The sequence below is a fragment of the Petromyzon marinus genome, unplaced genomic scaffold (genome assembly GCF_048934315.1).
Source record: "Petromyzon marinus isolate PM22_M1 ecotype Great Lakes invasive population unplaced genomic scaffold, UKy_Petmar_22M1.pri1.0 PM_G_Scaffold_69, whole genome shotgun sequence".
Taxonomy (NCBI): Eukaryota; Metazoa; Chordata; class Hyperoartia; order Petromyzontiformes; family Petromyzontidae; genus Petromyzon; species Petromyzon marinus.
This window is the reverse complement of record NW_027423023.1, coordinates 473,111-532,500: the sequence shown is the minus strand read 5'-3', so window position 1 is coordinate 532,500 and position 59,390 is coordinate 473,111. Positions and strand designations below refer to the sequence as shown.

General features: G+C 51.0%; 2 protein-coding genes across 3 annotated transcripts in view; one reads left to right on the top strand and one right to left on the bottom strand.

Moving 5' to 3' along the window:
- LOC142905252 (N-myc proto-oncogene protein-like) overlaps window positions 1–9,409 on the top strand; it is a 13,920-nt gene extending 4,511 nt beyond the window's left edge. Inside the window, exons 3-4 of one of the 2 annotated variants that reach the window (XM_032944349.2) lie at window positions 7,140–7,806; window positions 8,201–9,409. In XM_032944349.2, the coding sequence (XP_032800240.1) occupies window positions 7,230–7,806; window positions 8,201–8,748 (1,125 nt within the window). In that variant the 5' untranslated portion in view covers window positions 7,140–7,229 and the 3' untranslated portion in view covers window positions 8,749–9,409. Of the gene's footprint in view, window positions 1–7,043; window positions 7,807–8,200 lie in introns of both variants that reach the window. The other variant, XM_076062611.1, reaches the window with a different exon arrangement.
- Window positions 9,410–20,300: 10,891 nt separating this feature from the next.
- Window positions 20,301–57,019, bottom strand: LOC116937278 (3'-5' RNA helicase YTHDC2-like). The gene is made up of 14 exons (XM_076062623.1): window positions 57,010–57,019; window positions 56,380–56,598; window positions 55,256–55,352; window positions 54,084–54,171; window positions 46,612–46,692; window positions 45,419–45,501; window positions 44,489–44,594; window positions 42,342–42,461; window positions 41,337–41,612; window positions 39,300–39,426; window positions 29,162–29,370; window positions 28,084–28,348; window positions 26,299–26,402; window positions 20,301–22,902 (listed from the first exon to the last, which is right to left on the bottom strand). Exons 1-14 carry the CDS (start codon window positions 57,017–57,019, stop codon window positions 22,519–22,521), a joined length of 2,169 nt encoding a protein of 722 aa, XP_075918738.1. The 3' UTR covers window positions 20,301–22,518.
- Window positions 57,020–59,390: the final 2,371 nt, after the last annotated feature.

Genomic DNA, 59,390 nt, shown 5'->3' with positions numbered 1-59,390 from the left:
TGTGGTGATGGTGGTGATGGTAGTGGTGATGGTGGTGATGGTGGTGGTGGTGATGGTGGTGGTGATGGAGGTGGTGGTGATGGTGGTGGTGATGGTGGTGGTGGTGATGGAGGTGGTGATGGTGGTGGTGATGGTGGTGATGGAGGTGGTGGTGATGGTGGTGGTGATGGTGGTGGTGGTGGTGATGGTGGTGGCGATGGTGGTGATGGTGGTGGTGATGGTGGTGGTGATGGTGATAGTGGTGGTAATGGTGGTGATGGTGCTGGTAGTGGTGATTGTGGTGGTAATGGTGGTGGTGATGGTGGTGGTGATGGTGGTGGTGGTGGTGGTGGTGATGGTGGTGGTGGTGATGGAGGTGGTGATGGTGGTGGTGGTGATGGTGGTGATGGTGGTGGTGATGGAGGTGGTGGTGATGAAGGTGGTGGTGATGGTGGTGGTGATGGTGGTGGTGGTGATGGTGATAGTGGTGGTAATGGTGGTGATGGTGGTGGTGGTGATGGCGATTGTGGTGGTAATGGTGATGGTGGTGATGGTGGTGGTGGTGATGGTGGTGGTGGTGATTGTGGTGGTAATGGTGGTGGTGGTGATGGTGGTGGTGATGGTGGTGATGGTGATTGTGGTGGTAATGGTGATGGTGGTGATGGTGGTGGTGGTGTTGATGGTGGTGATTGTGGTGGTGGTGGTGATGGTGGTGGTGATGGTGATTGTGGTGGTAATGGTGATTGTGGTGGTAATGGTGATGGTGGTGATGGTGGTGGTGATGGTGGTGGTGGTGATTGTGGTGGTAATGGTGGTGGTGGTGGTGATGGTGGTGGTGATGGTGGTGGTGATGGTGATTGTGGTGGTGATGGTGATTGTGGTGGTAATGGTGGTGGTGATGGTGGTGGTGGTGATGGAGGAGGTGGTGGTGATGGTGGTGGTGGTGATTGTGGTGGTAATGGTGGTGGTGGTGGTGATGGTGATTGTGGTAGTGATGGTGGTGGTGATGGTGGTGGTGGTGATGGTGGTGGTGATCGAGGTGGTGGTGATGGAGGTGGTGGTGATGGTGGTGGTGATGGTGGTGATGGTGGTGGTGGTGATGGTGGTGGTAATGGTGATTGTGGTGGTAATGGTGATGGTGGTGATTGTGGTGGTAATGGTGGTGGTGGTGGTGGTGATGGTGATTGTGGTCGTGATGGTGGTGGTGATGGTGGTGGTGGTAATGGTGGTGGTGATCGAGGTGGTGGTGATGGAGGTGGTGGTGATGGTGGTGATGGTGGTGGTGGTGATGGTGGTGGTAATGGTGATTGTGGTGGTAATGGTGATGGTGGTGATGGTGGTGGTGATGGTGGTGGTGGTGATTGTGGTGGTAATGGTGATGGTGGTGATGGTGGTGGTGATGGTGGTGGTTGTCATTGTGGTGGTAATGGTGGTGGTGGTGATGGTGGTGGTGATGGTGGTGGTAATGGTGATTGTGGTGGTAATGGTGATGGTGGTGATGGTGGTGGTGGTGATGGTGGTGATTGTGGTGGTAATGGTGATGGTGGTGATGGTGGTGGTGATGGTGGTGGTGGTGATTGTGGTGGTAATGGTGGTGGTGATGGTGGTTGTGATGGAGGAGGTGGTGGTGATGGTGGTGGTAGTGATTGTGGTGGTAATGGTGGTGGTGGTGATGGTGATTGTGGTAGTGATGGTGGTGGTGGTGATGGTGGTGGTGGTGATGGAGGTAGTGGTGATAGAGGTGGTGGTGATGGTGGTGGTGATGGTGGTGGTGGTGATAGTGGTGGTAATGGTGGTGATGGTGGTGGTGATGGTGATTGTGGTGGTAATGGTGGTGATGGTGGTGGTGATGGTGGTGGTGGTGATTGTGGTGGTAATGGTGGTGGTGATGGTGGTGGTGATGGTGGTGGTGGTGATTGTGGTGGTAATGGTGATGGTGGTGATGGTCGTGGTGGTGATGATGGTGGTGGTGGTGATTGTGGTGGTAATGGTGGTGGTGGTGGTGATGGTGGTGGTGATGGTGGTGGTGGAGATGGAGGAGGTGGTTATGATGGTGGTGGTGATGGTGATTGTGGTGGTAATGGTGGTGGTGGTGATGGTGATTGTGGTGGTAATGGTGGTGGTGATGGTGGTGGTGGTGGTGGTGGAGATGGAGGAGGTGGTTATGATGGTGGTGGTGATGGTGATTGTGGTGGTAATGGTGGTGGTGGTGATGGTGATTGTGGTAGTGATGGTGATTGTGGTGGTAATGGTGATGGCGGTGATGGTGGTGGTGGTGATGGTGGTGATTGTGGTGGTAATGGTGGTGGTGGTGGTGATGGTGGTGGTGATGGTGATTGTGGTGGTGATGGTGATTGTGGTGGTAATGGTGGTGGTGATGGTGGTGGTGGTGATGGAGGAGGTGGTGGTGATGGTGGTGGTGATTGTGGTGGTAATGGTGGTGGTGATGGTGATTGTGGTAGTGATGGTGGTGGTGATGGTGATGGAGGTGGTGGTGATGGAGGTGGTGGTGATGGTGGTGGTGATGGTGGTGGTGATAGTGGTGGTAATGGTGGTGATGGTGGTGGTGGTGATGGTGATTGTGTTGGTAATGGTGATGGTGGTGATGGTGGTGGTGGTGATTGTGGTGGTAATGGTGGTGGTGGTGGTGATGGTGGTGGTGATGGTGGTGGTGGTGGTGATGGTGATGGTGGTGGTAATGGTGATGGTGGTGATGGTGGTGGTGGTGGTGATGATGGTGGTGGTGGTGATTGTGGTGGTAATGGTGGTGGTGGTGATGGTGGTGGTGATGGTGATTGTGGTGGTAATGGTGATTGTGGTGGTAATGGTGGTAATGGTGATGGTGGTGATTGTGGTGGTAATGGTGATGGTGGTGGTTACTCCCCGAGTCGGAGCTCCGAGGGCTGCGGCAGCCCGTCGACTTGGCACGAGACGAGGTGGCCCAACCAACACCGCCCCGGCTCTGCGTGAGGGCCCCGCGTGCCGACGGGGGCGGCGTGGGGGCACCAGCGGTGTGCACGTCGGGGCGGAGGCGTTTGGCAGCCGGGGGATTCTCCGGCGAGGGAGCGGCGTAGTTGTGCTGCTGCTGGTGCTGGTGGTGCTGGTGGTGGTGCTGCTGGTGCTGGTGGTGGTGCTGCTGCTGGTGCTGCTGCTGGTGCTGCTGCTGCTGGTGCTGGTGGTGGTGCTGCTGGTGCTGGTGGTGCTGCTGCTGGTGCTGCTGTTGCTGCTGGTGGTGGTGCTGCTGCTGGTGCTGGTGGTGGTGCTGCTGGTGCTGGTGGTGGTGGTGCTGGTGGTGGTGCTGGTGGTGGTGCTGGTGGTGGTGCTGCTGCTGGTGGTGCTGGTGGTGGTGCTGCTGCTGCTGGTGGTGCTGCTGCTGGTGCTGCTGGTGGTGGTGCTGCTGGTGCTGGTGGTGGTGGTGCTGGTGGTGGTGCTGCTGCTGCTGCTGCTGGTGCTGGTGGTGGTGCTGCTGGTGCTGGTGGTGGTGGTGCTGGTGGTGGTGCTGGTGTTGGTGCTGCTGCTGGTGGTGCTGGTGGTGCTGGTGGTGGTGCTGCTGGTGGTGCTGGTGGTGGTGCTGCTGCTGGTGGTGCTGGTGGTGGTGCTGGTGGTGGTGGTGCTGCTGGTGGTGCTGCTGTTGCTGCTGGTGGTGGTGGTGCTGGTGGTGGTGCTGCTGGTGCTGCTGCTGCTGCTGGTGGTGCTGTTGCTGCTGCTGGTGCTGGTGGTGGTGCTGCTGGTGGTGGTGCTGCTGCTGCTGCTGGTGGTGCTGGTGGTGGTGCTGGTGCTGCTGGTGCTGCTGCTGCTGCTGGTGCTGCTGCTGCTGCTGGTGGTGCTGCTGCTGGTGGTGCTGGTGGTGCTGCTGCTGGTGGTGCTGCTGGTGCACGGGCGGGATGTGGCCGCGCGATGTGTAGGCCGGGGCGGATCGCTGCTGCTACTTTCGCACCGTACGTAGCCAACCGTGCTCATCGGAGGTGTGGGCAGCGGGCGGGCAAGGACAACAACAAACTAACACGGCACACAAAGCGGTTCTAGCCAAATAAAGTTTTCAATCTAGATTTAAAAAGTGAATATAGCTCCAGTTGCTTCCTAATATCGGAAGGGTGTTGCAGACCGCCGCAGAAGCGCGTAAGATGCAGTGACCATCATTAGACCTCCTTTGCCAGTACCAAAATATAATAATAAAAACACATTTTTACTGATTTAAAGCTTTCGTGACTGCAGTAATTCATATTTTTAGCTCTTTCGGTGAAGTCACGTTGAAGGGAAACCATTTTTTATTGTTTTATATATATTTTATTATTTTATTGTGTTCCCTTCAACGTGACTTTACGGAAAGAGCTAAGAATAATAATGACATTAATTTAAAGCTTTTGTGACTGCAGGGATTCATATTCTTGGTTCTTTCGGTAAAGTCACCACCACGTAGAAGGGAAACGATAAAAAAATAAAAATATAAAACAATACAATTAAATCACGACGTTTCGACTGCAACACAAGAAGCAATCATCATCAGGTGTGAAAACCACAGCAATCATCATCAGGTGTGAAAACCACAGCAATCATCATCAGGTGTGAAAACCACAGCAATCATCATCAGGTGTGAAAACCACAGCAATCATCATCAGGTGTGAAAACCACAGCAATCATCATCAGGTGTGAAAACCACAGCAATCATCATCAGGTGTGAAAACCACAGCAATCATCATCAGGTGTGAAAGCCACAGCAATCATCAGGTGTAAAAGCCACAGCCCTCCCACCCACTCACGCGTCCTACCCACGCAGATGACGTAATGTTGTTAACTCGCCCGCTCGCAGCTGTTTGTAATTAATTAATTATTGTACTAAGCCGTTGTGTCAACAAGCAGCAGGCGCTCAGAATCAATTAATGATCAATTTAATTATTTATTTGTAAGTGCGCGCGCCGTACCCACACTGATCGGAGTCACCCACACAACACAGCAGTGCGCCCGATCGCTGTCCCACCGCTCTTTACCCCTCTGTAAGAGCCATGAGACAGAAAGCGAGTGTATTATTGTTTCCGTATATACATTTGATGTACGTCCGTCACACATTTGTTGACGGACTGGTTATATTCATATTCTTAGCTCTTTCGGTAAAGTCATGTTGAAGGGAAACAATAAAATAACAAAATATATATATAAAACAATAAAAATTCTCACGACGTTTCGACCATAACGCAAACGGTCGTCATCAGGTGTGTCTGGTTATATTTTGATTTGGAATATCCCCAACTGTGTAGAAATCCCCCCTGTGGTTAGACGCTCCTTTGGTTGAACCCATGACATCACTTCCGGTTTTCACAGCATAAACGGGGGGCTACGGGAAGAGCCGGTGGGGAGCGAGTGGATACAGTCGTTTGACCGTGCGACAGGGATGATACAGCACGTGAACAGGCGATGATATAACTTTAGAAAACGCCCATTTTTGTGCAACTGAGAAATAAAGAAACGGTTTGATTCAAGACGCCTCAAACATGCGCCAAGACTCTTTTGCTCCGACAAGTTAAGGCGTAGCTTGTTTTTTCGGTACAAGGAAGCTGCGCCTACACCCTCTTCATGCACAACGCGTCAACCCAATTCGCCCTCCTTCCCCCCTTATGTCCTCACAGCCCGTTAGTCCCCGGGTCACGTGATGCCATCCTGCGCGCGTCCAATCAAATCCTTTCTCTTGAATCCTCCTATATGCCTAGGGGCTGTTCCCTCCCACCCCACTGTTTACACCGCCGCAGGGTGCTCGCCTTTGGGCACCGTCCCCCGTGCTGCGCGTGCTTCATCGCGGCCGGCCTGTAAAGCTCTACCCCCCCTTTTGGGGGGGGGGGCCCGTGCAATCCGGTTCTGGGGGGCTCGGCCAATCTCCCGGTCCGGGGAAACCGCGGGACGTCCCTGCTGGGGGCGTCCTCGGGTGAAAACCCATCGCACCAGGCGATCCCTCCTCGCGACCCTACGGGGGTGCATGCGGGTGTTTAGTGGGGCGTGCGTGAGTTCGTGGGGGGGGGGGCGGGGGGGGGTGGTGCGAGGAGAGGGTAGCGCCGGCCCGAGTTGCTCCGCTGGCGGTGGCACCAAAGTTGCACCCGAATTCAAGAGCCGAATGGCTCACAGGGCTCTAGCAATATAAATGAAACTGAAAAACTGAACTCTCCGCCAATTACAGGATAGTGTTGTTGTGGTGAGATTAATCCATTTCTCGCGGCCCTGTTTCCCAACTCTACTGTGCCCTTTATTCTTAAATGCTGCGCTGCATTTGCGGCGTGCGAGACGCGGCTCGCTGAATTTTTGGGCAGTCTGTGACCTTCTCGCTTGCACTCCTCCGATCGAGGCAACTTTTGACTTTTCAACGAATACCCCCTTTAAAAAAAAATAGTTGTGTAAAACGCTGGAATTAATTTTGAACTGTTGTTCACTTTCCTAAAATCTGGCACGACCGCGTAGGCACGTGGTTTATTTTATAAACCCACTTAATGAAATTGAAATGTGAATTATTAACAGCACTAGTAGCTGTTACTACCCGGCTTCGCCCGGGACTTGGATTCACCACACCCGGCCGGCCTTTGTCTCCCCAGTGGCGATGTTCACACACCACAACAATTACTCGTTTGAGGCTGAGTCGACCTAGGGGAGGCCCAGGACCGGTACAAATAATCGTCACCGGTGGTGGCCGTGAGCGGGAATCGAACTCGAGTTGCCGGGTTCGTAGCGCGGCGTAGCGCTAACCACTACGCTACAATGCGTTAGGCTTCCACATGCGCGGGTCACGTGACAGATTTGACGTTACAGCTCACTTGCCGTGCAAACAAACAAGCATTATTGAGCTCCCCTAAAAAAAAATAAAGTGTATTTTTATAATGTTTGCATGGTGTACAGTCTGGAAGGTACCCACATGGCAAATTTCAAGTTTGTTGCATGTGGGGAAGTACGCTAAACATTTTGAACAGACACACACAATCACAACTTTGCCTTTTACATATATGGAGATGACGTATTGAGTGAAATGTTTGCTCGCTTTGTTAACGACGCTGCTGCATTCTTTATTGTTTGTTGCTTATTTACAGGCGAGACCGGCCCCCTGCTGAATACTTTTAAGCGCCACATCAACAAGGAGGGTGTAATACAAACCCCCTCCCCGGCGTGTCGCGTGACGAAAGTAGCGGCGGCACATGTGGACGCAGAAGGGCGGCCGCGGGGCTGCATGCTGCCAATAAACTTCGGCGCCGGGTGCGGCCGCGGCCCCGCACGCGATGGCTGCCGGCGGGGATCGCGACTTCGACCGCTGCCAGCCCTTCTTCGACTTCTTCTACGACGACGACGACGATGACCGCGCCTGGGACTTCAACCAGTCCACGGCGCCCGGCGAGGACATTTGGAAAAAGTTCGAGCTCCTGCCCACGCCGCCCCTGCTGCCGAACTGGGCGCGCCCGACGCCGTTGCTGCCCTCGGGCGGCCCGTGCCACGGCGGCACCGCCAGCTCGCCGGACGACGACGACGCCGAGGGCCCCGGCGCCCTATCGGACCCCATCCACGGCGCGGAAGCCGTGGTGCTGCGGGACTGCATGTGGAGCGGCTTGGACTCGGCCGGAGCCACGCCGGATAAGTCGGCGACCGAGAAGCCGGCCGCCGAGAAGTTGGGGGGCCTCGCCGGCGGCGCGTCTCTGCCCTCCGCGCGCCTGCCCGCGGCCTCCCGCGCCGTGCCCCCGGAGCCGGGTCCCGGCGGCGGGAGCCCCGGGGAGGACGGCCGCGCGGGGGTCGGCGGAGCGGGGCCCTGCTCCGTCCCGCTCGTGGCGACCTCGGCCGTGGTGGACCCTGCGGACTTGCACGGTGCTTTGTGTTGTGTGTTTTTTTATTGGGTCGTGTGTTAGCTTGTTCATCTTCGTTTGCAACAAACTTAAAGTTTTGATTTAAAGCTTTCGTGACTGCAGTAATTCATATTCTTAGTTCTTTCGGTAAAGTCAAACGGTCGTTTGTGTTATGGTCGAAACGTCGTGAGAATTTTTATTGTTTTATATATATTTTATTATTTTGTTGTTTCCCTTCAACGTGACTTTACCGAAAGAACTAAGGATATAAACTTAAAGTTGTCAAGTTAACTTACACGAATGTTGCGTGTGTCCTTGCACCATTTCAACAGGTCGTGCACCTGTGCAAGTTTAGGTTTATAATGTTGAATTCTTCTACGTTGCGTTGCTGACGTGTACACGTTTCCCTTCTGCAGACGACGACGACGACGATGAGGAAGATGGAGAGATTGACGTGGTGACCGTGGAGAGCGTGGCGGTACGCGCCGTGTACAACACAAACACGGTCCGCCAGTACAACCAGCAGCAGCAGCAGCAGCGATCCGCCCCGGCCTACGCATCGCGCGGCCACATCCCGCTCGTGCACCAGCACCACAACCACGCCGCTCCCCCGCCGGAGAATCCCCCGGCCGCCAAACGCTTCGGCCCCGACCCGCGCCCCGCTGGTGCCGCCGTGCCGCCCCTGTCGTACCGGGCCAGGTGGCGCACGCACAACCACCTCGAGCGGCAGCGGCGTCGCGACATCAGGAACGGCTTCCTGCGGCTGCGTGATCACGTCCCGGAGCTGGCGCACAACGGCAAGGCGGGCACGCTGCAGATCCTGCAGAAAGCGACGGAATACTCGCGCACCCTGCGGCGTCAGGAGGAGCAACTCGAGGAGACGAAACGGCAGCTGAAAATTCGACAGCGGGAGCTACTGAAGAGGCTGGAAAGCGCGAGGAACTCACAGGCCAAGCGGTCTTGATTTGCGTCTTGTTTAAAGAGTTTAAACCAAAGGTAACTTTTGTTTTGATATTGGACTAAAGCCTCTGGCAACCAGCACAGTTTAGCCACTTTGCTATTTCGTGATTTTGTATCCACTGTGACCTCGTTCGCAACATGATGCCTTTGAATATTTGACTGCCAAGGTTTGAGTTGATGGGAATGGTTGTTATACCTCAATAGACATTTCTGCACAAATGATGCCTCAATTTTGCAAAGACTGCCATTAATGCTGTTTCATGGCATTATTCATGTTATTTAAAAAAAAATCGTTGTTTTTGTTATATATTTTCATATATATTTTGCCTACATTTTCCATATAACATGGAAAATGTAGGCACCAAAAAGTTGCTATATAATTACCCAGGGTTTTTGTAAGATTTAGCACGAGTAACTTTTTGTACAAAGTTGTACATGTCAATAAGTGCACAAGTTATATTTAGTAACCTTTTATGAATGTCCTTAAAACGTGGGGTTTTCTTGCTTACTTTGCATGGCTAATAAACTTGGTCTTTTGCAGTTGGCGTGTAGCTGAAAGCGGGCTTAGCAGCTGTAAAAGCATTCATTACAGCACTTGATATACCACAGTATATATGTTTTTCTTATCGGAACATCTAAATAAAGCCCATTATTATTGTTTTGCACCCTTTTGTACACTTGCCTTCACTTAAAAATGCATGGATATCAAACGGATAGAGTGAAACCTTGGATTGCGAGTTTACTGGGTCTGCGAGTGTTTTGCAAGACGAGCAACAATTGTAAGTAAATCTTAATTTGATAAACGAGCGAGGGTCTTCCAATACGAGCAGCACGTTTACACGCTTTGTACTGCCGAGCATCACGTGATCACAACTGATATTCGAGTGCTTTGATGTACGAGTGCTTTGGATTACAAACACGTTTACGGAACGAATTGTGCTCGCGATCCTAAGGTTTTACTGTACTTTTGATTTAAAGCTTTCGTGACTGCGGGGATTCATATTCTTGGTTCTTTCGGTAAAGTCACGTTGAAGGGAAACAATAAAATATATATAAAACAATAAAATTCTCACGACGTTTCGACTGTAACACAAACAGTCATCATCAGGTGTGAAAACCAACGGCAAGAAACATTTGAAAGAAGTGGCGGTTTGTATTTATTTATTTTTAAACGTTAGCACCACGGATAGCGATTTGACAGTTTGTTTAGAAGGAAGAGTCCATCTATGTTCAGAAAAGAGGAGGGGGGGAGACGAAAATTTAATGTATGCTGTCTGAAAGCCACCGTAAGCGTGAACAATCAATTATGATCCGAAATGGTTTATCAAATCCTTCCAATGATTGCTAAGCCAGAATCCATCTTCTCGGTTGAAATTGTCTCTGTGTTTGTATATGTGGATAGCCTCATGAACGAATCTCTCATGGTAGCCCGATGGCTCAATGACTCAATTTCCCCCTACCCCGGGGTCCCATCGCTCCCCTAGGGGAAGGGTACTGGGGAGGTCCCTAGCACATCCGCAGGCTACCCTAGCCTGGTGCTCATTTCCCCCTAAGCCTGGGTCCCATCGCTCCCCCAGGGGTAGGGTACTGGGGAGGTCCCTAGCACACCCGCAGGCTACCCTAGCCTGGTGCTCATTTCCCCCTAAGCCTGGGTCCCATCGCTCCCCCAGGGGTAGGGTACTGGGGAGGTCCCTAGCACACCCACAGGCTACCCTAGCCTGGTGCCAATCTCCCCCTACCCCGGGGTCCCATCGCTCCCCCAGGGGTAGGGTATTGGGGAGGTCCCTAGCACACCCGCAGGCTACCCTAGCCTGGTGCTCATTTCCCCCTAAGCCTGGGTGCCATCGCTCCCCCAGGGGTAGGGTACTGGGGAGGTCCCTAGCACACCTGCAGGCTACCCTAGCCTGGTGCCAATCTCCCCCTAAGCCTGGGTCACAGCTTCCAACTTCACACTTTTCTGGCTCCTCGCGACCACCTCGTTCATGTCACGGGTGCCCAACCTTGAATACCCCAGGGGGACATGACGTCACCGTCCCCGCCCGCCGTGCAGTGACGTCACTCTCTGACGTCACTGCACCGGAGGGGTGATCGTGACGTCATTAATTAATACTCTACAAAGGTTTGAACACGTTTCTCAGGTTATTCCAATAGTGGGATAAACAGCAGGTGCAAACACTGCTTGATAAACACGATTTTGGTCACGAGATAGACTCCGTGAGACGTAATAACGTGCCAGAAACCCCCGTGTTTTTTTAGTTCATAGTTCATTTATTTGGTATAGCCCTGTGAGCCATTCGGCTCTTGAATCGGGTGCAACCGCAACAAACAAAAAAACATGAACAGGAAAACATCTTAAAGTGACTTTGTGTGACTGTGCAAACAAGGAGGAGGCTTCGATGCCCTCCGTCTAATCGCCCTCGTAATCAATGGCACAGGGCTTCATCTAAAAACATAAATATCTCTACGTGGCAGTGAGTCTCCTGCTCCTCGAACATCTTCGTGAGCCAGACACCGGCACCAGGTGTTGCTGGCCACACGCTGCAATGCAATGAAATGCCCACACTGCCCTGTGCTGTATAGCCTTTTAAATATTCGTAGGGCGCGTACAATTTGTCGCGTGCGAGTCTTCTCATGGCGGGCCTATTGGTATTGGAATATAGGAATAGGTTTTACCCTTTTAACTGGCACAAAACACCAATGGAGACTAGGCTCTAAGAAAAGCTGTCTCGGGTGTGGACCAATCAAATTCAAGGACAGTGCATATTATTATCAGAGTTGTCTTTTTTGTTTGCATTTTGACTGCTTGTGTTGTGGTCATTGCAAACATGACGCCTTGAATAAAGGTGTCAGTTTTTGTGCCAGTTAAAAAGGGTAAAACCTATTCCTATATCTTGTTTCTGGCAAAGGAGGTCTCATAACGTATTGGTATTGTTACTACTCACGGAAGTTTAGAACCCACGAAGAATTGTCACGTACGCTTCATGGGAGCACGTGCAGCTGTTGCTCATTGTGAGCCATGACCTATCTGCTGCGGGGTCAGAGGCCTCCCACAAGCCGTTCCCATCACGCTGTCTGGCGATGCAACGACCTGTCTAGAATGTGGGGGGTGGGGGTGGTGATGCCCGAGAGAAGGGGCCATCGGACTTTATTGTCTCTTCTTAAAGTAATCCGTTTATTTTACAGCTTTATTTCTGGCCACGTGGTGGGAGTGAGTCACCGACTCGACGAGTGAGGAGCAAAATCATAACGAAGCTGGCACTCCTGCACGAATGTTTTGTGTTTTCCTTGCAAGCACGAGGAATCCGCAACAACAATATTACTCTTTGGTTCTATTGGGTAAAGTCACGTAGGTGAAAATTTTGTTATTTTATTTTCACCTACGTGACTTTACCCAATAGAACCAAAGAGTATGGATCCTAGCAGTCACGAAAGCTTTAAATCTAGAAACAACAATATTGTCATATTCTTCTTAAATGTTGATTTAAAGCTTCCGTGACTGCAGGGATTCATATTCTTGGTTCGTTCGGTAAAGTCACCACGTAGAAGGGAAACAATAAAATAATACAAATATAAAACAATACAATTCTCACGACGTTTCGACTGCAACACAAGCAATCATCATCAGGTGTGAAAACCACAGCAAGACATTTTTTTAAGTGGCGTTTTTTTTTTACGTTAGCACCATGGAGAGCGATTTGGCAGTTATTTAGATAGACGAGTCCATCTATGTTCGGAAAAGAGGAAGGGCGAGACGAAAATAATGGATGCGGTCTGAAAGCCACCGTAAGCGTGAACAATCAATTAAATGAGATATTGAGTTTTAATTATAAGTTAATATCTTTCTAATGCATTTTCCTACAGATTCCCTTTTTCAAATCTGTTTTGACGGCAGGAATGTTTGCTTATCAGAAATTGGGTTGCCTTCCCAGACATTGTCATTGGAGACGTGGACAGCCCGTGCTGTGCTGACACTCCAGACAACTCACAGACCAGGCCAACTTCAAAATGCAAAGTCAGATGTGGAACCCGACACACGCACACACACACGATGCATAACATCTTGATTTGAATATTTCCTCGATTTGACTTCCCCTGTGCCATTTTAAGGAATAAACATTAGCCATGAATTGATGTTCGCCAATGTCATTGCATTCCGGGTTTGAAACGTGACGTTGACAGCACTGAGTCACGGGGGCTGCTGGCCAGCTGCCGCACCGGGAGGTCAAATCTAAGCGACGACCTCTCTGGACTGCCAGTCCAGCTGCTGGCCACTGTGCCAGTGTGCCAGTGGCCAGCAGCTGGACTGGCAGTCCAGAGAGGTCGTCGCTTAGATTTGACCTCCCGGTGCGGCAGCTGAAATCATCGGGCAGGGATTATAAATCTCCCTCCCCCACCCCCACCGCTCTCGACCTCTGTCCACGCAGTTAAGTCGATCGGCAGGTGACGTTCGGTGGGGTAAAAGTATGGCTACTCCCAGACATCTCAGCAGTGTGGGAGCGCCATGGTTGACGAGATGTTAGCTACCTCGCCTGGTACGCAGGAGGTCGTGGGTCGCGGATCCCTACAAATACTCGCGATCATCAAGTTCCATACCCCCCACCCCCCATGGTTGTTGCATCGCTAGCCCCTAAGAGACGGGTGACGGCTTGCCATCCCCTGCCAGACACGCTCAGCCAGTTTTCTCGGGCGAGCGTGGAGGATGGGGTCTGGGATTCTCAACATTGACCTAATTCATGATTATTGACGCGGGGCATGATTGAGTTCAACTGGCTTGGCAATGTGGCACTTTTGATTTAAAGATTTCGTGACTGCAAGCGATTCATAGACTCGGTTCTTTGGGTAAAGTCACGTAGAAGGGAACCGAATAACGGCCGTCGCATTTTTTTTCACACTACCCTTACCCGTGCCAGGCTAGGTGCGCCGCGAGGCCCCGCGCGGAGCGCGCGAAGGCGCGCAGACACCAGGCGTTAGGGGTTCGCAGACCGGGACGGACAATGGACGCTCCGCCTGTGCTCCCCGGCGCACTCCGCTCGCCGCGTGACACCGCACGTGACACCGCACGTGACACACCGCACGTGACACCGCACGTGACACCGCACGTGACACACTGAACGTGACACCCCGCACGTGACACCGCACGTGACACCGCACGTTGACACCGCACGTGACACCGCACGTGACACCGCACGTGACACAGCGCGTGACGCCGTGCGTGACACCGCACGTGACACCGCACGTGACACCGCACGTGACACCGCACGTGACACCGCACGTGACACCCCGCGAGTCCGGCGTGAGACAGCTACACCACCAACGCGCCTGGCGTCGCGAGGAGAGATCCGTCGATAGATGAGCCACCGATGCCTGTGTTGGGCCCCCCCCTCTTGTTCTCAACGGGGCGACTGAATGTTGTTAAGGCGACGGCTGTGTTGTGGCGAGGCACGTGGAGTGACGTCGCTTGATGCAGCGCTGCACTTGATGCAGCTGGCTTCAGGGCCTCCAGAGAGCATCTCGTGGAAGCACGGCGCTACAGAGAAAACGCGTCGCGGTGTGAACAATGGGAGCGAGGGCTTACCGTGTACCGGCTCATATTGTTAACGAGCTTATTTGTCCGTCCCAAGGACAGTAAATCTGACATATTCAAGAGAAAAATTGTTCAGCTCATGATTATTAATGAGGGGGGGGGTTGCCCCGTGTGGAGTGACGTCACCCCCTCATTGGTTATTGGGGAGGGGTGCGGCACGTGGAGTGACGTCACCCCCTCATGGTTATTGGGGAGGGGTGCGGCACGTGGAGTGACGTCACACACGGGACACACATTCTTGGCTTGTCACGCGACTGATACTTCACGAACGTTTTCTTGCTCATTTACATTTTTCGCACATTTTCAAAAGCGGCAAAAATAAACAGCTCCCAAGAGGATAGACCGATTTGGCTCCTCGAGGCGATCAGCCTCGCTCACAGACGCACCGCAGTCACGGCAACAGAGCCTAACCCGCCTCCGCCTCCTCCTCCCCCTCCACGCTACTCGCGCAAAGCACAACACACGCATTCGATGCCCAACATTTGGAGCACGCGGAGCGAAACGTCGGACAATCGCACAACTCGGCAAAAGCAACGGGCAAGCCGTGCGGCAGCAGCAGCAGCAGCGCAACCGGCGAGACGCTCGCCGACCACAATGTAAACGCGCACAATCCGACGGAGGTCATTCGGCGCATCTTCACGATTCAGCGAGCAGACCGCGCGGGACGCCCACGTGTCCATCTCGCGGGAATCCGCACTTTTGTTATTTTAGTCCCACTAACAAAGAGCCACCCGCCGTCCCTCCGCCGGCACCCCCCAAGACAAAGGTCCCCCGCGTGGACCTCCGCGGGCCGTCGGGGCGAGCGCGGTTTCGCGAGCGGCGCCTGCGAAAGTCGTCAAGGCTACACGAGTAGGGGGGAGGTGGGTGGCCGGCGCCACGCGCCCGACCGCCTTTGTCTCCCTCGCGGCGATCTTTTTACGCACGGCACCAGGAACTCCTGGGGAGGGGGGCCTAGCACCGGTCCGGATAAATCATCGCTTGCTTGTTGGCCATCGCTCCCCCCCGTGCCGCAGGACTCGCCCACGCGCACACAGCGAGAGCGGCGCGTCCGTTTGGCGGGGCCGCCGGTTAGCACCTCGGCATCTGCAGAGGGGACTGACTTGCTGCGGCCTTCGCTGGGAAAAAAAAAAACAAATAAAACACAGCGAACGAAATCTCCTCGCGTCCGATTGGCGACGGTTGGCTACGTGCGGTGCGAAAGGAGCCCAACGTACGTACGGTGCAAAAATTTACGCACCGCCGGGGGAAGCTCCCGCCACGCGGCGGCGAAACGTCGGGCATCGCCGTACGGGGCAGATGCACGGCGGGCACAGCCCGTGAACACGGCGCAGGGACCCGCGTGCAGCCCAGCGCGGATTGTTTCAAGGGAGGCAGAACGTGCGAATGAATACGAGGGAGCATTTACAATGCCACTCGTAGTTTGGATGTTTACATGAGGTCATTTTTTGGCGTGCGATTCTCCAAAGCGAGGCAGGTTTCAGGGCTTGCTTAATACCGGGGGATGCCAGGAGGAGGTGGTGCTGTGGGCTTGTGCCTGAGAAGCATTCGGGAGGTGACAGGACAGCGGTGCATTTAAAAAAACACACACACAAACCTTGCCGCTGACATCTGTGAGTGTGACTCTCTCGTACGAATGGGTTGTCTCCGGGTTCTCCGGTGTCTCTCCCCGCCACGTGCCACAACTCGTAAAGGGAATTAAAATGCGGGGTGTTTTTTATCGGTTTCCGTCGATGCTTATTTTCACGGGAATAAAAATACAAAAATTACCACAGCCCTCGAGGAGAGGGGGGGTCCCATCCGCCGTCGGGGTGCGTGTTGCTCTGCTTCCAATTAGCTCCGCCGTGTCGTCGTCGGCGCCGCCAGCGGCGCCAGAGGCACCCACGACACCGCCGCCATCGCCGCCGCCGCCACCACCATCACCGGCGACATGGGGGCATCTGTCCCACAATTTGAGCAGCTGTTCTCCAACCCGAGTCTCGAGCTCCTGTGATGGACATTCCCAGAGTGGTAAATAGTCGGCCTCAGCAACGACGCCACGTCATGCCAACGTCACCGCCGCCACGTGCCCTCCCACGACATCATCGCAATCGCAGAAATAAACCCACGACCGCACGCACCGCAACTACCGTCACAAGCACCGCTACCCATCATCACCGTCACACACGTGCCACAAACAAAGACAACAAAGACCCTCACCCCCCGTATAGCTAACCGCTACAGTATCGCTCCCCACACGTGCCACCACCGACTGTATCACGGGCACCGCCATCACAACCACCACCGTCATGCGCAGATGTAACCACACAAAAGGTGGTAACTGAACGTGTGCCAACTTTCCGTTTAAAATCACCGACTCAAAGAGAGCTGAGAAAATGTGGCCGTTCTGACAGACGGCGGTGAAACGAGGACGCAACAGTAGGCCGGTTTCGTCGGCATGAGGAATCATCAGCGCACCAGCAATCATTGTTCGCTGCTGCCATATTCCCCCGGGAGAACCCTGCACGGAGAAACTTGTACCCCGACACTCTGTGGAAATGCAATTAGCACTCGCCTAGAGGCGACAATTTTTGGGACGGCCGTAATTTTCTCAAATGTCTGCAGCCGGCGATCCGAGTGACATTTGCCGCCCCAAATACCTATTTTTTTTAGCCCGTATTGATGTTTCCGTTCGGAATGGATTTGACCCAGGGCACACTACCGGGAAAGGATGCAGAGTCAAGGATAGCATGTGCGGGGTGTGTACGGTCAAGGATCAAGCGGTGCGCGAAAAGGGAAGCGATGTCAGGACGGAGGTTCGCCAAGAGGAGGGGCATGGCTCAAGACGGACAGCGGGAAGAGATGAGGGAGAAAGGCAGGGAGAGAGGAGGAGGGGGAGAAGGAATGACGAGAGGGTGATGACGATGATGAGAGTGGAGGGAAGACAGAGAACGAATGAGCCAGACGTGCGCTGCAAAGAGCTCTGTGTGTTGTGGAATGGCTTCAGAGAGAGGGGGCGGGGGTGGGGGAGGGACCACACACGTCACGTAATTTACAGGAGGTCTGAGCCGGTTTAAATTCCTCCGGTACAGCCGTGGAAAGCTTCTCGAACTACATGGGGGGAAGGGGGGGGGACGGGCGCTCACCTGCCCGTCACGGCTCACCTGTACCCTCTTGTTGTTGTTGTTACACTACGGGTTGAGCAGGGTGCTGCACCTGCCGGAAGGGGATTCTGCCCCAGGTACAGCCGCAGCACCCGAAACGGCTCCGCCCAGCGCGGGGGAGCCCCCGGTCTCCGACACCGCTCCTTGCCGATCTCCGACACCGTCCGTGTGTAGCCCTGGCAACACGGCCGCCGCCACGCCCCAACCCGGGGCCGCTCGGCTCGTCGTGCGTCGGCCCTACGGCGCGTCGTGTTTTTTGTGGTTTTTAACGGATTTTTTTATTTTTTACTTACCAGGTTTAGAGGCCCGCTGAGCCACACGGCGCTTTTTCAGAAAGCGACCCGGCCAACGAGTTAGCGCCGCTCAACGAAACGACTCGTCGTGTGGGAATTTGCGGCAGCCAAATGCTCTAAGCTTTTTCTAAATGTGGAAGGGAAAAACCGGAGGACCCGGGAGAGTAATCCGCACGATCGCGGGAAGAGATAGAAGAGACACGCAAACTCCAAATATACAGCAGCAGCAGCAGCAGGCGTCACGGTCGGGATCGAACCCACGACCTCCCGCGTAGCAGGCAAGGTAGTTAACATCTCCTAGCCACCATGATGATGAGAGACACGAAAACTCCAAATATACAGCAGCAGCAGGCGTCAAGGTCGGGATCGAACCCACGACCTCCTGTAGACCAGGCGAGGAAGTTGACATCTCCTAGCCACCATGATGATGAGAGAGACACAGACTCCAAATATACAGCAGCAGCAGCAGGCGTCAGGGTCGGGATCGAACCCACGACCTCCTGTAGACCAGGCGAGGAAGTTGACATCTCCTAGCCACCATGATGATGAGAGAGACACAGACTCCAAATAAACAGCAGCAGGCGTCAGGGTCGGGATCGAACCCACGACCTCCCGCGTAGCAGGCGAGGTAGTTAACATGTTGCCTTCGTTCGTGATGGCCCTGCACTGTGACAACAGCGCCAACAACACCAAACGTACCGAACAATTCACAATCCAGAATCTTTATTTAAATTGCGGGAGGATTCCGATGAGATCTACGAAGATCCGTTTGACAGATATGTCCAGTTTGGTCCGGGTCGTTACGATCCACCTCCGCCGCCCCTCCAACCACCTCCATCACCACCACCATCACCACCACCATCACCTCCATCACCACCACCATCACCACCACCATCACCACTACCACCATCACCACCATCACCACTTCAACCATCACCACCACAATCACCACTATCATCACCACCACCACCACCATCACCTCCATCACTACCACCATCACCACTACCATCACCACCATCACCACCACCATCACCACCACCATCACCACCACCACCACCTCCATCACTACCACCATCACCACTACCATCACCACCATCACCACCACCATCACCACCACCATCACCACCATCACCACCACCATCACCACTATCATCACCACCACCACCATCACCACCATCACCACCACCACCACCACCCCTGCCAAACCTGGAAGCGTCCGGAGCCCCGCACGGAGAAGACGAGGTGGACGACGGCGCACGAACGGGAAAACGCTCCCGTTCAGTTTCGTCGGCCAGACGGCCCTCTGCTGCGACAGCTCCAGGCTGCGCACGTTGCTGCTCTTCGCGACGAAGCGGCGCTCGCTCGCGGAGAGACGGAGGCTTCAGCCGGCGGGCGGCGAAACCGGCGAGAGCGGACGGGCAGGCAAACGAGTGAACGGCACACCGCGAGGGGGTTCGCGTCGGCCGAAGGGGTTCGTTCGTGGGGCGTAGCAGCCAGCCAGCAGCAGCAGCCGATCTGGGCGAGGGCGAGGAGGACGTGGATTGGGGCACGTTCTCAGCGGTGCGGCGCTGCGTGGAGGAAGTCCTTTGGGAAAAGTTTCCTCCGCGAATCTGGCCGTCGCCCGATGACGCCGGTTGCAATTGCCGGCGAAACGACGTCGCGGTGTGGATTGTAAATGTCGTGGCCTTTGCTCTCCGGCACACAGCGCCCGGTGTGAGACTGTACTGGTGACGAATTGGCACGTTCTGTTTACATACTCTTTGGTTCTATTGGGTAAAGTCACGTAGTAGGTAAAAAATAAAATAACAAAAGTCACGACGTTTCGGCCACAACACAAGCGGCCTTCATCAGGTGAAGGGACGAGACTGTCTGGAGGACAGCCTCGTCATGATTTTTGTTATTTTATTTTTTATACCTACGTGGTGACTTTACCCAATAGAACCAAAGAGTATGGATCCTAGCAGTCACGAAAGCTTTAAATCTACGTTCTGTTTACGTCACAAACCTTACTAATTGGCTGTGTCGGGTGGTGGTGGTGGGTGTAACAACACGCATTTATAGTTTACGCGATCTGGTGATGTTGCCGCGTGCCGTGATGCCGTGCGTGTGACGACGACAATACAGAAGAGGGGCTAAACACGTGGTATGGACACAAACCACGTGATAGGAAGTTCTAGAAGGGTTGCTGTTGATGCTGCTGCACATGACGACGCTGTGTCACGATGCGCTGTGCGATGAAACAGGCGACGCTTTGTGTGTGTGTGTGTGACGCCGACGATCCAGGAAGGGCTACGCACGTGCATTGGGCACATTCTCAGAGGTGACAGCTGGACGAAAGGAAGCTGTGTGCACGCTGAGCTTCTTTCGCACCGCAACACAAGCAATCATCATCAATCATCATCAATCATCATCATGCTTGTGTTGCAGTCGAAACGTCGTGAGAATTGTATTGTTCTATATTTGTATTATTTTATTGTTTCCCTTCTACGTGGTGGTGACTTTACCGAAAGAACCAAGAATATGTATCCCCGCAGTCACGAAAGCTTTAAATCAAAATTTATTTCGCAACCGTTCGCAGCCAAACCACGCAAATCGTAAGTGCGGGTGAAGGACAAGCAAACTAAACACGACAAACAGTTCGAAATAAAATTTTAAAGTTTTTCAAAATTCTCGAAGGGTTTGGGGGATGTTGGGGAAAGAGGCACTGAGAGAAGTCTGCTGCATGAAGAATTGGAAGGCACCAGGCAGGGAGGAAGAAAGTTGATGGATCCGACAAGATATAAGGCGGCCGTGATTTCCCACCGCTGGGCAGAGGACTCAAGAGAGGGTTTGCAGTGCGAGGAGCTGACGCGGCTCATCTCCGCGCACGGACAAACTTACACACACAAAGCCCCGAACTGCACACCACCACCGGTGTGATGTACCAGTAACGAATTGTAAATGTTGTAGTGGGTTTACTCTCCAACACACCACCGGAGTGCAGTACCAGTAACGAATTGTAAATGTTGTAGTGGGTTTACTCTCCAACACACCACCGGTGTGCAGTACCAGTAACGAATTGTAAATGTTGTAGTGGGTTCACTCTCCAACACACCACCACCGGTGTGATGTACCAGTAACGAATTGTAAATGTTGTAGTGGGTTTACTCTCCAACACACCACCCGTATGCAGTACCAGTAACGAATTGTAAATGTTGTAGTGGGTTTACTCTCCAACACACCACCGGTGTGCAGTACCAGTAATGAATTGTAAATGTTGTAGTGGGTTTACTCTCCAACACACCACCGGTGTGCTGTATCAATAACGAATTGTAAATGTTGTAGTGGGTTTACTCTCCAACACACCACCATAGTGCAGTACTAGTAACGAATTGTAAATGTTGTAGTGGGTTTACTCTCCAACACACCACCCGTGGTGTGATGTACCAGTAACGGATTGTAAATGTTGTAGTGGGTTTACTCTCCAACACACCACCGGAGTGCAGTACCAGTAACGAATTGTAAATGTTGTAGTGGGTTTACTCTCCAACACACCACCGGTGTGCAGTACCAGTAACGAATTGTAAATGTAGTGGGTTTACTCTCCAACACACCACCGGTGTGATGTACCAGTAACGAATTGTAAATGTTGTAGTGGGTTTACTCTCCAACACACCACCGGTGTGCAGTACCAGTAACGAATTGTAAATGTTGTAGTGGGTTTACTCTCCAACACACCACCGGTGTGCAGTACCAGTAATGAATTGTAAATGTTGTAGTGGGTTTACTCTCCAACACACCACCGGTGTGATGTACCAGTAACGAATTGTAAATGTTGTAGTGGGTTTACTCTCCAACACACCACCGGTGTGCAGTACTAGTAACGAATTGTAAATGTTGTAGTGGGTTTACTCTCCAACACACCACCGGTGTGCAGTACCAGTAACGAATTGTACATGTTGTAGTGGGTTTACTCTCCAACACACCACCGGTGTGCAGTACCAATAACGAATTGTAAATGTTGTAGTGGGTTTACTCTCCAACACACCACCGGTGTGCAGTACCAATAACGAATTGTAAATGTTGTAGTGGGTTTACTCTCCAACACACCACCGGTGTGATGTACCAGTAACGAATTGTAAATGTTGTAGTGGGTTTACTCTCCAACACACCACCCGTGTGCAGTACCAATAACGAATTGTAAATGTTGTTGTGGGTTTACTCTCCAACACACCACCGGTGTGATGTACCAGTAACGAATTGTAAATGTTGTAGTGGGTTTACTCTCCAACACACCACCGGAGTGCAGTACCAGTAACGGATTGTAAATGTTGTAGTGGGTTTACTCTCCAACACACCACCGGCGTGCAGTACCAGTAACGAATTGGCACGCTTTGTTTACATGAATAACCCTACTAATTGGCTGTGTCGGGTGGTGGCGGATTTAACGGCACATTTATATTGATGCGATTTAACCTTAAAATCATCATTACGGATAATAATGGTTGCGGACGCCTACTGACTACGTGTTGAACTGGTTTCAGAGTGATATGTAATCGTGTTTTTATTTCTCCTGTCAAGCCACGGACGTGACACGACCTCTCACATCCACGTTGCAAGTATAGCGAATTGACGATCTAAGCCAATGATGTATATAGAGGTCTATTTACACTCACCTAGAGACCTACAGACCTCTACATTCACACAGAGACCCACAGATCGTTGCTATCTACACAACTGCCACCGACCTCCCTGCCCGATAAATAACGTGAAAACGATCATGGCCTCACATCTTGGTCACAAGCAACTCCTCGGTTTGTCTCGGCCCCACCTCCACCACCACCACCGGCTCCACCACCACCGGCTCCACCACCACCACCACCACCGCCACTCATCCGGCAACGATCGGCCATCCACGAAGCCGCCGCCGCGGCCGCCGCCGGGGGCGAAAACCTCGCCGCGGGAGCGATCGGCATCGTCGGCCGCCGGCCGATGCCGGCGGGCCGCCGCAGGCCGAGGGCCTCGTCCTCGCGGGCCAGCGCCGCGACGACGGCGCTCACCGTCGCCTCGTCCGCCTGCGACGGGGCGCGCGACGGCTCCCGCATGCGGCGCGCGAACAGCGCGCGCCACTTCTGCCGCAGCCGCAGCAGCAGGTTCGCCGCCTGGCGGGGGGGGAGGGGAGCGGAGCGGAGGGCGTGAACGAGGATCAATCGCCCGGCGTTTTCGAGGCAGCAGCGGCGAGGGTTGTGGGCGGTGACTCCTCTACTTAAGGGACGAGTTATAGGCTCCGGGGGTCTGTTCGTAAAAGTCGATTTGTCCGTAAGTGCCAACTGTACCCCTGTCGATTCCTAACGGCGTCGTACGGCACTGCGCGCCGAGCACCGGGAATGGCTTTAAAAGTTGTGTAACCTCCCGTCAGATGTGGGTGCCACTGGGCTCTTCGCGTTCTACAGATGCAGAAGCCACCACCGCCGTCTATTGCACAGCAGTTGAGCTCGCGACTCTCGGTCCGAATAGGCAACTGGACATACGGACCGGGTTTGTTCGTAAGTCGAACATTCGTAAGCAGAGGAGTCCCTTTATGTGTGCATGTTGAACTTCTTTCGCACTGTACGTAGCCAACCTTGCTAATTGGAGGTGAAGGGTGAAGGAAAGGGAAAAAACTCAAAACAAAAAGCAGTTTTAAAGAAAGAAGTTGATTGCGGCGCCAATGTTCTAAAACTCCCCGGCCGCAAGAGTCGAGGGGGAGCCGTACCCCTGGTACGCCACAAGGCAGTAGAGCAAAGTGGACTGATCTCCATCTGTTTCCATCTGTGCGGGGATAGAGCGTTGCCCCCTCGCGCAAGGCGTGGGTTTTCTTCGGGTGCTCCCGTTTCCTCTCACACGTGAATAATAAACACGACTCATCGCCGATTTGCTAAAAAAATATCTTGAAATAAAAACTCAATTACAGGACCCTCCCGAAAAAGAGTCCTACAGCTCCTGGATAAACAAGTAAATTACTATAAGTACATTTGTATTATATTCTTGGTTCTTTCGGTAAAGTCACATAGAAGGGAAACAATAAAATAATAAAAAAATGAAGCAATAAAATTCTCACGACGTTTCAACTGCAACAGAAGCAATCATCATCATGTGTGAAAACCACAGCAATAATTTTTTTTTTTAATTTCTTGCTGTGGTTTTCACACCTGATGATGATTGCTTGTGTTGCAGTCGAAACGTCGTGAGAATTTTGTTTTATATTTTTATTATTTTATTGGTTGCCTTCTACATGGTGACTTTACCGAAAGAACCAAGAATATGAATCCCTGCAGTCACAAAAGCTTTAAATAAAAATTTACATTTGTAGTGATACGTAGATCCTTGTTTCCCCAGGAAAGCCTCGTCCACTCTTCTGCAAACTAAAACTAAACTTTCTATTTCACCGGGTAAGGCCCACTGAGCTAGAGAGATATTTTTCAGAACCTGGCCACAAATAATATCTCAACAAAGCGGCTTATCACGTGGACACTAATAGCGGCCAAATACTCGGCATGCGTGCTCATTCTAAACGCGGAGGGAAAAACCGGAGATCCCAGGGAAAAATCCACACGACCAAGGGGGGAAACACGCAAACTGCAAACATAGAGCAGGCGTCAGGGTCGGGATTGAACCCACGCGCTCCCTTCATACCAGGCGACGTAGTTAACATCTCGTAACCGTGGGGCCCCACAGAGACACACGCACCTTCACACGGAGACCCATAGACTAGCAACAGAGGTCGGTTGTAATTAAGCCGGGATGTAATTACATACAAACAAAACGCGCACCAGGGTAAATGTGATGGGGTGTGTTTGTACGGCCATCGGTAGCCGGGGTCGAAACCATCAAGTCGCCACAGCTGTGCGCACCGCGGTGTAATCGCAGGCGGTCAAAAAAATCGGGTCGTGAAACCCAGGATTCTCAGCCGTCTCGGCGAAGCGCTCCACGCAGCCGGCTCTTAAGAACAACGCGACAGCCTCATCCGACTGTTGGCTTCTTGTCGGGTATTTTGCGTGTTCACAGCCTCACTCGTGCTGGGAATGTGCACCGTGAGACAGAGCGACGCACACGTGCACGAGAAAACACGCACGGGCTAATGACATATTCTTAGCTCTTTCGGTAAAGTCACCACGTTGAAGGGAAACAATAAAATAAATATAAGACAATAAAAATTATCACGACGTTTCGACCATAACACAAACGGTCGTCATCAGGTGTGTCGGTTCGCATTAATTTATTTATTTTTAAACGGTGTATTTGTTTATTTATAAAAACACGTCAGCGCCACGCGCAGCGATTTGGCAGTTTATTTAGAAGGACTAGTCCATCTATGTTCAGGGGGGGTACCTCAGTGTTTAGTCCTTGATGAACCAAGTCTTCAATGATTGCGATGGTGTCAGGTAATCGCAATCATTGAAGACTTGGTTCATCAAGGACTAAACACTGAGGTACCCCCCTTGAACATAGATGGACTAGTCCTTCTAAATAAACTGCCGAATCGCTGCGCGTGGTGCTGACGTGTTTTTATAAATAAATACACCATTTAAAAATCAATTAATTAATGCAGACCAACACACCTGATGACGACCGTTTGTGTTATGGTCGAAACGTCGTGATAATTTTTATTGTCTTATATTTATTTTATTATTTTATTGTTTCCCTTCAACGTGACTTTACCGAAAGAGCTAAGAATATGAATTACTGCAGTCACGAAAGCTTTAAATCAAAAGGTTAATGACAGTTTCACACGCAGCAGCAGCAGCAGTAGTAGTAATCGTGCTTTCGCGACCAATATTACAGATAAAAGGTTTTTTTTATGGGTTAGATCGCGTAAATATAAATGTGTCGTTAACCCAGCACCACCCGACGAGGCAAATTAGGAAGATGTGTCACGTGTCACGTAAACGTGCCAATCAGTTACACCTTTGGGCCACTTTCTGGCAAAATGTCGTCACAGTAGTCAAATTGTGAATGTTGTGGATTCACTCTCCGACACACCGGTGGGCTGAAGTCGTAACTAATTTGCACGTATTGTTCGACGTGACAAACCTCACTAAAATTGGCTGTCGGGTGGTGGTGGTGGGTTAACGGCGGATTGACATTGAACACAATCTGACCCCAAACAAAAACCATTATTGTGAGGTTCATGACATCATACTAAACTGTTCAGAAAGCAGAGGGAGGGCTTGGGGCAGGAGCGTTGCCACGGTCAAGAAGCGAAGATGAACGGTCAGGAATGATAACGGAGCAGGAGCCAAGGGACGCGGACGTGTCCGAGAGCACGTCCACCGTGCAGACGGAGCGATGAGAGTTTGCGTCCAGCTGCGGAACGGGTTGTTGTTGTTGTTCTTGTTGTTGTTGTTCTTGTTGCACTGCACGATTGAGAGAGGTGGTGGCGGCGGCGGCGGCGGTGGCGGCATGGGGAGGCTTTCATCCAGCAGTGACAAAAGCCAACTCTACACATTCACCATCCAGCAGTGGATACGACCATGGCTGATGACGACGACGACGACGATGGTGGCGGCGTCACTCACCTCGGGGTCCAACTTGAAGTTGATCCACTCGTCTAGATGCAGAACGGCCGTGTTCACCTCCTCCTCAATCTCGTTGTCGCCGCTATCGGGTAGAATCCCCTCCACTGCACACGCACACGCGCAAGTTCACGCAAGACGCGGTCACCGTAGCAGCCGTGACCACTGGCCCGTGACCAATGAGCCGTGACCACCGGCCCGAGACCACCGGCTCATAAACACCGAGCCGTGACCTGCACACGAGCCAAATTCATCGGCATCATCGATGTAAACACTATAAATTTAAAACTCATTTCTTTAGAACTGCTTTTTGTGTTTTAGTTTATTGTTGTTCCTCCGCACCTCCGATTAAGCACGGTTGGCTACGCTAGGTACAGTGTGAAATAAGTTCAACATACCTATACACTACTTTTATTTTAGCCGGTATAAGGCCCACTGAGCTGTGTAGCTCTTTTTCAGATGCAACCTGCGGCAAATGATAGCTCAACAGTGGCTTGACATGTGGACATTTACAGCAGCGAAAACAAATTTTTGATTTAAAGCTTTCATGACTGCAGGGATTCATATTCTTGGTTCTTTCGGTAAAGTCACCACGTAGGGGTTCTTTCTGGCTGGTAACATTTCAAAACAACTTGACCCTCGTCTGTAACAACATCAAACAGGATAGCCCTGTCACAAAGATTTGTGTCGAGTATTTGGCCGCTAAACATCGGTGATGAATATTCTGAACCAATCCCCCGGACTCCCGTTGGGTCGACTCAGCCTGAAATGAGCGCCTTGTGCCGCGTGCAAACATCATCGGGGTGCGGTGGTGCCCACACCTCCCCTTCTTGAGCCACGTCAACCACAATCGACGATCGCTGAGAGCACTCTCCACAACAGTTTCTCTTAGAATTTTTGACTTGAAACTTTCGTGACTCGCAGAGATTCATATTCTTGGTTCTTTCGGTAAAGTAACGTAAAAAAAATGTTGATTAAAATTGTTTCTACATCACTATACCTCCTTTGCCAGTACCAAAATGTAATAATAGGGTTTTTCCCCTTTTTTCTGTCAAAAAAGGTTTCAGTTTTGCTGCCAGAAAACAGGGTAAAAACCCTATTATAATATTTTGGTACTGACAAAGGAGGTCTAATGATGTAGATGCTCACCCCGAGCCCTCATTAATTTGATAGTGGCATTGTCTTTGAGCTGAACGCCTTGTGGTGTCATCTGGTCGAGCACCAATTGGGTCGAGGCTCAAAAGAAAGCCGTCCCTTGGTGTGGACCAATCAGTTTCAAGGACAATGCATCATATTATCATAGTAGTTTTTTTGTTTGCATTTCGACTGCAGGTATTGCGGTTAATGCAGTAACATGAATCCTTGTTAAAAGGTTTCAGTTTTTTTTGCCAGAAAAAAAGGGGAAAAACCCTACTATTAAAAAGTTTCTGTAGAACACAGGAGAAATTTGTCTTAGGTGGTATTAGCGAGGAGCGGCAGTGTAGCGGTCAGCAGGCTGCACTGCAAAACCCGGCGACCCGAGTTCGATTCTGGCTCACGGCCACCGGTGACAATTATCTGAACCGCTCCCGGGCCTCCCCTATGTCGACCCTAGGTCGACTCAGCCTCAAAGGAGCACCAGGCGCAGTGTGCAAACATCACCACTGGGGACAGAAAGGTGGCCTCACGTGGCGCTGGCCACCCACCCTGGCGGCCTTCATCGCCGCTTGCTAACAACACTTGCCCCAAAGCTATCTTGAGGTCTACACGGGGTATATCTGCCTTAGTCTGGCGGTGCAAAGTGTTTACGGTGAAGGTGGAGCGGCGGCGGCTGTTGTTGGCAGTGGCGATCGGTGGCGGTGTCTATCGATGGTGGTGGCATTTGGCGGCCGGAATCGTTGGTAGCGGCGGCGGAGGCGGTGAGGCGAGGGGGGGCCCCGGCGAACAGAGCCACCGCCACGGGGCTCACGGCCGTGACGCAGCGAGCAATTGGCAGGCGGTGCACTCGCGTCATCTCGCCAAACACGAGCCAGTCGGTGGGAAGCGCCGCCACCCCCTGTGGAACGCCCTCCTGCTGCGAGGGGGGAGGACCGCGCACGATAAGGGAGACACGGGGAGGTGAGAGCGGGCAGGGGGTGTGGGAAAGCAGAGACGGCCGATGTTTAAGACGTCGTGTGTTCGCGAACGGCGACGTCTCATCGGTTACTCCGATACCGCCTCACCCGCCTGTTGACCTTTGTGAAGCAGCATCCCTTGCAAACAATGCTTCCAATTGGCTCTCGTCAACTTTGCGTGCCATTTGACTGAATGATGATACCCCCCCCGCTTACGGTGACTGTTTCAGTTTCATTTTGATTTAAAGCTTTCGCAACTGCAGCGATTCATATTCTTGGTTCTTTCGGTAAAATCACCACCGCGTTAGAAGGGAAACGATAAAATAATAAAAATGTAAAACAATAAAATTCTCACGACGTTTCGACTGCAACACAAGCAATCATCATCAGGTGTGAAAACCACAGCAAGACATTTTATTAAGTGGCGTTTTGTTTTTAACGTTAGCACCACGGAGAGCGATTTGTCAGTTATTCAGATGGACGAGTCCATCTATGTTCGGAAAAGAGGAGGGGGGGAGACGAAAATAATGGATGCGGTCTGAAAGCCACCGTAAGCGTGAACAATCAATTAAATGAGATATTGAGTTTTAATTACGAGTTAATATCTTTCTAATGCATTTTCCTACAGAAGGGAAACGATAAAATAATAAAAATGTAAAACAATAAAATTATCACGACGTTTCGACTGCAACACAAGCAATCATCACAGACACACGCACGCACGCACACGCACACACACGCGCACATACGGACACGTGCACGCACGGTGGTACCTTATTGAAGACGCACTGGTCGGGCACGCAGGAGGAAGGGTGGAGGTGCACCTTACGCTCCAGCCTCGTGGTGAGCGTTTGAGTGGTGCGATCCACGTGGATCACGTTGGGGTAGAGCCCCGCCACCAGCGCCGCCTTCACCGCCGGCCACTTCTCCGAGTTCGTGTTGAGGTCGCGGATGTCGCCCACGCCTCTCGGCCGCACGAAACCTGGCGCACGATTATTATTATTATTGTTGTTGTTGTTGTTAGTGGTGTGACTGTCAGTGACACTGGTTTACACAGGAAAGATAACCGTGTTTTAAAACGTAACTGTAAAATAATTTACATTTTACCAGTTGAGGCCCCACTGAACCACGTAGCTATTTTTCAGAGGCAACCTGGACACAAATGATAGCGCAACAGTGGCTAATCATCACGCGGAGATTTAAAGCAGTAGCAAAAATACTCTAAACGTGTGCCATTTCATGGGACATCCTTTGGCAGTACCAAAATATGAGAAGAGGTTTTTTAATCATGTCACTGCATTAACCACAATGCTTGTGGTCAGAATGCAAACATTGGTGTGGACCAATCGGTTTCTAGGACAATGCATATATTCTTCGACCACATCAATTCCATACACCCAGCCATCAGATTTACCATGGAGGTCGAAAAAGATGGCAAGCTACCTTTTTTGGATGTCTTAATTAAAAGGAGACATGATGGTTCAATGAGCCACTCTGTCTACAGGAAAGCTACCCATACAGATGCTTACTAGAAACCGGATTCCCACCACCATCCATCCCAGAAGAATTCTCTCATCAAGACTCTGTACCATAGAGCCCAATGCATATCCGACCAGGAACACATTACCAGTGAACTCAAGCACGTACACCAGGCTCTCAGGGCTAATGGTTACTCCGACTACACAATCCGCAAAGCCATTACTCCAGTCATGAAGAAGGATCCTCTTGTGGAGCCACTCAAAACCATCACCTAACCCTACATTGCAGGGGTCACTAAAAAGATCTCCAAAATCCTGAATAAACACAAGATCCAGGTCCGATTCAACACAGTACATAAAATCCGTGATTTAGTTCCATCTGTAAAAGATGCTGTTCCAGACATACAGTACCCGGGCGTTTACAAACTAAAGTGCCTCTGTGGTAGTAGCTACATTGGAGAAACCAAACGACATATCTCGGACCGCATCCGCGAACATAAAGCAGACTTGAAACACGGTAGGACGAACTCCTCTGCCGTGGCAGATCACTGTTATAATTCAGTGGGCTCACATGACATTGACTTCTCCAAGACGGAGGTTCTTTGCAAACCAACCGGCTACCATGAGAGATTCGTTCATGAGGCCATTCACATATACAAGCACAGAGACAAATTCAACCGAGAAGATGGATTCTGGCTTAGTAACCATTGGAAAGATGTTTTAAATCATTTCTGTTCTTAATTAATTTATTTTACGATGACCTTCAGACCGCAGCTCTTTCGCCAGCATTGACTCTTAATACCTCTGACACCACGGTTAATGGTATGGTTTACAACATGGAGTATAATAGCGCCTCGCAGCTGTCTCTCTCCCCCTCCTCTGTTCCGACTATGGATGAACTCGTACGTCTGAACGGGGCCCGTAGCTATTCGTGTTGCTAAAGTTGAGGGTAAGAATCACCCACTTTTTCACCATATAGCATTGTGATATATAACGACTTATTGTTGGTAGCTTAGCTGATTGGAGAATATAGAGTTTATTGATAACATTAAGGTAATTTATATTTTAGTTTTTTATTGGTTCACTATATAGTACTGTGAATAGCTCAGATGTGTAGGCCTTGACTTCAACATAGTCATTTCTGTGACCAGTCACTAGCTAATCACTCAGTTATTTCAATGCTAAATTCGCCTAGTTATTTCAATGCTAAATTCTCCTGTTTGATTTGTACTAAGTGCCTCGGTGAATGTGTATGCTCTGACTTTAACGTAGCTATTTCTGTGACCAGTTACAAGCTAATCACTCAGCTATTTCAATGCTAAATTCTATGCTAATTCCTTTGTCAAGGGGTGCCTCTGCGGATATGTATGCTTTAACTTAGCTATTTCAATGCTAAATTCTATGCTAATTCCTTTGTCAAGGGGTGCCTCTGCGAATGTGTATGCTTTAACTTTTAACATAGCTATTTCTGTGACCAGTCACAAGCTAATCACTCAGCCTTTTCAATGCTAAATTATATGCTAATTCCTTTGTCAAGGCGCTTTGTTTCCTCTCACACAGCTTAAAGGTCGTGATCTGAACGTGGCTCTTTCACTCCAGCGCTGTCCTACCAGACAGTCTCGTCCGTTCACCTGATGAAGGCCGCTTGTGTTGTGGCCGAAACGTCGTGAGAATATTATTGTGTTATTTTATTTTATCAATTTATTATTTTATTCTCATTCTACGTGACTTTACCGAAAGAACCAAAGAAGATGAATCATTGCAGTCACGAAAGCTTTAAATCGAAATTTAATGCATATATTATCAGAGTGTGTTTTTTGTTTGCGTTTTGACTGCAGGTATTGTGGTCAACGCAACCATGACTCCTTGTCTTAAAAAAAGGTGTCGGTTTTGTTGCCAGATAAAAGGGTAAAAAAACAATGATCAACCATAAGACAATTTAGATTAAAGTTATCAGACCAACTCCGCACTTTTGCGAGAAACATGGCTTCACCAATGATCTTAACACCTGTTGTTGTTGCCAGAAAAAATGGGAAAACAAATTCTGACACGTGTGACATTGATTCTCAATGTGGAGGGAGGACCCGGAGAAAAATACACGTGACCACGGAGAGAGAGACACGCAAACTCCAAATATACAGCAGCAGCAGGCGTCAGGGTCGGGATCGAACCCACGACCTCCTGTGTACCAAGCGAGGTCGTTAACATTTTCCCACCATGGCACAGAAGGGTCCTGCCTAGTTTTTGTGGTAGAGGTGCGATGATGTTGCCGCTCCGTGTGTGTGATCCCAATTGAGTAATTTATAGATAATTGTTTTACAGCATTGGGATGTTTGACCAATATCAGTTACATTTTATGCTAATATTTATTTACTTACTATCAATGGCAGAGCCAGGCTTTTCAGGAAGGTGGGGGCAACCCCTCCAGCAATTAAAAATTGTCCCTTGCTCTTTATTCGACGCGTGTGCGGTGATCGAGGGGTGAATTTGAACCCCGTTTTGTGATCAGCATCGCGCTCGCTGAAGGTGTTGATGCCTTCAGCGAAGTCGTGTCCTGTATATACGCAACTGCGCACAATTCTGTGAGTCGCTTATAACCGCTTTGCCGTTACTTATTGCCAATTGTGGACTCAGACTATTAACCTATCATCTCATAGAGTCCCTGGCACGTAGTAATAATATGGGGGTTGCAAAATGCCGATTTATTACCAATAAACCCCAATGATCCGATCGAAATTAGGGATTTCGATCGGATCATTGGCTGGGCACGTGCCACCCCCCCCCCCCCCCCCCCCCCCTTACTGGCTCCGCCAGTGCTTACTATGGGATGAAATCAGAGAAACCAGAGGAAACTGTACAAACAAATAAACTGCACACAGAAAGTCGCCAAAATCAGAAATCGAACCCAGACCCTGTTTGCTGTGATGCACAAGTGTTGACACTGCAGTGTGTGTAAGGCTGCCAACCTGCCGGGAGAGTTAGTGCAGAATTCTCAACAATAAGAAGAGACGGACCACAATATATATTCCGAGTTTTTTTTTCCCTTAAATCAATCCTCAATATCATTCCCATCGTGCCACAAGCATCGTGACGTGAGATGCGTCATCCTTTCAGAGGTCTCTCAACCATCCGTGATGGAGAGTGACCAACGGAGGCGGATATCGTAGAGCTACTACAGAGCTCCCGTTCAAGTGACCTCCAGTTGACACGTCGCTCTGTTGTATGAGACTAATATCAGTTGCATGACGGTCAAACTGAAAAATGTTAAATTCTCAGAGCTGGAATCTTAGCCAAATTAAGTGCAGAAGCAAATTTAATAGGATTTATTTTGTGTGCGGTCATTTGGTGACCTGGCCGAGACCGTAAACTTGCTACACTTAAGAAGCCGGTTTAATCATAACTCAGTGTCTGTGAGGCTAGGGATCTCTTTGTAATGTCTATGGGTCTCTGTAAATCTATGGGTCTCGATGCGAGTCATGAGTAGCCGGGATGAGACCTTCAGCTACCTTACACTTGAGCACCCGGCATTGTTACAACTCAGTCCCTGTGACACTATGGATCTCAATCTAATGTCTGCAGGGTCTCCGTACATTTATGGGTCTCTATGTGAGTCTATTGGTCTCTGTGTGAGTCTGTGGGTCTCTGTGTGAGTCTATGGGTCACTATGTGAGTCTATGTGTCTCTATGTGAGTCTATGGGTCTCTATGTGAGTCTATGGGTCTCTATGTGAGTCTATGGGTCTCTATGTGAGTCTATGGGTCTCTATGCGAGTATTTGAGTCTCTATGTGAGTCTATGGGTCTTTATGTGAGTCTATGTGTCTCTGTGTGAGTCTATGGGTCCCTATGTGAGACTATGGGTCTCTATGTGAGTCTATGGGTCTCTATGTGAGTCTATGGGTCTCTATGTGAGTCTATGGGTCTCTATGTGAGTATTTGAGTCTCTATGTGAGTCTATGGGTCTCTATGTGAGTCTATGGGTCTCTATGTGAGTATATGGGTCTCTATGTGAGTCTATGGGTCTCAATGTGAGTCTATGGGTCTCTATGTGAGTCTATGGGTCTCTATGTGAGTCTATGGGTCTCTATCTGAGTCTATGGGTCTCTATGTGAGTCTATGTGTCTCTATGTGAGTCTATGGGTCCCTATGTGAGTCTATGGGTCTTTATGTGAGTCTATGGGTCTCTATGCAAGTCTATGGGTCCCTGTGTGAGTTTATGGGTCTCTATGTGATTCTATGGGTCTCTATATGTGAGTCTATGGGTCTCTATGTGAGTCTATGGGTCTCTTTGTGAGTCTATGGGTCTCTATGTGAGTCTATGGGTCCCTGTGTGAGTCTATGGGTCTCTATGTGAGTCTATGGGTCCCTGTGTGAGTTAATGGGTCTCTATGTGAGTCTATGGGTCTCTATATGTGAGTCTATGGGTCTCTATGTGAGTCTATGGGTCTCTATGTGAGTCTATGGGTCTCTTTGTGAGTCTATGGGTCTCTATGTGAGTCTATGGGTCTCTATGTGAGCATTTTAGTCTCTATGTGAGTCTATGGGTCACTATGTGAGTCTATGTGTCTCTATGTGAGTCTATGGGTCTCTATGTGAGTCTATGGGTCTCTATGTGAGTCTATGGGTCTCTATGTGAGTCTATGGGTCTCTATGTGAGTCTATGGGTCTCTATGTGAGTCTATGGGTCTCTATGTGAGTCCATGGGTCTCTATGTGAGTCTATGGGTCTCAATGTGAGACTATGGGTCTCTATGTGAGTCTATGGGTCTCTATGTGAGTATTTGAGTCTCTATGTGAGTCTATGGGTCACTATGTGAGTCTATGTGTCTCAATGTGAGTCTATGGGTCTCTATGTGAGTGTATGGGTCTCTATGTAAGTCTATGGGTCTCTATGTAAGTCTATGGGTCTCTATGTGAGTTTATGGGTCTCTATGTGAGTCTATGGGTCTCTATGTGAGTCTATGGGTCTCTATGTGAGTCTATGGGTCTCTATGTGAGTCTATGGGTCTCTATGTGAGTCTATGGGTCTCTATGTGAGTCTATGGGTCCCTGTGTGAGTTTATGGGTCTCTATGTGAATCTATGGGTCTCTATGTGAGTCTATGGGTCTCTATGTGAGTCTATGGGTCTCTATGTGAGCATTTTAGTCTCTATGTGAGTCTATGGGTCACTATGTGAGTCTATGTGTCTCTATGTGAGTCTATGGGTCTCTATGTGAGTCTATGGGTCTCTATGTGAGTCTATGGGTCTCTATGTGAGTCTATGGGTCTCTATGTGAGTCTATGGGTCTCTATGTGAGTCTATGGGTCTCTATGTGAGTCTATGGGTCTCTATGTGAGTCTATGGGTCTCTATGTGAGTCCATGGGTCTCTATGTGAGTCTATGGGTCTCTATGTGAGTCTATGGGTCTCTATGTGAGTCTATGGGTCTCTATGTGAGTCTATGGGTCTCTATGTGAGTCTATGGGTCTCTATGTGAGTATTTGAGTCTCTATGTGAGTCTATGGGTCTCTATGTGAGTCTATGGGTTTCAATGTGAGTCTATGGGTCTCTATGTGAGTCTATGGGTCCCTATGTGAGTCTATGGGTCTCTATGTGAGTCTATGGGTCTCTATGTGAGTCTATGGGTCTCTATGTGAGTCTATGGGTCTCTATGTGAGTCTATGGGTCTCTATGTGAGTATTTGAGTCTCTATGTGAGTCTATGGGTCTCTATGTGAGTCTATGGGTCTCTATGTGAGTATATGGGTCTCTATGTGAGTCTATGGGTCTCAATGTGAGTCTATGGGTCTCTATGTGAGTCTATGGGTCTCTATGTGAGTCTATGGGTCTCTATCTGAGTCTATGGGTCTCTATGTGAGTCTATGTGTCTCTATGTGAGTCTATGGGTCCCTATGTGAGTCTATGGGTCTTTATGTGAGTCTATGGGTCTCTATGCAAGTCTATGGGTCCCTGTGTGAGTTTATGGGTCTCTATGTGATTCTATGGGTCTCTATATGTGAGTCTATGGGTCTCTATGTGAGTCTATGGGTCTCTTTGTGAGTCTATGGGTCTCTATGTGAGTCTATGGGTCCCTGTGTGAGTCTATGGGTCTCTATGTGAGTCTATGGGTCCCTGTGTGAGTTTATGGGTCTCTATGTGAGTCTATGGGTCTCTATATGTGAGTCTATGGGTCTCTATGTGAGTCTATGGGTCTCTATGTGAGTCTATGGGTCTCTTTGTGAGTCTATGGGTCTCTATGTGAGTCTATGGGTCTCTATGTGAGCATTTTAGTCTCTATGTGAGTCTATGGGTCACTATGTGAGTCTATGTGTCTCTATGTGAGTCTATGGGTCTCTATGTGAGTCTATGGGTCTCTATGTGAGTCTATGGGTCTCTATGTGAGTCTATGGGTCTCTATGTGAGTCTATGGGTCTCTATGTGAGTCCATGGGTCTCTATGTGAGTCTATGGGTCTCAATGTGAGACTATGGGTCTCTATGTGAGTCTATGGGTCTCTATGTGAGTATTTGAGTCTCTATGTGAGTCTATGGGTCACTATGTGAGTCTATGTGTCTCAATGTGAGTCTATGGGTCTCTATGTGAGTCTATGGGTCTCTATGTGAGTCTATGGGTCTCAATGTGAGTCTATGGGTCTCTATGTGAATCTATGGGTCCCTATGTGAGTCTATGGGTCTCTATGTGAGTCTATGTGTCTCAATGTGAGTCTATGGGTCTCTATGTGAGTGTATGGGTCTCTATGTAAGTCTATGGGTCTCTATGTAAGTCTATGGGTCTCTATGTGAGTTTATGGGTCTCTATGTGAGTCTATGGGTCTCTATGTGAGTCTATGGGTCTCTATGTGAGTCTATGGGTCTCTATGTGAGTCTATGGGTCCCTATGTGAGTCTATGGGTCTCTATGTGAGTCTATGGGTCCCTGTGTGAGTTTATGGGTCTCTATGTGAATCTATGGGTCTCTATGTGAGTCTATGGGTCTCTATGTGAGTCTATGGGTCTCTATGTGAGCATTCTAGTCTCTATGTGAGTCTATGGGTCACTATGTGAGTCTATGTGTCTCTATGTGAGTCTATGGGTCTCTATGTGAGTCTATGGGTCTCTATGTGAGTCTATGGGTCTCTATGTGAGTCTATGGGTCTCTATGTGAGTCTATGGGTCTCTATGTGAGTCTATGGGTCTCTATGTGAGTCTATGGGTCTCTATGTGAGTCCATGGGTCTCTATGTGAGTCTATGGGTCTCTATGTGAGTCTATGGGTCTCTATGTGAGTCTATGGGTCTCTATGTGAGTCTATGGGTCTCTATGTGAGTCTATGGGTCCCTATGTGATTCTATGGGTCTCTGTGTGAGTCTATGGGTCTCTATGTGAGTCTATGGGTCTCTATGTGAGTATTTGAGTCTCTATGTGAGTCTATGGGTCTCTATGTGAGTCTATGGGTTTCAATGTGAGTCTATGGGTCTCTATGTGAGTCTATGGGTCCCTGTGTGAGTCTATGTTTCTCTATGTGAGTCTATGGGTCTCTATGTGAGTCTATGGGTCTCTATGTGAGTCTATGGGTCTCTATGTGAGTCTATGGGTCTCTATGTGAGTCTATGGGTCTCTATGTGAGTCTATGGGTCTCAATGTGAGTCTATGGGTCTCTATGTGAATCTATGGGTCCCTATGTGAGTCTATGGGTCTCTATGTGAGTCTATGGGTCTCTATGTGAGTCTATGGGTCCCTATGTGAGTCTATGGGTCTCTATGTGAGTCTATAGGTCCCTGTGTGAGTTTATGGGTCTCTATGTGAGTATTTGAGTCTCTATGTGAGTCAATGGGTCTCTATGTGAGTCTATGGGTTTCAATGTGAGTCTATGGGTCTCTATGTGAGTCTATGGGTCCCTATGTGAGTCTATGGGTCTCTATGTGAGTCTATGGGTCTCTATGTGAGTCTATGGGTCTCTATGTGAGTCTATGGGTCTCTATGTGAGTCTATGGGTCTCTATGTGAGTCTATGGGTCTCTATGTGAGTCTATGGGTCTCTATGTGAGTCTATGGGTCTCTATGTGAGTCTATGGGTCTCTATGTGAGTCTATGGGTCTCAATGTGAGTCTATGGGTCCCTATGTGAGTCTATGGGTCTCTATGTGAGTCTATAGGTCCCTGTGTGAGTTTATGGGTCTCAATGTGAGTCTATGGGTCTCTATGTGAGTCCATGGGTCTCTATGTGAGTCTATGGGTCTCTATGTGAGTCTATGGGTCTCTATGTGAGTCTATGGGTCTCTATGTGAGTCTATGGGTCTCTATGTGAGTCTATGGGTCTCTATGTGAGTCTATGGGTCCCTATGTGATTCTATGGGTCTCTATGTGAGTCTATGGGTCTCTATGTTAGTCTATGGGTCTCTATGTGAGTATTTGAGGCTCTATGTGAGTCTATGGGTCTCTATGTGAGTCTATGGGTTTGAATGTGAGTCTATGGGTCTCTATGTGAGTCTATGGGTCCCTATGTGAGTCTATGGGTCTCTATGTGAGTCTATGGGTCTCTATGTGAGTCTATGGGTCTCAATGTGAGTCTATGGGTCTCTATGTGAGTCTATGGGTCTCTATGTGAGTCTATGGGTCTCTATGTGAGTCTATGGGTCTCAATGTGAGTCTATGGGTCTCTATGTGAATCTATGGGTCCCTATGTGAGTCTATGGGTCTCTATGTGAGTCTATGGGTCTCTATGTGAGTCTATGGGTCCCTATGTGAGTCTATGGGTCTCTATGTGAGTCTATAGGTCCCTGTGTGAGTTTATGGGTCTCAATGTGAGTCTATGGGTCCCTGTGTGAGTTTATGGGTTCCTATGTGAGTCTATGGGTCTCTATGTGAGTCTATGGGTCTCTGTGTGAGTCTATGGGTCTCTATGTGAGTCTATGGGTCTCTATGTGAGTCTATGGGTCTCTATGTGAGTCTATGGGCCTCTATGTGAGTCTATGGGTCTCTTTGTTAGTCTATGGGTCTCTATGTGAGACTATGGGTCTCTATGTGAGTCTATGTGTCTCTATGTGAGTCTATGGGTCTCTATGTGAGTCTATGGGTCTCTATGTGAGTATTTGAGTCTCTATGTGAGTCTATGGGTCTCTATGTGAGTCTATGGGGCTCTATGTGAGTATTTGAGTCTCTATGTGAGTCTATGGGTCTTTATGTGAGTATTTGAGTCTCTATGTGAGTCTATGGGTCTTTATGTGAGTCTATGGGTCTCTATGTGAGTCTATGGGTCTCAATGTGAGTCTATGGGTCTCTATGTGAGTCTATGGATCTCTACGCTAGTCATTAGTAGCCGGGCTCAGACCAAGAAGTCGCTACACTTGAGAACCCAGTTTCATCGCAGACGGGAAGCCGAAACCTGGTACCCCAGGATCACAGCGGCCGCCGGCTGGACGCCCTCCGAAACTTTCCGAGCCGACCCGGCCGCTCGCCCTACCGGACGCGCGCAGATGACCCAACAGCTGCGTCCTCTTGCCGACGATCATCTCCATGGTGCCCCGGCTCAGGAAGCTTCGCTCGCAGAAGGAGCGCTCCGAGCCTCCGGCGCACGCCTTCTGCCACGCCTGGCAGGACGGAGACGCAGACAGCGCAACGGAAATAAACTTTTCAAAGAGGCGGCGGTGACGTGGCCCGGCAGGAGATGCAGCAGAGGTTCACGGTTCGAATCTGGCGGGCCGGCCCTGGTTTTTTTGGTTGCGGGATGTTAACTACCTCGCCTGGTATACGGGATGTCGTGAGTTTTATCCTGACCCCTGATGCCCGCTGCACACGTGGAGTTTGCATATTCTCCCCGTGGTCGCGTGGATGTTTCTCCGTTTTTTGTTCTCTCTCCGCATTCAGAAACGTGCGTTTCAGAAGTATTTGGCTGCGTTAAATTTCCACGCGATAAGCCACTTCATTGGGCTATCGTCTGTCGGCCAGGTCGCTTCTGAAAAAGAGCCACGTAGCTCGATGGCCCTCGCTTGATAAAATAATAAAAAAAATTGACTGCCTTAGAGTGTTCTTCTTTGGTTCTTTCGGTAAAGTCACGTAGAATGAGAATAAAACAATACATTGATAAAAAAAAATAACAGGTCCCTGCAGGGTGGGCTGGTAGGACAAGTCTCTGCGCTGTCTATTGCTGATTTTACACCCAACAGCACGAGATTTCACTTCGTTAAAGTATTGAAAGGGGACGGACGGACGGACACATTAATCTATTGCAGGCTGGTACACTCAGTTTACAACTTCGTTCCTACCAGTATAACACAATAATATTCTCACGACGTTTCGGCCATAACACAAGTGGCCACAACACAAGTGGCCGAAACGTCGTGAGAATTTTATTGTTATTTTATTTTATCAATTTATTATTTTATTCTCATTCTACGTGGTGACTTTACCGAAAGAACCAAAGAAGATGAATCCTTGCAGTCACGAAAGCTTTAAATAGAAATGCCTTAGAGTGGATGTTACAGATCCTTAAATGCGTCACGCTCCAAAACGTGCCATTTTCAAAATATTACACCACCGCTTGGATCGCACTTTCAGGAGCAAAAAAATCGATGCCCGCTGTAGACGGACGAATTTCCCGCGTGCAGGCCCAGGTGCTGAGCCACCTCGTGGTGCCGCACAGGGGGTGCCCCTTCGTAGCGCGTCCAGGGTGAGGTGTGATGATGCGTGTCGCCTATCGGTTTCAGTTTCATTTATTTGGTGCAGGCAGGCGAGCCCTGTGAGCCGTTCGGCTCTTGAATCGTGGTGCCACGGCAACAAAGCAACAAAACGCGAACGAGAAAAACATCTTAAAGTGACTGCTACGTGTGACTCTGTGACTTTGTGCAAAAACAGAAAATCCAGGAAAAAAACAGCAAAATATTCCAGAAAAAGCACCGTGTAAACCACCAACGCTGTGTGCAAAAATCCCAGTGGGATGCAAGTCAAACAACAACAACAACCACAAGACAACTTAGATTTAAGGCCATCAGTCGAACTCCGTACTACAACAAACAAACATGGCCAAAACCAAAAAACGCAGTGGGCTTCGACGACAAATTATATCCAGAAAAATGTATATTTTTTTGGGTTAGATCACGCAAATATAAATGTGTCGTTAAACCCGCCACCGCCCGACACGGCCAATAAGTAAGGTTTGTTTGTGCTTGAATTTTAAATGTGGTGGGTTTACTCTCCCAACACACCGGTGTGCTGAAGACGAAACTCATTCTGTTGATGTGACAAACCTCACAAATTGGCTGCGTCGGGTGGTGGCGATTTAACGACACAACATTTATATTTACTGCGATATAACCGACAACAAAAAACCTTTATTATGGATGTCGCTTATCACGTGGAAAGCGCTCTCCGAAATGCCACAGTGTAACGGAGTGGCGCTCGATGAAATGCAAATCTCACAGACCGACCGACATGCCAAACACACCCCTCCCTCCCTCCCACCCACCCACGCGACAACTGCAACCTGCGTCAGTCACCCCACCTGGAATGCCCGGAGCAGGGCCATGTGATCGCTGAACGTGAAGGCGGCGAGATTCCTGCGCGAGAAGGCGGCGGCAGCGCGTCTGTGCGCCGGCTGGCCGGGCGGCGCGAAGGGGTCGCGGCAGGCGAGCGAGCAGGCGATGGTGAGCACCGGGTCGAGGCACTTGAGCACGACGCCGTGCAGCACCATCTTGCTCAGGTGAGGCTCCGCGGGCAGGTCCAGCAGGCGATGACCCAGCTCCGTCAGGTCCTCCCGGTCGTCCATCGCGTCGATCGCCTGCGAGCACGAACACGCTCGCGCGTTCCTGGGTTGATGCCTTCGCGTCGTCGTCAGCCACGGCGCTTTGGGGGTCTGGCCCCCGTGACGCTTCACGCGGCCTTAGAGAGCACGCGGGCCCGGCGCGAGCGCCGCGGTGATGTCGCCGCCGCTCGGCGGCGAACGGCGGTCGTCGTCGAGTTTGATTCCCGCTCGAGGCCAACGCCGCCGACGATTATCTGAACCGATCCTAAAATGGCCTGCCTTTAATGAGTACCACCAGGTGCGGTGTGTGTAAACATTACCACTCGGGGAGACAGAGATGATGGCCGGCTGCGGTGCTGGCAACCCACCCCCGGTGCGTGCGGCGCCGGCCTTCGTGCACGCTCGCTACCGGCACCTTGCCCCCGAAACGTCTGACAAGGCTACGTGGGGGATATTTGTCTCTGTGCCGTGAGCACGCTTTGCGTTACGAACCCAGCGACCCGGGGTTTTTGTTTTTCTCCGTCGTACGTATATTGTTGCGACTCAATTGGTTTTTGGGTCAGGCCGCGTGAATTTCCACGCACGCACACACACACACACACGCACACACACACGCGCGCACACACACACACACACGCACACACACACGCGCACACACACGCACACACACACGCGCGCACACACACACGCACACACGCACACACACACGCACACACGCACGCGCACACACGCGCACGCACACGCACGCACACCACCGCACCGCACCTTGAGGATCTGCAGGGCGTTGCGGACGATGAGATTGGGCGGGGGATCCGGAGCCTTGGCCAGGAACTCGGCGACCGGCATGCAGGCCGGCGCCAGCAGCCTGGTGTGCAGGCACAGTTCCTGCAGCGGCAGCGGCAGAGGTGGTGCAGGTGATCCCCCCCCCCAAAATAAATATCACCGTGATGGCACCCCCCCTCCCGTTGATCCTCTTTTTCTATTCTTTAAAAGCGTTGTAATAATAATAACAACAACAGTATCCTATGACGCTACACATTAGTTATTTATGAGGACCGAATCGCTTATTACAGCCACTACCAAGAAAATGAAAACCCGATTACCAAGAAAAAAAATCTCAAATGAATAAACGAATTAATGATTCTCGATTTGAGGCTTTCGTGACTGCAGGAATCCACAGTGTTTGGTTCTTTTGGTAAAACATCACGATGTTTCGATCGCAACACAGCAAGCGAAAAAAAACAATCCAGCAGTGGAACAGCTGAACCAGCGAGAGAGCTGTCACAGCAACAAGAGGCCAGGACCCTGGACCAGCCTTCCAGCCCTTTTGAGGGCTAAGGCTCGCCATACCCGGCGGTCAGGACCCACCGGGGCCAGCGGTGGGTCAGATAGCCTCCCCTAGGTCCAAGCCGGAGGACTCTAGGCTAGGATAGCGGTAGACGTGTGAGTCCCGCCAAGTCCGGAGGCTGTACCTCCTTAGGTATCAAGGAGGTTAGCGGTAGACGTGCAAGTCCCGCCAAGCTAGGAGGTTAGCGGTAGACGTGCGAGTCCCGCCAAGCTAGGAGGCTGTACCTCCCTAGGGTATCGGGTGAGGGGACAGAATATCCCTCTGTGTGTGTTAAGGATTGTGTAAGGAACAGTTACAATAAACAGAGTGTGCCTCCTGAGAAGTTTACTCGTCTTTACAACACTACATATTTGCGGTCTACACCACGGAGCCGCCGTTGACCCTGGCTATTGACCGAGCAACGCAACAGGTTCCTACCAGCTCCCTCCGCAGGAGAATGTTTTATATTCTGGAAAAATCTATTCCGGCAAAATTGCCCGATGATGCGGGGACGTAATTGCCGGCAAAACGTTGTACTGCTGAAATCGTAATTGTTGCGGATTCACTCTCCAACACTGCCGGTGGTGCCGAAGTAGTAAACTGATTGGCGCGTTTTGTTGACGTGACAAAACCTTGCTGGCTGGAGGGGTTGTACGACAACGCGTCGCTGTTGTGCTCACGTGTCGACCTGAACCATTCATGATGGATCATCACCCACCGTACACAACGCAAGCCGTTTCCTACACTCACGTCACACGCGTCACAAGACGTGGCGCATTCCGGGGCACTCTTGGTCAGGGGCTATGATGCTGCTGATGACGATGATGAAGTTGGCGACGATGAAGTTGGCGATGATGATAAATATTGGCGATGATGAAGATGGCGATGATTATAAATATTGGCGATGATGAAGATGGCGATGATGATAAATATTGGCGATTATGAAGATGGCGATGATGATAAATATTGGCGATGATGAAGATGGCGATGATGATAATAAATATTGGCGATGATGAAGATGGCGATGATGATAAATATTGGCGATGATGATAAATATTGGCGATGATGATAAATATTGGCGATGATGATAAATATTGGCGATGATGAAGATGGCGATGATAAATATTGGCGATGATGAAGATGGCGATGATAAATATTGGCGATGATGAAGATGGCGATGATGATAAATATTGGCGATGATGAAGATGGCGATGATGATAATAAATATTGACGATGATGAATATTGACGATGATGAACGTCTATCCCTGGGATACTGAAGAGAGGCACAGTGAGCCAGAGCGTCACACCGCTGACGGTGTCCACCGGCCGTGGCTTCGTGAGGATCGTCGAAAAATCTCTTCAGAACGGGGGCCAACGTCAGCCTGAAGGCCCTCGACGGCACGCGACGGCGCCCCCCTCACCCCCCCTCCCCGGGGGTGTTCGCTGTGAGCGCTGCGAGCGCTTCGTATTCATCAGTTGCGCCGGGCGAGTATTTGTTGGTGGTCTGCGACTCGCCGCGCCGTCTGGAACGCGCTCTTACCCTCGCGCGCCTTCTGGCTGCCCGTTGGCCCGCGTCGTCCGTACCTGCAGCGGCTCTCGAAGCAGCTCGGGGGCCTGGAACTCCGGCATGTTCCGGAAGCGCACCTTGCTGAACAGGTGGAAGCAGATGCCGGGGCGACACCTCCCAGCCCTGCCCCGACACAAAAAACGCAAAGAAGACGAGAGAGAGAGAGAGAGAATTCCCCCCGCGTGTGTGTTTATATCCCAGGCACTCGTTGTTGTTTCTTCCACAAATCGCGCCGTGGACGCGTCCCACGGGACCGGTGCCTCCGTCTCTGTCGACGCCGCCGTGTCCCACCGCTCGCGAGCGCAGCAGGTCACGCCAACACGAAGATTCCCCAACTGAGTCGCAAAGCACGGCGACGAAAAACCCCAGGTCGCTCGGTTCGTGGCGTGTCGTGTCCTCGTGACAGAAATGTAAACATCCTGCCCCCCCCCGTACGGCCTTTAACAGACCGCGGGAACAAGCGCCGCTAGCGGGCACCTACGAAGGGCCCGGCATTGCAGCTCAGGGGGAGGCGGGTGGCCGACGCCACGCCCGGCGCAGGAACGGTTTAGATGACCGTCGCCGCGGTTGACCGCGAGCGGGAATCGAACCAGGGTGGCCGGGTTCGTAGCGCAGCGTAGTGCTAAACCCCGACACTACGACGCATTCACTCACTCACTCACCCACTCACCTCACTAACAACGCTCACCCACTTTGCTTCTCCCCTTGCACTTTTTCGCTACAGAATTCACGCTCCCATCATCTCTTTTGCCCCGACGCGCTTACAGCCGGGGAACTATGCAAATGGTCGTGTTGGGAGCTACCGACAGCCCACTCGGTGACGAGTCACCTTGTACCAGATGAGATGACGTCGAGAGACGATGCATTTATGTACGTGTGTATAGTTGACATTCTCTCGCTAATCGGAGGTGCCAACAGTGTTGATGCACGCCCGTGAAAACCCATACCTGCCGCTCCTCTGGAGGCTGCTGGCCTGGGAAATCCAGACCGTCTTGAGCATGGTGGCCGAGGCGAGCGCGTCGTACGATTTCTGCAGGGCAGGACGGACGCACGGTCACCCAACCAGCGGCAAAACATTACCACCCCCGCTTATCTCTCCGAAAATTATAGCCATCATTTATTATTTTGCTTGTTCACCCGGGGGGGAATCGCCACCCAGTCTCAAAAAACTCTTTGTCTCAGGAGGGTCCTGCTAAGTATTCGCAATAGGGGGGGGGTGGGGGGGGGACGATATTGCTACCCCAATTTGAGTAGTTTAACACGTGGGCTTTCGCGACCAATATTATTTCCTTGTTATATCGGAAAAAATCAGACTTCCTACCAAACAGTCTCGTCCCCTTCACCTGATGAAGGCCGCTTGTGTTGTGGCCGAAACGTCGTGTTAGAATATTATTATTGTGTTATTTTATTTTATCAATTTATTATTTTATTCTCATTCTACGTGGTGGTGACTTTACCGAAAGAACCAAAGAAGATGAATCATTGCAGTCACGAAAGCTTTAAATCGAAATTTAAATCCAAAAAACCTTATTATGAACCCAATTGAGTAATAATCTGCACTGGCTGGGGGGAGGAGGAGGGGGGGGGGTGATATTAAAAAAATGGCCGGTGAAGCCGGTACACAATGGCCTACTCATCTCGAATGACGTCACGGGGTCTTTAACATTCCACCGAAGCAGACGCACGCGCAGTGGAAACGTATTGGATCGTTAAAACATTCGCGGCGATAGCCAGGGTGGCGCCTGCCGGATTCGAACCGTGAACCTCTTGCTGCTAGCGGCGAATGGGCTAGCCGGCGCACGGCAGCGTGACCGCCCCCCAAGTGAAAAAAATTTGTCTTCCACGAAACCGGTCCCTGGTGCCAAAAATGTTGAGGCTGCTGCTGTACAAGATGCAGCAGCAGCAGCAGCAGACACTCAGCATGAACAGAATATTATAAATACATTTTTTAAAATAATTAGCTAAATGAACAAAAAATGTAATAAGCGGAAGCGTATAAATAGGTCTTGAGGGGCATCTAAAAAAATGTACACAGATTCAGGGATCCCTGATATCTCGTGGAAGAGCGTTCCGTCGCTGATGCGCGCGTGTGTGCGCGTGTGTGTGCGTGCACGCGCTCTCTGCACGCGTGTGTCAGCACCTCCTTCACTTTCCCCGAGTCGATCACGAACACCACGTCGTTCAACGCGATGCCGCCCTCCGCTATATTCGTCGACAGGATCTTGCGACGGGGTTTGGGGGTTAAAACAGAAAATGAAAAGGGACGGAGCGAGCTGTGACCGCCTCCAGCCCGCACGCACACACACATACACACACACACATACACACATACACACACACATACACACACACATACACACACATACACACACATACACACACACATACACACACACATACACAACAACAACAACAACAACCGCCATTCGCCACTAAGTGGCGGTGACGTCACCACGACGCTTGTGCCAGGCTATGTGCACCCTGAGGCCACGTGAAATGTCGAACGCCCGCTGGCAGGAGGTCACGGGGCAGACCCAGGTGCCACGGGTCGACTGACTGAGATGACTGGCTGATGCACCACCTGTGCCCCCTACTGTGCCAACCTGCTGTGCTTTAGCCACCCGGCGCTCCGCTCGCTGTTGTGAGCGTCGCTCCTCCGCCCTTCGTTGTTGTTGGAGGGCGACTGCCTCCAACTGCCCAGTAGCATCCTTCACGAGCCTCCTCCACAGAGGCCGATCTTGACACCGCTGGTACCAGTCATCGGCAAGTCCACTCAGCTCCACGTCCTCCTGTACCACATCACTCCATCTCTTCTCTAGCCCGTGCCGCGCCCGCTTAGCCCCCTCAATCCGGCCAAACAAAAGCTGTTTCGGCATGCGGTGGCTGGGCATGCGGGCTACATGACCCAGCCATCGCAGCCTTGCCTGCCGGAGGAGCTCACCGATGGGACCCTGCCCAGATCTTTCAAGGATTTGTGAGCTCCTCACACAATCCAGTCTGGTTAAACCCAGGATGGAACGTAGGCAGGCCAGCCTAAATGTTTCTAACCGGCGAAGATGTTCCATTAGGGGGGTCCACGTTTCGCAAGCGTAGAGAAGGGAGGGAATGACCGTGGCCGAGAAGACCTGAAGCTTAGTGCGGAGCGACAGACCAGGTAGCTTCCAAACAGCGTTACGCAGCCGATGAAAAGATATTGCCGCTCGACTGATTCGGAGTGAGACCTCAGCTGTTAAACTGGAGCCAGTCATAAGCACACTGCCCAGGTATGGGAAACTCTCCACTCTCTCCACAACTGCCCCATCACCGATTGGGAGTTGTGGGGGTGGAGTGTCCGATGGTACAAAATACCCAGGCAGGTGCTTAGTTTTGGTGGGGCTGATGGTAAGGCCCCACCTCTTAGTGGCACGCTCCAGTCTCAGCAGCAGCGTCTCCAACTCCTCCTCTGACTGAGCAGCTATTACCAAGTTCTCAGCATACATAACGTGGTTGAGCAATAGGGAGCCATCCCTTGACCGCACCCGGGCATCGATTAGCCTCCCATTATATCTGTACCATATGGAGATTCCCCCGGTACAGCTATTGAAGGCTTCACGAACTACGTGGTCAAAATAGATGTTAAATAATGTGGGAGCCAGAGGACATCCCTGTCGCACCCCAAGGTGTACAGGGAATGGCTCTGACTCCCGGCCACGTAGTTTTACCCGGGCCCGCTCACCATCATGAAGGTCCTTAATGATCGTGAGCAGAGGGTCAGGTACTCCAAAAGCACGAAGAACGACCCAGAGCCCAGGCCTACTGATGGTATCATAGGCCTTGACCAGGTCAATAAAGCAGACACATACACAACAACAACAACAACCGCCATTCGCCACTAAGTGGCGGTGACGTCACCACGACGCTTGTGCCAGGCTATGTGCACCCTGAGGCCACGTGAAGTGTCGAACGCCCGCTGGCAGGAGGTCACGGGGCAGACCCAGGTGCCACGGGTCGACTGACTGAGATGACTGGCTGATGCACCACCTGTGCCCCCTACTGTGCCAACCTGCTGTGCTTTAGCCACCCGGCGCTCCGCTCGCTGTTGTGAGCGTCGCTCCTCCGCCCTCCGTTGTTGTTGGAGGGCGACTGCCTCCAACTGCCCAGTAGCATCCTTCACGAGCCTCCTCCACAGAGGCCGATCTTGACACCGCTGGTACCAGTCATCGGCAAGTCCACTCAGCTCCACGTCCTCCTGTACCACATCACTCCATCTCTTCTCTAGCCCGTGCCGCGCCCGCTTAGCCCCCTCAATCCGGCCAAACAAAAGCTGTTTCGGCATGCGGTGGCTGGGCATGCGGGCTACATGACCCAGCCATCGCAGCCTTGCCTGCCGGAGGAGCTCACCGATGGGACCCTGCCCAGATCTTTCAAGGATTTGTGAGCTCCTCACGCAATCCAGTCTGGTTAAACCCAGGATGGATCGTAGGCAGGCCAGCCTAAATGTTTCTAAGCGGCGAAGATGTTCCATTAGGGGGGTCCACGTTTCGCAAGCGTAGAGAAGGGAGGGAATGACCGTGGCCGAGAAGACCTGAAGCTTAGTGCGGAGCGACAGACCAGGTAGCTTCCACACAGCGTTACGCAACTGATGAAAAGATATTGCCGCTCGACTGATTCGGAGTGAGACCTCTGCTGTTAAACTGGAGCCAGTCATAAGCACACTGCCCAGGTATGGGAAACTCTCCACTCTCTCCACAACTGCCCCATCACCGATTGGGAGTTGTGGGGGTGGAGTGTCCGATGGTACAAAATACCCAGGCAGGTGCTTAGTTTTGGTGGGGCTGATGGTAAGGCCCCACCTCTTAGTGGCACGCTCCAGTCTCAGCAGCAGCGTCTCCAACTCCTCCTCTGACTGAGCAGCTATTACCAAGTCATCAGCATACATAACGTGGTTGAGCAATAGGGAGCCATCCCTTGACCGCACCCGGGCATCGATTAGCCTCCCATTATATCTGTACCATATGGAGATTCCCCCGGTACAGCTATTGAAGGCTTCACGAACTACGTGGTCAAAATAGATGTTAAATAATGTGGGAGCCAGAGGACATCCCTGTCGCACCCCAAGGTGTACAGGGAATGGCTCTGACTCCCGGCCACGTAGTTTTACCCGGGCCCGCTCACCATCATGAAGGTCCTTAATGATCGTGAGCAGAGGGTCAGGTACTCCAAAAGCACAAAGAACGACCCAGAGCCCAGGCCTACTGATGGTATCATAGGCCTTGACCAGGTCAATAAAGCAGAGATGTAGGTCTTGTTGGAATTCCTTACACCTCTGCTGTAGCAGACGGACAGAAAATATGGCATCTGTGCAGGACCGCCCTTTCCTGAAACCGCATTGGGGCTCCGCAAGCCTCTCCTCAGCGTGCCTGGCAAGGCGATGCTGAATAATCCTTGCCAGGACCTTTCCCGGCACACTGAGGAGTGAGATGCCCCTGTAGTTGTTACAGTCTGTGCGGTCCCCCTTCTTAAAAAGGGGGACCACCAGGGCATCCTTCCAATCCTGCGGAACCCGTCCAGTGGTCCAGACTGTTGTTATGATGTCATATAGGGCAGTCTGTGCACAAACGCCACCCTCCCTCAGCATTTCGCTTGGGAGATCATCTCTGCCCGCTGCCTTTCCTGGTCTCAGACTCCGGATCGCCTTCAATACTTCCTCAGCAGATGGCACCTCAGCCAGCCACTCACAGGGGGTGACTTCATCCAATATTTGAGGCACCGCAGCCTCAGCAGGGTCATCCTCACTTTGTGCCACGATGTTTTCCTGGCTGAGGGATTTTCCCTCCCCCAGGACCTCACAGAAATGCTCAGCAAATCTGCGAACCTGTTCCTGGGGGTCGGAAATTGGATCACCGTTTTTTCCCCTAATGATGGTAATAGGTGTGGCGCTGCAGGTTACTTTTTTGATGGAGTTAAATAGAGATTTGTGATCACGGGCCACTGAGGCAGACTCCATCTCCTCAGCGACCCGCGACCACCACCCATCCTTGCAGCGCCTCACGGCTCTCCGAACCTCCGAGCGAAGGCTGCGGTAAGCCTCCTCATTCTCTGACGTGGGATTCTGTAGCCGATGACAGTGGGCCTGTCGCTTTTTCTCAACCATCGTGAACAACTCCTCTGTCATCCAGGGTGTCTGGGGAGGTCTGGACCGCGTACCCAAAGCAGCCATTGCAGCTGCATGAGTCACAGTCCTAAACCTCGCCCATTTACCCTCGACATCAGGAGGAGTCGGGGACGATGCCAATCCCAGCCGCAAGCGATGATGAAATTCTCGCTTGCAACTTTCATCAGATAACTGAGACCAGGCCACTTTAGGTTGGAATGGGGTCCTGGGTGTACACCCACCACCGGAGTGGAAGAATGGCAGGCGCATCTTACAGATGACTAGTCGATGGTCAGAGGGCAGATCAGCTCCACGGTAGGTCCTGGTGTCAAGGACATGGGCTCGCATTCGCTGGTCCGTCACTATGTAGTCCAGCAGATGTTCTTGCTTGGACCCGGCATGCATCCATGATGTTGTGTGGATGCGCCGATGCCGGAACAGCGTGTTGGTAATTACAAGCCCATGGGCTGCACAAAAATCTAGCAGCCTCCTACCGTTGTTATTGAGCTGATCTGGCCCATGCCCTCCAATCACTCCAGACCAGGTGCCAGTATCATGACCAACTCGGGCATTGAAGTCACCAGACATGATGACTCTATCCCGAGGGGCCACTTTAGCCAGCACCTGTGACAGGAGGTCATAGAAGGCATCTGACTCATCGGCTTTGCCTGCATCCCTCCACGGATGTTCATCTTCGGTGGGGGCATAAGTAACCACGACCACCATTCCTCGCCTCCGGTTGATGGGAAGGCGAGCCCAAAGTAGCCTGGGGCTTACAGCTTCCCACACCTCACCGCCACGCTCCCACGCCCCCTTCATTCTTTTGTTCAAAAGAAGACCCACACCCTGTTGTTTGGCAGTCTGCTGCCCCGAGTAGAGGACTGTCCACCCCTCATGGTGGCAGGAGCCAGAGCCGGTCCACCGGACCTCCTGAATGCCGCATAGATCCAGGCAGTACCGGTCCAGCTCCCGACAGAGGAGTGGCAGCCTCTCCTCTGCAGTGAGCGTTCGAACATTCCACGTGGCCAACCGTAGTGGCTTTTCGTTGTTTCTGGAGTAGCCCCGAGGGTAGGTATTCAATCTCCTGGCTCCGCCAATTGGGGTTTGGCCAGGAGACGTCATAGACGCCTGGCCCCCCGGGGCCTCCGGCACAAGCTTAATTGTTACATATTTCAGTTTAATTCGTAGTTTCGTGGTAATTAATTGAAGGTGGAGGGGTTACCAGCCCCTCGCACCCGTCCAGAGCCCCCGTTTAGCCCCTGTGGTGGACACATATGCCATGAGGGGAGGAGCCAATCAAAATTGGATCTCCCCCCACAGCGCTGTCCACGACAGAGTTGCCCGTCCGGCACCGCGAGGAGGTAGGGGGTTGTTTTGCCGGACAGATACACACACACATGCCGGACACATACACACACACATACACACATACACACACACACATACACACACATACACACACACATACACACACACACACGCACATACACACATACACACATACACACACATACACACATACACACACACACACACACGCACACACACACACATACATACACACACATACACACACATACACACACACACACATACACACACACATACACACGCACACGCACAAACACACACACACGCACACACACGCACACACACACACACGCACACACACGCACACGTTCATCACCGTGAAAACAATCTTCTAAATCTAGACAGGATCGCCGCACCGCCGAACAAAATGGTCCCGTGGTTCAGTTTGCAAGCACGAGTTCACGTTTCGAAGTCGATGTTAGAAACATTTATGTTTCACGGAATGCGGTTCGTAAGTGCGGGTGTTCGTAAGTGCGGATATTCGTCAATGTGGGGTGTTCCTAAGTGCGGATGTTTGTAGGTCGAGGACCGCCCGTAATGAAAAACTATCATTTTAACCAAACTGTTGTTATACACAGTATCTGTTGTTTTAAATCTAAATTTAATTCTCGTTTTTTTTTTTACAAACGCATGTTGTCCAATTAGTGCGGTTGGCTACGTATGGCGCGAAAGAAGTTCAACATCCATGACACCTACATTTTGATTTAAAGCTTCCGTGACTGCAGGGATTCATATTCTTGGTTCTTTCGGTAAAGTAATGTAGAAGGGAAACAATTGAATAATAAAAATATAAAACGATAAAATTCTCACGACGTTTCGACTGCAACACAAGCAATCATCATCAGGTGTGAAAACCACAACAAGAAAATTTGAAAAAAGTGGCGTATTTTTTAACGTTAGCACCACGGAGAGCGATTTGACAAGTTTCTTCAGATGGACGAGTCCATCTATGTTCGGAAAAGAGGAGGGGAGATGAAAAATAATGGATGCGGTCTAACACCTGCTTAAGAAGTCAGGAGTCAGGTGACTCGGTTATTCTGACGAAGACTTCATGGATTTGCACGTACAGGGCATTGCTTAGAAGCCTCAGCAACTCACAGCGGCCGACATCGCATTTCATCTCAATCGTTCCAAAGTCCTGCTGAGATGTAGCCAAGGGACCCCCCCCCCGGTGGCAGCTGTCCACTTGTGGCTCAAGGTGTACGCTGGGGCGTACCGAAAAACGGAAATTTGTCTATACAAGTTAAGCGGCGATGTTGCTTCGCGTTCTTCATTCCAAAATTAAGCAGTCTGTGAGTTAATGAATCTACCCCAACTGCACGCACGCAAATAAAACAAATCAGTTCAACAAACTTTGAACAGACTTTGAACATTCGAGCTCAATGTGTTATTATTATTATTTACGCTGCTTTACCCTGGAAAGGCCTCGCTGGCTTTCTCCACTGTCGTTCGTGAGCGTTTCTGCAGTAGGGGCGCGATGTCGCCGCCGCCGCTGTGCGCAATTCCAACTGAATCGTTCGCAAGGTTAATTTTTGTTGCAAGCGTTTGGATGTTTGCCCAATACCGGTAATACGGTGTGCAGGTTATCGATTCTAGATTTAAAGCTTTCGTGACTGCAAGGATCCATACTCTTTGGTTCTATTCAGTAAAGTCGCGTTAAAAAACAACAACAAAAAATTAAAATAAAAATTCACGACGTTTCGGGCCACAACACAAGTGGCCCTCATCAGGTGAAGGGAGCAGACTGTCTAGAGGACACCGCTGACCTCTAGACAGTCTGCTCTCTTCACCTGATGAAGGCCACTTGTGTTGTGGGCCGAAACGTCGTGAATTTTTTATTATTTTTTGTTGTTGTTTTTTTTAACGTGGCTTTACCGAATAGAACCAAAGAGTTTGGTGTGCAGGTTTTTTTGTTGTTTTTGCTACGGGAGAAAAGCCTCCGACAACCCGGAGGAAACCCAATGCACGACGGGGGGTTGAGTCGGGAGTCGAACCCAGGCTCTTCTCGCTGTGAGGCACGCGCGTTACCGCCGTCCTGCTCCCACCCCGGTGGACCAACATGGGAGCGACCAAGGCTAGAAGAGGAGACAACATTATAAAATACGCACAATTTTGCGGGTTCCCGGCGGCACGCTCCTGAGAACTCTCCTCTGGTCACACGTCTGCATGTTGGAGTGGAGGGTGAACACGTGGTACCTGCCACAACAAGCGACAGAGCTCTTTAGCGCCGACCGGCGGCCGACGAGTAGCGGCTCAAGCGGGGCGGGCCGCTGGATTCCCAAAACGTGAACCTCTGCAAACGAGCGGTGAGCTGCTGGGCGACGTCTAAACTAAACTATTTTTTTTATTTCACCAGGCAAGGCCCACTGAGCTTATGCAGCTCTTACTTAAAAGCAAAGGGCAGCTCGGCAAAGTGGCTTATCGCGCGGGAACACGCTGCGGCCAAATGCTCCGAACGCGTGACGGTGATTTTAAACGCGGAGGGAAAAACCGGAGGACCCCAGAGAAAATTCCACGCGACCACGCGGAAGAGAGAGACACACGCAGACTCCAAATACGCAGCAGGGGTCACAAGGTCGGCATCGAACCCACGACCTCCTGCATTCACGAGGCCAGGGAGGTGAACGTCGCACCCTCCTACCCGCTCCGTCTTATTTCGTAATACGCGCAATTTGCAAATGCAAGAAGCCGGGTCAAGGCAGCGAATCAAGTGAACAATTTACCCCTTTCAGTGGGGACCAGTCTGGTTTGGGGCAGCGGGACTGCTCCCCATCTTTCTACCCTCTTGCTTTTCACAACCGGTTTAGTTGACGTTGACGGTGTGTACTACGCGCGTCGCAGTGAGACGCGACGGGCCCCGTCCTTTGCCTCGATGATAAAAAAAAAATGTCCACGAGCAATCTGACCAATGGGACGCAACTAGGAGCGTTCTCGAGCAGAGTTCTTCGGTAAAATATCACGGACGGAGCTGAACGGAAGAAGGGTCTCGCGGTCGCCGAGAGAGTTGAGAGAAATGTTTCCGCGTGCGAGGTGGCAACCTTCACAAGGCGCTCACAGTCAGAAAACGACGACGATGACGATCGCCGTCGTCAAGGGCCCCTCGTACGCACGGTACGAGCGCCAATGGCCATGCGTGCAGGCGGGCGGCTAACAGGGCCAAAAAACGCCGCCGAGCTGTATGTAGGACACGAGCCCGTACCTCCTCCCAGACGCGTACGCACGCACGTCCGCAGCGGCAGGCCACCCATCAGAGTCGGGAAGGTGGGTAAAGCGTACTCACTTGTGGCTCTGCCACGCAAATCTTTTGTCGTCCCAGAGAATGAGGTCCCGCAGCGCGATGATCTCATCGTAGCCCGGCAGAAAAATCAGCACAGCTCCTGAACAACAGCAGCACCAGCAGCACCAACAACAAACATCAGCAAAGAGCTCAACGGTATTTGTTTAAAGCTCTATCAGCTGAGGTTGAAAGAGTCAATGCACAAGTTCTCTCTGTCTGTCTGTCATTTGAAGGCGTGATTACTCTTGAAAAGTCTATTCAGTACGTGGCCATCAAACATGAAATAGGCGACGTTTCGGGCAACAGCTCTTCTTCATAACACGTGAACATGAATTGATCCAAGTGCTGGCTTGGATCCGCCGCTGCCTGGGGAACCACAGCACTTCCTTTCTCCAGCTATACAGCAGAGATGTTCTCCAACTGCATGCCGGTGTTATGATGATTATTTGTAGACTTTAAAAACACCCTTGCAAATTGCTTCTCTGGGATTATACAAAGCGGTGATCATTGCCTATTTTTGGCCAGACTAATGCCCCGCTTACAGGCCAGGTGCCGTGTCACCTCGTGGCGCACAGGGACAGCTGCCACTGGTGGGGGGGGGGGGGTTGCCCTTTCAAAAGTCTTGTTGAGATGTCACCAGTGAAAAGCGCAAATCGCTCCGAGACGCTCGCAGCGTGATGGAGGGCAGTTGTGTCAACAGCAAATCATTCACATCATAATAATAACGATCACCGCCACCACCATCATCATCATCATCGCCGCCGCCATCATCATCATCACCACTGTCACCACCGTCACCATCACCACCATCATCACCACCACCATCATCACCACCACCATCACCACCACCATCATCACCACCACCACCATCATCACCACCATCACCACCACCATCATCACCATCACCACCATCATCACCACCACCATCACCACCACCATCATCACCACCACCACCACCACCATCATCACCATCACCACCGTCACCACCGTCACCACCGTCACCACCACCACCATCACCACCACCATCACCACCACCATCACCACCACCACCATCACCACCACCATCATCACCACCACCATCACCATCGCCGCCGTCGTCCGGCCGAGGCGCGGTGGATGGCACCCACCATCGCTGGGGCTCTGGCAGATCTGGTTGAGGAGGTGCAGGATGAGATCGAGGTCCACCTTGTCGTCGTCGTCCAAGGTGTGGTGGTAGACGCCGAGCAGCTCACGGCACTCGGGGCTAAGCTCGGTGCTGGCGTTCGCCAGCTTGCTCTGGTCAGGCCCGGGCTCGCCTACCGAAGCCCTGGGAGACCGGGCGAGAAAAAACAGGGTGGTGAATTCAACTAAAAGTATTTTTTGTATTTTACCAGGCAAGGCCCACTGAGCTACATTGCTCTTTTTCGATAGCGACCCGGCCACAAATGATAGCTCAACGAAGCGGCTTATCACATGGAAATGTACAGCAGACGAACACTCTAACACGCGTGCTTCTAAAAATGTGGAGGGAAACACCGAAGGACCCGGAGAAAAATCCAGGTGACCACGGGGAGAGCATATACAGCAGGCGTCAGGGTCAGGATTGAATCCACGACCTCCTGTATATCAGGCGAGGTAGTTAACATCTCCTAGCCACCGTGGCGCCTCACACTGCTGGGTGGACAGAGGCAGTGAGAGAGGTTTAAGAGCGTTGGCCACATATTAATAATAAGCCATGATCGATCTACAGCTGGATCAGGGACATCCCAAGCTGTCACCATCCCTCATGGTCCTGCAATGCAAGAATCTATCCAGGCACCTGCAAATTACTGATTTAATCTCCACGGTGAATGTGTGTCTTGGCCGGTCGTGTTCTCATCTTCATCCTGCCGAAGCCCACTCATTAAAAAAGTAGTCAAATCACGTCTCAAACTCGTGTAAACCTTTTTAACGATAAAAACAATTTCTAATATTGATTTTCAGTGCCGGACGGAACATCTGACATGGCGACAGTGTGGTGAAAATTAGCCCTTGTGCAAGTGCCAGGTAAATCCCGACCGTGACGCGTTGTATATTTGGAGTCTACACGTTCTCCCCGTGGTCGCGTGGATTTGTCTCCGGGGTAAAATGTTGCATCGTGAGGTTGTGAGAGACTTGTCTTCGGGGTAGAATGTTGCATCGTGAGGTTGTGAGAGATTTGTCTCCGGGGTAAAATGTTGCATCGTGAGGTTATGAGAGACTTGTCTCCGCGGTAGAATGTTGCATCGTGAGGTTGTGAGAGACTTGTCTCAGGGGTAAAATGTTGCATCGTGAGGTTGTGAGAGACTTGTCTCAGGGGTAGAATGTTGCATCGTGAGGTTGTGAGAGACTTGTCTCTGTGGTAGATTGTTGCATCGTGAGGTTGTGAGAGACTTGTCTCAGGGGTAGATTGTTGCATCATGACGTTGTGAAAGACTTGTCTCTGGGGTAGAATGTTGCATCGTGAGGTTGTGAGAGACTTGTCTCTGGGGTAGATTGTTGCATCGTGAGGTTGTGAGAGACTTGTGTCCGGGGTAGATTGTTGCATCGTGAGGTTGTGAGAGACTTGTCTCTGGGGTAGATTGTTGCATCGAGAGGTTGTGAGAGACTTGTCTCTGGGGTAGAATGTTGCATCGTGAGGTTGTGAGAAACTTGTCTCTGGGGTAGATTGTTGCATCGTGAGGTTGTGAGAGACTTGTCTCCGGGGTTAGATTGTTGCATCGTGAGGTTCTGAGAGACTTGTCTCTGGGGTAGATTGTTGCATCGTGAGGTTGTGAGAGACTTGTCTCCGGGGTAGATTGTTGCATCGTGAGGTTGTGAGAGACTTGTCTCTGGGGTTAGATTGTTGCATCGTGAGGTTGTGAGAGACTTGTCTCTGGGGTAGATTGTTGCATCGTGAGGTTGTGAGAGACTTGTCTCCGGGGCAGATTGTTGCATCGTTTGGTTCTGAGAGACTTGTCCTCGGGGTAGAATGTTGCATCGTGAGGTTGTGAGAGACTTGTCCTCGGGGTAGATTGTTGCATCTTGAGGTTGTGAGAGACTTGTCTCAGGGTTAGATTGTTGCATCGTGAAGTTGTGAGAGACTTGTCTCCGGGGTTAGATTGTTGCATCGTGAGATTGTGAGAGACTTGTCTCCGGGGTAGATAGTTGCATCGTGAGGTTGTGAGAGACTTGTCTCTGGGGTAGATTGTTGCATCGTGAGATTGTGAGAGACTTGTTTCAGGGGTAGATTGTTGCATCGTGAGGTTGTGAGAGACTTGTCTCCAGGGTAGATTGTTGCATCGTGAGGTTGTGAGAGACTTGTCTCCGGGGTAGATTGTTGCATCGTGAGCTTGTGAGAGACTTGTCTCAGGGGTAGATTGTTGCATCGTGAGGTTATGAGAGACTTGTCTCTGGGGTAGAATGTTGCATCGTGAGGTTGTGAGAGACTTGTCTCTGGGGTTAGATTGTTGCATCGTGAGGTTGTGAGAGACTTGTCTCCGGGATTAGATTGTTGCATCGTGAGGTTGTAAGAGAGTTGTCTCAGGGGTAGAATGTTGCATCGTGAGGTTGTGAGAGACTTGTCTCTGGGGTAGAATGTTGCATCGTGAGGTTGTGAGAGACTTGTCTCTGGGGTAGAATGTTGCATCGTGAGGTTGTGAGAGACTTGTCTCTGGGGTTAGATTGTTGCATCGTGAGGTTGTGAGAGACTTGTCTCCGGGATTAGATTGTTGCATCGTGAGGTTGTAAGAGAGTTGTCTCAGGGGTAGAATGTTGCATCGTGAGGTTGTGAGAGATTTGTCTCCGGGGTAAAATGTTGCATCGTGAGGTTATGAGAGACTTGTCTCCGCGGTAGAATGTTGCATCGTGAGGTTGTGAGAGACTTGTCTCAGGGGTAAAATGTTGCATCGTGAGGTTGTGAGAGACTTGTCTCAGGGGTAGAATGTTGCATCGTGAGGTTGTGAGAGACTTGTCTCTGTGGTAGATTGTTGCATCGTGAGGTTGTGAGAGACTTGTCTCAGGGGTAGATTGTTGCATCATGACGTTGTGAAAGACTTGTCTCTGGGGTAGAATGTTGCATCGTGAGGTTGTGAGAGACTTGTCTCTGGGGTAGATTGTTGCATCGTGAGGTTGTGAGAGACTTGTGTCCGGGGTAGATTGT

Excerpts from the sequence above, each read along its gene's own strand:
- LOC116937278 (XM_076062623.1), bottom strand. Across the intron at positions 46,693-54,083 it reads CGCCGGGAACCCGCAAAATT|ATCCTGTCGACGAATATAGC; the intron begins GTGCGTATTTTA and ends CCCCGTCGCAAG. Across the intron at positions 39,427-41,336 it reads CCCTGCTCCGGGCATTCCAG|GCGTGGCAGAAGGCGTGCGC; the intron begins GTGGGGTGACTG and ends CCGTCCTGCCAG.